General features: G+C 40.3%; 2 protein-coding genes and 1 long non-coding RNA gene across 5 annotated transcripts in view; 1 reads left to right on the forward strand and 2 right to left on the reverse strand.

Moving 5' to 3' along the window:
- Window positions 1–8,308: 8,308 nt before the first annotated feature.
- eeig1a (estrogen-induced osteoclastogenesis regulator 1a) lies at window positions 8,309–55,313 on the reverse strand. 2 transcript variants are annotated; one of them, XM_066644617.1, is made up of 13 exons: window positions 55,088–55,313; window positions 54,617–54,958; window positions 22,871–22,991; window positions 22,241–22,270; window positions 18,671–18,787; window positions 18,426–18,472; window positions 18,128–18,261; window positions 16,107–16,382; window positions 13,950–14,054; window positions 12,121–12,289; window positions 11,299–11,420; window positions 9,934–10,003; window positions 8,309–9,777 (listed from the first exon to the last, which is right to left on the reverse strand). In XM_066644617.1, exons 2-13 carry the CDS (start codon window positions 54,760–54,762, stop codon window positions 9,732–9,734), a joined length of 1,383 nt encoding a protein of 460 aa, XP_066500714.1. In that variant the 5' UTR covers window positions 54,763–54,958; window positions 55,088–55,313; the 3' UTR covers window positions 8,309–9,731. The 2 variants fall into 2 exon arrangements, with proteins under 2 accessions (XP_066500714.1, XP_066500715.1); XM_066644618.1 differs by lacking the exon at window positions 16,107–16,382.
- An 8,656-nt stretch (window positions 55,314–63,969) lies between these two features.
- Window positions 63,970–72,089, forward strand: part of LOC136666444 (uncharacterized) — a 9,730-nt gene continuing 1,610 nt past the window's right edge. Inside the window, exons 1-3 of one of the 2 annotated variants that reach the window (XR_010795366.1) lie at window positions 63,970–64,096; window positions 65,548–65,624; window positions 66,604–66,894. This is a non-coding gene — a long non-coding RNA (uncharacterized lncRNA). The remainder of the gene's footprint in view (window positions 64,097–65,547; window positions 65,625–66,603; window positions 66,895–72,089) is intronic. The other variant, XR_010795365.1, reaches the window with a different exon arrangement.
- On the reverse strand, window positions 65,977–69,681 carry naif1 (nuclear apoptosis inducing factor 1). The gene is made up of 3 exons (XM_066644619.1): window positions 69,104–69,681; window positions 67,451–67,498; window positions 65,977–66,908 (listed from the first exon to the last, which is right to left on the reverse strand). Exons 1-3 carry the CDS (start codon window positions 69,552–69,554, stop codon window positions 66,436–66,438), a joined length of 972 nt encoding a protein of 323 aa, XP_066500716.1. The 5' UTR covers window positions 69,555–69,681; the 3' UTR covers window positions 65,977–66,435.

Consider the following 72,089-nt stretch of genomic DNA (forward strand, 5'->3'; position numbering starts at 1 on the left):
GGGAGTCTTCTCCTGAAAACAGTGGGTTAAAGGCTCTCTCAAGCAAAGTAGGATAGACCTTGTATTGTGTCCTCAGAGATGAATTGACATGGTAATGGCAGTCAGCTTTGTCGAGAAATCTAAGTGACTAAGCCTTTCTCTCGCTGAGACCTGTCTTAACGGATGATGAGAGATGGCCTCGAGTGTGGGCATGAATGTATAATATTTGAATGATATTATCTATAAACATGTTTGGATGCACCTTTCTGTGATGAAGAAAGCTATTGTACTCACAGTACCTGCATCATCTGCCCTGCCAAATTCCAGAATCACAACTGCTGCAGCTACTGGACGTGATCGCACACTGGAGTTCAATTAAGACTGCTCCAGTGGAAAGTGTCTTGGTGGCTGCAGACTCATTAACGACTCTACCCAGGTCTGTTATACAACCTGTTACAATCTGTTACCTCTGGCTCTACACCTGTCATGACTGACCCTTCAAAATCATCTGTAATCCCAGCTTGGAAGATGGGCCTGGCTCTTGTAACTTGCAACTGCAAGTACAAAGATTCCATCATTGGTACTGCAGAGAGATGACAAGCAAACTGGACAAAAGACTAGCACACTGTAGCACACTGTACTGCCTTAATTGAAGTGTGTCCCGGTCTCCAATGAGGAGGAAGAGAAGAGTGCTGACACTGTCCCTGGGCTGGACCTCTCCCAAAGGGAGGTATTGGAGGGGGCAGCAGCAGATGAACGAACTGCAGCCCCGTGCCTTCTCCTGCTACTCCTCGAAATGAGAGTGGCCGGTCCAACACAAGATCTGTACCACAGTACGCACAGGAGGCAATGGTGGTGCTGGAAATAGTGGAGTCCAAGAAGATGGTGTAGTTCCTTCATATTCTGTCTTATATCTCGGATGAGGACATTATGGTGAAGCCGAGGATGTGGGGAGTCACTCTGCTCCGCCCTCTCCAATGCAGGTTCTTTCCCAGAACATTGGTGGCAGATGGTATCAGACATGATCAAAGTACAGTTCCCACCTTCTGTACCATCACTGCCTTACAGTGTCAAATTCTACATGATAGAAGGGCCAAAATACTTCAGGGTTTTGTTCAGGCAATGTATGAGACCGGGACATGTCCGGAGTTTGTCTGCAGGGAGTGCTACTAACAGGGACACTTTGGAAGAGAATGTAAGGTGGCAAAGTGTCCAGATTGTAACAGGGTCCTCATAAGCTGCACCTGTGAGGATGAGGAAGGGGACATCACATCAACAAAGGGGCGGTCACACAGGAAGGATAAACAGCAGCAAGACAGGGAAGAGGCTGTCCAGAGTGAAAAATGGAAGGAGGAGATGATCAAGTGTCTGTTCCGGTAGACCAGTGGTTCTCAAACTGTGGTAAGCGTACCACTAGTGGTACATGAAACAGCAAGAGATATGCCAAAATAATTTACTACTTATTAAGGAATTTATTCATAACTGAAAATCTAAAGTTATGTGTAAATTACATAATTTTCATAATTATGCCCCAATTAAATTCATTTGTGTTGTAGAAAAATACAAAGTGCTACGCATACACCATAATTGTTTACGTCTGTAAGGGAAAGGCGGGTGGGGGGACAGTGTTCCTTTTTTCCAGGGAGGGAACGCAATCCTAGAATTCTTCCTGGCTCTCAACCAGAAATTGGGAGGCTTGGAGAAGGTGTTCATTGTGGGGAAATTTAATGTAGTGCAAGGGAGGGATGACCGTTTTATTTCAGACGCACTCAAGGTCCTCATGTGAGATCATGAACTAGTTGACATCTGGAGAGAAGAATGCAGGTGAGAGAGTCTTTTCCCAAAAACGGTGGGTAGAGGACTCTCTCAAAGCAGTTTTGATCTGGAATTGAGTCCTCAGAGGTGTAATGACATGGTGACGGTAGGCAGCTATGTCGAGACATCTCTAAGTGACCATTCCTTTCTCTCTTTGAGAATTGTCATGATGGATGTTAAGAGAGGACCTGGAGTGTGAGAGAAATGGAAAGAGGCATGGTTAAGGAGTAGTTAGTAGTTAAGGAGTCTTCTGCTGTATTTAAAGAAATAAGGAAAGAAAATGGAAACAAAGGTAAATGATATGCTAAAACAGGTAAAGGATTATTATAAAATTGTTTAAAATAAAGGAATAGTAAAATATGATAAGAATTTTATGTTGGGTCATATCTCTGTGATTGTCCCACTAACCTGTATGGCTGTGTGTGAAGCTACAATAGATGAAGATGAAGTAAGGGAGGCCATTGCATCTCTGAACTCGGGGAAGAATGTGAGATGGGATGGCCTTCCTGCGGAGTTATACAAAGGATTTTGTGATATACTTGTCCCTATTTTGACAGCTTTGTATAACTACACCTTCATGAAAGATATGCCCTTCCATGAAGTTGGTTTTGATAAGGTTAGTCTATAAAAAGGGTGATAGGGCCATTTTAAATAATTACAGTCCCATCACACTTAAACACTGATTATAAGAGCTTGCCACACAGCACACGTACCACACAGGCATATGTGGAGATCAGGTGGGTGTCGAGAGGCAATAAGAGTACCTTTAGTCCAATATATCAGTATGCTCACGACACAACCATGATTGTGACGGACGCTCAGAGCATGGTTGCAGGTCTAGAGCTGATGAGTTGATTTGGGAGAGCATCGGGAGCTGCTAGAATGTGTTTTTCCAGGATTTTCAGACTCCATTTAATGAACACTCTATACATAGTATCTGGAGAATCAGCAGTTGTTGGCTTGCTTACAGGCTCAAAATGGCCAGAAAGAAACAACTTTCTTTAGAGACCTGTCAGTCTATTTTTGTGTTAAGAAAGGAAGGCTACTCGGTGCCAGATATTGCAAAGAAACAGAAAATATTGTACCATGCTGTTAACTTCTCCCTTCGTAGAAAAATTTGGCTCTAATAAGGACAGAAAAAGTAGTGGGAGGCCCTGTTGCACAACAGTGCAAGAAGATAAATACCTTAAAGTGTGCAGTTTGAAACATAGATGCCTCACTGGTTGTCAACTGAAAGCCGCACTAAATGGAACTCGTCAAACACCAGTGTCAGCATCACCCGTTAAGTTAAGGTGATTTTAAGATGCTGTACTTCATGGCAAGAAATTGCCAAGAAAAGGCCATACCTCAGACTGGCATATAAAAGAGAAGACTATGTTGGGCCCAAGAGAAAAGATACTGGACGATTGAAAGAAGGTGTTGTGTACAGAAAAAGGAAGGTTACCACAAGATTTTTCAAAACCATGCCATACCCTGTTGACAACGCAGCCAGTTTCATCCTACAACAGGATAATGATTCCAAACACACCTCCAAAATATATCAGCTAGAGCTGAGCAATTAATAGAAAATGAATTGAAACTCCTCCTTGGATCACCACCTTAACGTGGTGGAGGGGTTTGCGTGCCTGCGTGAGCCTAGGAGCTATGTTGTCGGGGGCAATAGCCCCTGGTAGGGTCTCCCAAGGCAAATTGGTCCTAGGTGATGGGCCAGACAAAGAGTGATCCACAAAGACACGGATGAAAAAGAGGAAAACATGAACACAGCCTCCCTTGCCCGGAGCAGGGTTACCGGGGCCTCACCCTTGGCGAGCGCCTGGTGGCCGGACTTTCACCTATGGCGTCCGGCCGGGCTTAGCCCGAAGGAGATACATGGGTCCACTCTCCCATGGGCCCACCACCTGTGGGAGAGGTAGTAATCCGGGTCTGGTGCATTGTGGATCGGGTGGCGGTCGGGGTTGGGGGCCCTGGCGTTCTGATCCTCGGTTACTGAAACTGGCTTTTGGAACATGGAACGTAACCTCTCTGGTGGGAAAAGAGCCTGAGCTGGTGCGCGAGGTTGAGAGGTACCGGCTAGATATAGTTGGGCTCACCTCGACACACAGTATGGGCTCTGGAACCAATCTCCTTGAGAGTGGCTGGATGCTCTTTCACTCTGGAGTTGCCCAGGGTGAGAGGCGTAAGGCAGGTGTGGGCTTACTCATAGCCCCCCGGCTTAGCGCCTGTACGTTGGGGTTTACCCCAGTGGACGAGAGGGTAATTTCCCTGCGCCTTTGGGTTAGGAAAAGGGCTCTGACTGTTGTTTGTGCTTATGCACCGAACAGCAGTTCAGAGTACCATGCCTTCTTGGGGACCCTAGAGGGAGTGCTGGAGAACACTCATTCTGGGGATTCCATTGTTCTGCTGGGGGACTTCAACGCTCACGTGAGTAATGACAGTGAGACTTGGAGGGGCGTGATTGGGAGGAACGGCCCCACAAATCTGAACCCGAGTGGTGTTCAGTTATTGGATTTCTGTGCTCGTCACAGTTTGTCCATTACGAACACCATGTTCGAACATAAGGGTGTCCACAAGTACACCTGGCATCAGGACACCCTAGGCCGTATTTCGATGATCGACTTTATAGTTGTATCATCTGACCTGCGGCCATATGTTCTGGACACTCGGGTGAAGAGAGGCGCTGAGCTGTCAACTGATCACCACCTTGTGGTGAGTTGACTGCATCCCGGGGGAGGCTGGTGACATTGAGTCCGAGTGAGCCATGTTCCGGACCTTCATTGTTGAGGCGGCTGAGCGGAGCTGTGGCTGCAAGGTTGTCGGTGCCTGTCGGGGTGGCAATCCCCGCACTCAGTGGTGGACACCCCGGGTGAAGGGGGCTGTCAAGCTGAAGAAAGAGTCCTATTAAGCCTGGTTGGCTCAGGGGACTTCGGAGGCAGCCAACAGGTACCGAGGAGCCAAGCGGCTTGCGGCCTCGGCAGTTGCTGAGGCAAAAACTCGGGTGTGGGAGGAGCTCGGTGAGAACATGGAAAACGACTTTCGGTCGGATCCAAGAAGTTTCTGGCAAACCGTCAGGCGACTCAGGAGGGGAAAGCAGTTTTCCACCAACACTGTATATGGTGGGGGTGGGGAACTGTTGACCTCGACTGGGGACATCACCAGACGGTGGAAGGAATACTTCGAGGATCTTCTCAATTCCACCAGCACGTCTTCCGCAGAGGAAGCAGAGCTTGGGGACCCTGGGGGGGGGGGCTCGTCTATCACTGGGGCTGAAGTGGCCAAGGTGGTAGGGAAACTCCTTGGCGGTAGGGCCCCGGGGGTGGATGAGTTTCATCCCGGGTTCCTCAAGGCTCTGGATGTTGTGGGGCTGTCCTGGTTGACACGTCTTTGCAACATCGCGTGGACATCGGGGGCAGTGCCTCTGGACTGGCAGACTGGGGTGGTGGTTCCCCTTTTCAAAAAGGGGGATCGGAGGGTGTGTTCCAACTATAGGGGGATCACACTCCTCAGCCTCCCCGGTAAGGTCTATGCGGGGGTACTGGAGAAGAGAGTCCGACTGATAGTTGAACCTCGGATCCAGGAGGAACAATGCGGATTCCGCCCCGGTCGTGGAACACAGGACCAGCTCTTTACCCTCGCTAGGATCCTGGAGGGTGCATGGGAGTTTGCTCAACCAGTCTACATGTGTTTTGTGGATCTGGAGAAGGCATTCGACCGTGTCCCTCGGGGTATTCTGTGGGGGGTGCTCAGGGAGTATGGGGTACTGGGCTCTTTGTTACGAGCTATCCAGTCCCTGTACAAACAGAGAAGGAGTCTGGTTCGTATGGCTGGCAGTAAGTCCGACTGGTTTCCAGTCAGAGTTGGACTCCGTCAGGGCTGCCCGTTGTCACCAGTTCTGTTCACAATTTTTATGGACAGAATTTCTTGTCGTAGCCAAGTGGCGGAGGGTGTCCGGTTTGGTGGTCTCAGGATTTCATGTCTGCTTTTTGCAGATGATGTGGTCTTGTTGGCTTCATCGAGCCGGGACCTCCAGCTCTTGCTGGGCCAGTTTGCAGCCGAGTGTGAAGCGGTAGGGATGAGGATCAGCACCTCCAAGTCCGAATCCATGGTACTCAGCCGGAAAAGGGTGGAGTGCTCTCTCCAGGTTGGAAGTGAGATCCTGCCTCAAGTGGGGGAGTTTAAATACCTCGGGGTCTTGTTCACGAGTGAGGGAAAGATGGAGCGTGAGATTGACAGGCAGATCGGTGCAGCGTCAGCAGTAATGCGGGCTCTGTACCGCTCCGTTGTGGTGAAGAGAGAGCTGAGCAAAAAAGCAATGCTCTCGATTTACCATTCAATCTACGTCCCAACCCTCACCTATGGTCACGAGCTTTGGGTAGTGACCGAAAGAACGAGATCGCGGGTACAAGCGGCTGAAATGAGTTTTCTCCGCAGGATGTCTTGACTCTCCCTTAGAGACAGGGTTAGGAGCTCGGACATCCGGGAGAGACTCGGAGTGGAGCCGCTGCTCCTCCACGTCGAGAGGAGCCAGTTGAGGTGGTTCGGGCATCTGGTTCAGATGCCTCCTGGACGCCTTCCTGGAGAGGTGTTCCGGGCATGTCCAACGGGGAGGAGGCCCCGGGGCAGACCAAGAACACGCTGGAGAGACTATATGTCTCCACTGGCCTGGGAACGCCTCGGTATACCCTCGGAGGAGCTAGAGTCGGTGGCTGGGGAGAGGGAGGTCTGGGTTTCTTTGCTCCGACTGCTTCCCCCACGACCCGGACCCGGATAAGCGGTGGATAATGGATGGATGGATGGATGAATTGAAATCGACATTCAGAATTTCTAATGGACATAATCTTGTCTATGTCAATTATATTGATTAATTTTATTCTGTTATGTCCCCAACTAAATGACAAGGCTGACCAACTGACTCAAGCACCTAGTACCAAAGAAAAACACAGTGTCTGTGGTTTGGACGTGCTGTGTTTTGACTATAATTAAGATGAAACAGATTAGAAAAAGAAGTCAAATGTAAACGCTGAGAAAAAACGACATTTCAGCGACCAAAGCACAATCACACACGAAATATAAACAGTGGTCAAAAAACAAGAGAGGAACAAGCTCCCAGCAACATTTGAAAAAATATCCCAGCTTTAAAACTGGGCATATTTACAGTATATGCCTTATCATTGAACTATGAGGGTCAAAAATAAAAAACAAAACAATCATTCATTAATCGTAATCATGGTTAAATATACAATTAACCTTGATATTGATTTGCGCTCATATCAGTCATCACTAATGTCAGCAATATTTAAAATATAAGAAGTCAGCCAGAATTCTGACTGTAATGGAGTGGCCAGCACAGTCTCTGAATCTGAATCCTATTGAGCTGTCATGGGAGCAGCTTGACCAGGATGATATATACTTGATAAAGGAATAGGACATTGCCGGGAACAAATAATTTATGCTGATATATCTGCATTTCTACGTGAAATTCTGAATGATAAATGGTGGTCTATTCTCTGGTGTGTCATAAATAATCCAGAGATTTCATGTAAAGGTAAACAGATTATCTTGTCAAAAAGGACAATGTGTCCAGTGTATTGGTGAGGATTATAGGGACAGAAGAAATGATATACAAGTTTTGTAAAAAATGAGTCAGGCTTCTGGATCATAGAAATCCCTCACCATATTAAGATTATTGAATTATTATACATCCCCAATTTAAAAAATGTTGGGATACTGTGCAAAATGGAAGTAAACACAGAATATCATCACCATCATGTAGAATCCCCCCTACATTTTAACATCTAGGAACTGGGATTTGCTGGAGATTTAGGCATGGAATGTTGTCCCATTCTTGTATAATGTAGAATTCCAACAGCTAAAAAGTCCTGTGCTGCCTTTGCTAAATTTATCGTTTCATGATGTGTCAAGTGTTTTCTTTTGCTGAAAGGTCTGGGGTGCAGGAAGGCCTGTTAAGCACTCAGACTCTTCTGAAAAATGTACAAAATCTTCCTTGAAAGAGACATTGTCTGTGTGGGAGTCTGTTTTCCTAAAACCTGTATATACTATTGCTGCATCACAAATGCTCCATTTTCTACAGACTGAGGTTCTAACACATTAAAACACCTCTGAAGATCTGAGTGGAAAATCCATGTTCCTGCCCCAGTGCCTGTGAGCATAGCTTATCTTAGGTAAACCTAAAACCCATTTAAACTCCTCCACTGAGAAAGTCTCAGTTCTGACTAGCTTCTTTCAGAAGTGTGTGTAGGGTATTCATTTATTCTTAAATGAGAAAATATTGAAAACTATATTCAAAATAAGCAACTATTTTAATTGAACTGGATAAGCGGTTACAGAGAATGAATGAACGAATGTACAGAAATGCAAACTTAAAAAAACAAAAAGCACACTTACATTTTACTTTATGTATTAAAATTTTTAGATTTGTGAAAATAGCTATATAGAAATAAAAGTTAATTACATTAAAATGATAAAATTCTTTAACTTATACATTTATTTTCACAGAGCTTGAGAAACTGTTAGTTTATGGGTTCAAGGCTCACAAACCTTTTCAGACAAGAGTATTTAAAAAAATAAATAAATACAATTTTGAATGGTACTACAAAAGCAAATGTTATTTCATCAGAGGACTCAAACGTGAAAAACAAAATGACCAATGAGTTTACCCGAAATAAACAGTGAGATCTAGTATGTATATTTAATCTATAAAAATATGGCTTTTTTTTTTTTTTTTTTGATAGAACGCAACCACTGTTAAAATCATACATTTTTATGCATTTTGAAAAAAGAGTAGTTCACTTTTTTCACTTTATTTTATAATTCAACAGGTAAAATATGAAACAAGGCAGTCTGGAAACCATTTATATGAAATTAAGTTATAGTATATAACTTGCAAATGTGTGAAGTGTTCAATGAGGCACATCACATAACACCTAATATCTGATCCAACAAAGTAAATATTTCAACAGCCTTATCCATTGGATCCCAGAGTGAAATTATGTTTTATCATAAAGATGTTTTATCTAAAGTGCAGTTTATGTAAGGAGACTAATGTTAAACAACAATCCCTGCCAATCTGAGGGATAAATGGCACATTTATTAAAATGAATATATTTAAAAAATGGATTTCCTATGGCCTTCCTATGCCTTTTTGTCAAGGCATAACACTGGTGCTCATCTATATATGCAAACCAGATACTGATCTGAGATCAAATAGAACCTCACATTTCCTTAACTGTCATACTCAAACAGTACTCAGTCCAGCTGGTACTCCAGGAATACAGCATCAATATATAGAGTTAAGTAATATTCCTGCTTAAAAATAATCAGTAAAAAAAAAAAATCGGTATATTGCCAGCTTTAATAGGTTATGTCTGAAAAAGAAAACATACTCACCAACAAACTTCAACTCGATTCTCAATGAAAAAAAAAATACAAAAAAACTCTGGGGTCAGGGATATTTACTGACGTGATCCCATGGCAACTTAGTAAAACAAGAATTTGCTAGAATTTTGAACTATGGACCACTCAATGTAGACACCCTATATGCATATGTGGTAGATGCGTATATATAAAATACAGACTCACCTACATCACCGCTTTTAAAAAATAAATAAAATTCCACTGCCAGTAGCCTTTTGTTGTGTGGTACTGGTAATGAGTTAAAAGCACAGTTTGGTGTAAATTTTACATAGACAGTATGCCTTCAACAAAATATCCATTGATCGATGTGGAGCATGTGTCAATGCAGTTGAAAATAGAGGTGGAGACCTTTAAGTAAGGGTGCACAAGCAAAAGCTAAAGCAGTGGTTGAGTTTGTCTGAAAAGGTATCCCACAGGCACATATCCTCCACTGACTCCAATGAAAGAAATATGCTGGAATCCATATTTTTGTCAGGTCTTTCTCAGTGGTAGAGGAAAAACTATTATTAATGGCTTTCAATAACTACTGGTTCATACACTCCAGGAGGGACCCTATCAAAAGATATTTTGAAGATGTTAAACACAAGAAATATAACTGTCTCTTTTATATGTAAAATAACATTGAAGAAGGAGTGGTTGACATTGATTAATATATAAAATTATAAATTTTATTATTCATATTAATACAATACAGTGTAACAAACTCACCGATTCCCCAGTTGAATTCCACTTAATGCTGTTGTGCCATCTCTACTGACAAACAATCTCAAATTGCTATCTAAAAGAAAAAAAGTGAAAAGGATGAAGCAATTTGGAGAGATAAAGAGGATTGAAGGCAAAGATCAAAGACAAAGTCAAGAACATGTAAGATTCACTTAATGGCTACATCAACTATTTGTAGCGAAACACTGTTCCCTCATTTGTTTACATCACAAAACTCAGCATCTTTTAAGGTGAAATGGTATGCTTGAGGGGGAAAAACAACATGTTTATGCACATGGCTGAAGGTCAATTTGTATAAGATTTCATTCAGCATTTTCAGTCTCCAAACTACTTTTATGTAGTAAGTGCTCTCCCGAATTTAGAGTCCATTCCATCTACAGCATCTACAGTCCAGATCCCCAGACTGATCCCGCAGCAACAGGCTTTTAATGGACTTCCCCCCTCCTTCCTTTTCTCTTCTCTCCAAATTTTACCACTCTGTTCTCACACCACCCCTCAAGACTTTATTTTAGTGCATGTGTGGAATACAGTAGACACACAGCAGCACTGAACAAAAGCCAGAGTCCACAGAGCATTTCCACTCAAAATATTAAGAACAAGCTCTGTATCACAGAAATGACACAGACGCCCAACAAAAAAAAAATATTAAATCAAGCTTTTTGATATAAAATGCGTTTTTGATATAAACGACCCACACCCTCTCCCTCATTTCGATGCCGTTCCTGATGACAGGATCCTACGTCATTTTAAGTTTATTCGCAAAAGTGCATTGAATGGAAACACAACTCATTTTTATATTCTTTCCTGCCTTTATTGAGTTCTCCTTTCTTTATCCCCTTTGTTGTGACATCTTCTGTATGTCCCTGGTGGCGTAATGGGTTTGTCAGCTGCTTGTCACAATCACTACTACTCATGGGTGATTGATGCCCACTCCAAGCACTTTTTTCTGGTTTTGTGAGTTTTTGTTCTTTCTTAACATCTTTTCATCCTGTGTTTTCCTATTTTGTCAGTTTCTGTCCCCTTTTAAGTTTCCTTTGATTTAGTTCCAAGAATTACCTCCCGCACAGTATAGTGGTACTCACACTGCTCTCTTACCCAAACAGCCTTGGTTCAATTCCTACTGGTTCAATCATATCTGTACTTGAGGCTTTTTTTCTTGGTAAATTCTACCAGGACTGCTATTACAGAGTTTACCCTTTCTAGTTTCCCCTGCAGATAGCCATCTCATTACACAAACAGACTGGAGAGCTAGGAAATGGTGTGGAAACAGTGTCTTTTGATTAAAATAAAAAAATCTAATCATTGCCTTTAAAATGAAGTCATGTAATTTTTTACTTTGTTGTTACCCACCTTCATTGCTACTGTTATCAGCAAAGTTCTGACTCTGAACTATCTTTTCTACGATGTCATCAGCATCAATACGTGTGTCATTTACCCAGGTGGGGTGATTCTCCACAGAATCCTGCTTTCTCCTGTTGAAGGGAAAGAAAGAAATGTGTCACAGAAATCTGTAAATCTAGACTGACCGGCCACAACATTAAAATAACCTTGTTTGTACAATCATTGGCCATTTTATCAGTTGTCTATCTGTGGCTGTTTACTTTGTTAGCTCCTTTTCAAACATTCAAATGTCAGGAGCCCCACAAGATCACAAGAGAGCAAGTATACTGCAGTGTGGTTGTGGCATGTTAGGGAATGTTTTTCTTGTATCAATGGATTAGACACAGTAGTGCTTCTGAAGTTCTTAAACACTGGGCTCCCTTACTGTCCACTTTTTTTGGGGGGTTGATCCTCACCAATGATTAAAAATAAATAAATAAATAAATAAATAATTAAAAAAAGGTATAACAGAGCTAATAAATTATACAGAGCAACAGAGGGACTAGAATCTATAGTTGCCAAACTAAAAAAATGTCACACAATCATTAATGTTATGATTGAATGAGGTATAGGTTTCTGGTAATTCTGTAAAAATGGGCACAGTCCTCAGCTTTATCAGGTATGCACAAGATAGTAGGAGAAGGTGAAACCTTAGTTAATACTATTTTTCCCTGCCCACTAATGTGTGGTGTATTGAAAAATAAAACATTTTCACATATTAGTTAACCCCTGATCTATTAATTACCATGACTGTGGCCTGGTTGAAGAGAATACTGGAAGGATTGGTGATACCTCAGAGGTCTGCTGGAGGGCAGTACAGGCCGAGGAGGTCTTTGGGGTCTCTCAGGGCGACTGTCACTTTCTGAGGGAGCATCAGCACTCACACTGCTGCCTGTTGAAGTGTTCCTGCAGTGGGTCAGATCTGAGAGACTGGAGGAGCAGGAATGTTCTGTGCTGTAGCCTACATCCACACAGACATATTGTTTAGTCTGTTTAAACATTTGTTCAAACGTCATGTTTTTTGAAGTGAAACAATAAGTATCTATGTATTTCTTTATCAAACAGAGCAAAAAAAAATATATATATATATTTTTTTTCTTTTTTTTTCTATGTGTTATATTTTGCTAAACAAACAGCAATTGTACATCTTAACATGATCAGTGTGGTGTCAAGTCCCACTGTTGATTGCCATTAAAATTATATATAGCATCTTAGCTATAATTAATTATTATTAATTAATCATTATGCTTATTGATCTGCTGAAGGGGTCTTGGCTCCGAAATTTAATCTGACCATAAAGTGCTAGTAAAAGCATAATGCACAGACAAATAAATAACCAAGGATTGGTTTTATTAACACAACTGATTTATTAAACATAATAACAAATATTGAACATTGATTATACATTCATATAATGAAATGGACTACAGGTGCTAATCATAAAATAAAAATATCATGAAAAAGTTTATATATTTCAGTAATTCCATTCCAAAGTGAAACTTGTATTATAATGAAAACCCCAAATTCAGTATCTCAGAAAATTAGAATATTACTTAACACCAAAAAATGCACTGTTACAGGGCGCTGTTGTTAATTCAGCACGTTCAATTTAAAATGAATATGTTTCATGGTGATGTCATGTTTCTTATTTGCTCTTGGAAGATTTTCAGTGAATTTTATACTGTTCATATTTATACTAGAATTATATCATATATAATAATATTATATCATATATAATAATAATATACATTTTGTCCATATTGTCTAGCCCTAGAAAAACTGCCAGTAACAAACAGTTTTTACTGAACTGGAAAATTTTATTTTAATCACAGTGCACAGTGAAATTCACTACAGGAAACACTAATTACATCAATTCTGCCTGTAGCTGTTTTATTTGCTTTTTATATCACCACATCTCTGTCAATACTAGAGGGTGCAAATTTACTAGGTGGGAAGTTTTTATATTTAGCATTTTGCAATTTGGAAGAAAATGGTTCCTACCCACAAGGTTTTAAAAGCTTTCCTAAAAAAAGAAAAAAAACTAATAAACTAAATAAGGAATTTAGAGGAAAATAGTCTCTTATTACTCATACTGGAATTATGATTAGTTTATTGTTTTGTTTATTTCTTAACCAATTACTATATTTTATATTCTTATTTTTTACTTTCTATCATTTCTTTAGTTTTTCATTTTTTATATTTTAAAGGTAATCATTATGTTGGTTGTTTTAAAATGTTTTTACCTTTTTTAACATTATTTTGTTTCTCTAAAAGTTGACTTATATTCTCCTAAAACTGTGGTTTTATTGTGGCATTTGGTTTAGTAATATCTATTGGTTTAATACCTTTTTCTTTTATTACTTACTATACTTACTTATATATATATATATATATTTCTGTAGTTTTTTACATTTTTTTAACATTAAACATTTTTTTATAGGGTGGAACTGGGGAACTAATGACAGTAGTCAGTGAAATCAGTGAAGCATAACATTTGAATTTACTGTTTTGTTTTTGTGTATAAGAGTATCCATCTCTTCAAAAGTGTAGTTATGTGCTGATTCCTTTTAACACAAATGCAGCATTACACAGTTTCATGGTGAACAAAGGCATACACATACCGGACAGCTTGCTCTGTAGACTAGCATAGCTGGAGTTACGGGAGTGACCAATGTGAAAAGTGTCATCTGTGCTGAATTGGCTTTGATCGCACTCTTCTAGTAGACCTAAACAATACAAACACAGAAAGAAATCATTTATTCAATTTAAGCAGAGAGAGCACAAATGATATTTCTTATACATTGCATGTTAATAAGCACATTTAGTGTGTAAATGTAAATAAAACACAAGATTGTCTGTTGGCAGTGGTGGACAGTTACTGTACTTATGTAGTTTTTTCGTGTATTTGAACTTTACTGAAGTATTTTCATTTTGGGTTGCTTTTTACTTTAACTCCACTACATTTCAAAGTCAAATACCTTACTTTTTATGGGTAAAACCATAACAAGTCTGAACAAATCTCCCAACTCCACACATTTCTCCTCATGGCACTGTTGCCAGGAGATGGATAGAAGCAGTTGTAGCGCTAAAACAAGCGAACCTCAAGTTTCTCCGCCTAAAACCAAGTGATAAGAAAAGCAGACTTTTATTTTAACTGCTGTGCATATTTCAGACAGCAAGTATTCACTTGTTTCAGTTCTTAGAACTGTTATGAATTAACAATGATTTGAGAATCAGCTACAGGATTATTTAACAGTGTGTGCAGAATTATTAGGTGTATTTGAGAGAATTCTTTTTATTATTGAACAACAACTTTGTTCCCAATCAACCCAAAAGACTCATAAATATCAAAGCTTAATATTTTTGGAAGTTGAAGTGGGTTTTTTTTAGATTTGGCTATGTTAGGAGGATATCTGTTTGTGCAGGTAACCATTACTGTGCAGAATTATTAGGCAACTTAATAAAAATCTAATTTCTACCCATAACACTTGTTTATTTTCACCAGGTAAAACAATATAACAACACAGAATTTAGAAATAAACATTTCTGACATTCAAAAACAAAACCAAAAACAAATCAGTGACCAATATAGCCACCTTTCTTTACGATGACATTCAAAAGCCTTCCATCCATAGATTCTGTCAGTTGCTTGATCTGTTTACGATCAACATTGCGTGCAGCTGCCACCACAGCCTCCCAGACAATGTTCAGAAAGGTGTAGTGTTTTCCCTCCCTGTAGATCTCACATTTTATGAGGGACCACAGGTTCTCTATGGGGTTCAGATCAGGTGAACAAGGGGGCCATGTCATTATTTTTTCTTCTTTTAGACCTTTACTGGCCAGGCACACTGTGGAGTATTTGGATGCATGTGATGGAGCATTGTCCTGCATGAAAATCATGTTTTTCTTGAATGATACCGACTTCTTCCTGTACAACTGCTTGAAGAAGGTGTCTTCCAGAAACTGCCAGTAGGTCTGGGAGTTGAGCTTCACTCCATCCTCAACCCGAAAAGGCCCCACAAGTCCATCTTTGATGATATCAGCCCATACCAGTACCCCACCTCCACCTTGCTGGCATCTGAGTCGGAGTGAAGCTCTCTGCCCTTCACTGATCCAGCCTCTGGCCCATCAAGAGTCACCAATTTCATCTGTCCATATTACCTTAGAAAAATCAGTCTTAAGATATTTCTTGGCCCAGTCTTGACGTTTTATCTTATGTTTCTTGTTCAAAGCCTTCCTTACCTTGGCCATGTCCCTGAGTATTGTACACCTTGTGCTTCTTGATACTCCAGTAACACTGCAGCTCTGAAATATGGCAAAACTGGTGGCAAATGGCATCTTGGCAGCTTCATGCTTGATTTTCCTCAATTCATGGGCTTCTCAATTCAACACGCTTCTTGCGACCCTGTTGGCTATTTGCCATGAAACGCTTGATTGTTCGGTGATCAAATGTTTGGCAATTTCAAGACTGCTGCATCCCTCTGCAAGACATCTCAAAATTTTTGACTTTTCAGAGTCCGTCAAATCTCTCTTCTGACCGATTTGGCCAAAGGAAATGAAGTTCACTAATAATTAAGCACACCTTATATAGGGTGTTGATGTCATTAGACCACATCCCTTCTTATTACAGAGATGCACATTACCTGATTTACTTAATTGGTAGTTGGCTTTCAAGCCTTTACAGCTTGGAGTAGGACAACATGTATAAAAAGGATTCATTTTCATTCGTTCATTATTCATAACCGCTTATCCAGGGTCGTGGTGGGTCCAGAGCCTACCTGGAATCATTGGGCGCAAGGCGGGAATACACCCTGGAGGGGGGGCCAGTCCTTCACAGGGCAACACACACGCACACTTTTGAGTTGCCAGTCCACCTGCAACGTGTGTTTTTGGACTGTGGGAGGAAACCGGAACACCCGGAAGAAACCTACACGGACACGGGGAGAACACACCAACTCCTCGCAGACAGTCACCTGGAGCGGGAAACGAACCCACAACCTCCAGGCCCCTGGAGCTGTGTGACTGCGACACTACCTGCTGCGCCACCATGCCGCCTATAAAAAGGATGATGTGATCAAAATACTCATTTGCCTAATAATTCTGCACACACTGTACAGTGTAAATTAACACAATACTTGAAGCAAGGTCAAGAAATATTCCAAATCATATTTTAAAAAAAACCTATCAGGCAAAAAGCCAGTGAAAATAAAATAAAAATGTATTTAAGAAACAGAGAAAAAACAGCTCACAATTGCAGAGATAACTCAAACAATAGGCCCTCTTTTGTAACTATGAAGACAAAAACAGAGTTTAAAGTTATGTAATGTAATATTATGTAATATTTTTACCTTAAAATTACAGTTTCAAAATTATTGTGATGCTTCACTTAACTGTAATAGGGAGAACAGAGCCTCTGTTAATGCTAATCTTGGATCAGCATTGCAGAAACAGCAGATTTCTCCTATGTACCCACTCCTCATTGCAAATGTTGTTTTTTTTTTTGTTTTTTTTTTTCTGAGACATTTTTCTTTGTTTAACCTTTTTATTAATTCTGTAACATCCAAACCAATATCTGATGAAATCTCTGGCTGTGAATTTACTGCCGGGTACAGTGTCTGTAGTGTGCAGGATTTCATATTTTTGGACTTCTTCATTCAACTTGATCTATGTTTGCTTTACTGCAGACTAATCACAGTCAAAGTCACTGTCTACATCGATATGTCGGGTAGTTAGTTATATTTCTGGAGAGTTGCTACAGAGTAGGGTATGGTTCAATGTGTGTCCTACAGCATAGGTTTGATGCAGAATCGTACATCAAGCTTAATACTCAGGAGAGTGCGACTTCTGTTAGTTTGGAGGGTGGCAGTTGATATAACATTCATTGTAATGAATATTTGGCCATTTATATTATGTTCATCAGTGTCAGACTAATTAATGACATTCCATTAAGAGGTCGGTAATTGAGGACACAAGTTGTTCAGCAACACATGAGCTACTCTCTCTGACTTTACAAATAAAAAGTGGACCAATGATGTAGGTGTGTCTTATGGCGCTTTTCCACTGCATGGAACGTACACAACTCTTCTCGCCTCGGCTTGACTGTTTTGCTTTTCAAACTGGCCAAATCTGGTCCCGGTCCAAGCTCACTCCAGGTTCCAACTGTGCTGAGTAGGTACTATATGGTGACATTTAAACCCTGCGATTCCTGAGAGACAGGGTTTTGCGATGTCACTTGCTCCATTTCACAGGGGAGCCCTGCCAGTGGAAAAGCGACATGTTTTAAGCATGCCGAACCGACTCGTGTCATGTCGAGTCATGTAGAGCTGGACCAATGTGGTGGAAAAGCACATTAACAGAGTGGACAGTGAGTAGACTCAGCGTTTAAAGACTCAAGAAGCATTGCTATGTCTGATCTTTTGCTTTTATTATCTGGTGAGACTACCTTGTGCAGCAGTAACTGCACATCAGCTTAAGAGTTTTTAGCCCATTTATTCACACAAAACAGCTTAACTTCTGTCATGTTGGTGGTTTTCCTCCCATTAACTGCTTACTTCAGATCCTTCCACAACATTTCTATTGGATTAAGGTCACAATTTTGACTGGACCTTTCCAGAACATTAAGATGTTCTTTTGAGATTCAGCTCACAGACAGATGTTCGGACAATATTAAATTTCCTCAGAAATCGCAAACATGTTTTGAAGATCAGACTTTGATATATCCCTGTTCTTTAAAAGCGCCTTTAAGCTTACAACTATATATCTTAAATATTATTATTATTATTTTGTGCACTGGACTTACCTGGACTAAGGATGGAGGATCTGGGTTTGGTCAGAAGAGGCAATGGTACCAAAGCTGTACCCTCCCCTTTACAGTCCAGCTGTAGGGATGGCTCTCTGCCTGGCACTGATGTAGATTTGGCAGTACTTGTAGGACTGATGTTGGATTTAAAAAAGTATTAATCAGAATAACTAGTTAACTAGACAAAGTTCAAGCATCATTAAAATAAAAGGCAAACAGAAAGATAAATACAATCAACAGACCAACAGAGGGCACCATACATCAACTCATTGCTGTGTGATGAGACCCAAGAGCTTACATTTTAAAACAGGGGTCTGCAGATAAGAGAGTCATCCCAATGGTCACCTTAGGAAGCAAAATCACCAATTAAACAGGAAGTAGTGAAAGCAACAAATCTAAAGTTAAGTTTGGGTCAATGAAAATAAATTCTATACTCTATTGATCATTTAACCCACTTTTCACAGCCACTGTACACACAAAAAAATTTGTAGTTTAAACTAATTTGAGTTTGTAGTGTAAACTAATAACAATTTGACCTCTAACCTTTAGAATGGAGTTGTCCTGTCGAGTGTTCTTTGTGTTGTAGCCTTCAAGCAGACAACAGCGCACAGTGGAACCTGAACCAGCAAACTCTGCCATGTTCAGATCAGCAAAGCCCAGCTGAGAAAAGTGCAACACATCAGACATGACTCATTCATTCATTCATTATCTGTAACCGCTTATCCAGTTCCAGGTCGCCGTGGGTCCAGAGCCTACCTGGAATCATTGGGTGCAAGGCAGGAATACACCCTGGAGGGGGCGCCAGTCCTTCACAGAGCAACACAGACACATTCACTCACACCTACGAATACTTTTACGTCTTTTTCAGTCTCCACCTACCAACGTGTGTTTTTGGACTGTGGGAGGAAACCGGAGCACCCGGAGGAAACCCACGCAGACACCGGAAGAACACACCAACTCCCAGACAGTCACCCGGAGCGGGAATCAAACCCACAACCTCCAGGTCCCTGGAGCTGTGTGACTGCGACACTACCTGCTGCACCACCGTGCCACCCAGACATGACTCAGATTCTTTCAAAACACTAATTTTTAATGCAAAATAAGGGTCCATAGTTTACTATGTACCGTGACCCTGAATTGGATAAGCGGTTACAGATAATGAATGAATGAATGAGTTTACTATGTTCTGTGAAATGATATCTTGGATTAGTACACAATCAGAAAAAGAGGTACTTTAGAGGTACCTTTTGCTGTCACTATTGTATTACCCTCAGGGGTGCATAGGGAATATAATTGTACCATATTCTATTCTAAATTTTTAGCTTGTAGATAGTGTTGATTTCATATGCCCAGTTTCAACTCATGGACTTATATTATGTTCTTTTATTTTACACAGTTTTATAATGAACTCCTTCTGGAAAATAGATTGTAATGTATCTTTAGGGAACACAACTGGACCTAAAATCCACTGTTTTACTTTTAATTGTTCCTATAAATAAAAGGCCTAACTGGGCATTAAAATGTGTAAAAGTGTGTTCTGTGTTCAGGATATGTTAAGTTATTTTTAATTAGAAAATCAAAAAAACATGTACTTTGTTCATGTGTGAATTAATTTCGCAACTGTCAGTCTGAAAGTTACAGTAACAATGAGTTTTAAATTATAGAGTATAAGAAAAGTACAGTTTTGAAAAATGAATATATAAACCAAACATTAAAAGAAATTTGTGAATATATACCCACACAAACATAAGCGCACCCCAGCAGAGTAAAATACAATGCAAGAAAAATGTAGGTAATGGGTTTTTAAAATGGCAAAATGTATTAAATATAGACTCCATAAAAAGTTGTTATTGGTCTCTCAGCATGTCTGTCTATCTCTTTATAATTCAGCAACACTTACACCATAGTGACTTACAGGACATTTGGCTTGCACTGTATTCAGCTGAGGACTATGCCGACCAAACGGAACCCATACTTCTTCCCGGACACTATGACTGATTACAGGGTCTCCAAAAACTACATCCGCTCATTTTCACTGCCAGGATGTTCGCGCTGTCAGTTTCCTGTTTTACCGCATATTATGAACTCAGCTATGGTGTGAAATTGTTTGAAAACATTCCATTAGTTATGTATAATATAAATCAAAATAATGTATTTTGGATATGTGTTTACATGTTTATAATTGCAATTAAAGATTGGAAGACAAATTAAATTAAAATCTAACCTTCATAATCTTAATTGGGAATTTAATTAGGAATTAATTGGGAATCCTTAATTAGGATTTGGAATTGGGAATTGTTTAACATTGCATTTTTTAGTAATTTTTTAGAACCTATGGTGCTTGGAAATTCCTCAGAAACAGACAAACAGATATAGCATGAGAACAATCAGGCTTATCTCATGAAATCATGAAAAAATGAAATTAAACTCTCTCATACGTTATTTACTTGCTAAAGTTTTTGTTTGCTATATATACACACAACAAAATTTAATAAAAATGCTTTTATCGAGCTTTCTTAATTATATTTTCCTTTAATGTTCACCAGTGGTTTGTGTCTTTAAATGGATGATTATTAATTTATTAGTTTATTGTCTGTAACAAGTGGGTCTGGTGCCTACCAAAACTCACTGGGCGCAAGGCAAAAACACACTCTTAAGGGTGTGCCAGTCCTTCAAAGGGCAAAACACACACACACACACACACACACACACACATTCACTCACACCTATAGACAGTTTTAGAGTAGCCAATCCACCTACCAATGTATGTTTTGGGACCGTGGGAGGAAACCATGCTGGATGATTAGAATCATGGTATTTTTATACTTGATTTTCATACTGTGAAAATTTCAAACCATAAACTCTGAAGTATGTCCTCTGAAATACAGAGCGAAGTATTAAAATAGTATAATGAACTGTATTGTTAATAAACATTATGAACAATAAAATATAGATATAAATATACTTGAGATGTTATTCTATATTCTAATGTCTACATTGACATTAATCTGTCAGAACAAAGTACAACATTTTATTTACTAATCAATCACTTGGACATACTAGCTGTTAAACAGCACTGAACATTCATGTTACATATATGTTAGGAGTACAAAAATTTGTAGATTTGTAGAGAACCACTTTAGAAGCTGGATTCTGAGTCATTGGGGCATATAGGGCATTCCTTTATTTGTTCTGCTATTTTTTCCCCTTGTGCAATAAAGTTCATTGTGCAAATGATGAAAAATCCAAGATGATAAAAAATGAAGACTTCTGAAAAACAATATTTTCCAGCTGGTCAACCAATGCCAAAGCTTTTTGGCAGCTCTTCTAAAGCATGAGGCAGTAAAAATCTAACTCCTCTCATCCAAAATCTGACTTTTCCTTTAATACAAAAACACATAAGGTGTGATAACATTTTTTACTATTAACCAGCAACTTTTTGTACCCTACAACTTTCAGGTAATTTCATTACATTAATGGGAGAGTTTTCTGGCATAGCATGCAGTCATATTTCCTGTTGAGTTCTTGTAAAATATGCTGGCCACTTATGGCACTTTCAGATTCTAGACACACTTATTTAAGGTGGTCCTGAGGAGCTGGGGTATATTTAGCTTAGGGAAATACATACTTAGCCACAGTCCTGGGAAACAAAAGATTGGCTCGATTAGTGTCCTTATGAACTTAACTTTCCCTATATTTGTGTGTGACAGGACACATCTGTAACTACCATTTAGTCTAATCTACATAGGAATTCTGCATATGCTGAAAAGCATTCATTTTGTGCTTAAATGAACCATCATACAAAACTGGGAAGATCACAACATCATACATGCTGAATATAACTTTAGCTTGTATTTAATGTTGAATGTGCAGATTTCTAAGTGTATTATCACTTTGGGAACAAAATTGTGTTTCCCATATGTCTTTTTTATTTCTCTTAAGATCTATAAAGCCAACTGCCATTTACGTGGTGTTAAAATTTCAAGAGTTGACTAACAGAATTGGCTAAAAATATTATTTTCTGCAAGTAACAAAATATTGATGTCAGTTCTTTGTCATTTATACCCTGTATAGTAGTAGGGTTTGTAGTAGGATGAGGAAAATTTCTCTTACCTTTGAATAAGCTTTTCCTCCTTTGAGTTCCTGTAAAGAAAACAGGATAAGTCTCAAACTCATTGACTGGGTAGTACAAAAGTAGCATATATATTTACCTCTGCCCACTTCCACTGAACAGATAAGAGCAGCTACCAGGTATCTTAGACATGGAAAGACAGCATTTATAAGCGCTAAAATCCAAGCAGACATCAACAATCTGTGAATGACAAAATAGTTTTCCTGTGCAGGTGAAGCTTATTTTAAATGGGCAGAGTTTATGGTTTTCCAATCAAGCTGATAACCTTTTAACCCCATCTTTAAGAATCCATGTCAGAAAATACAAGACTTTATACCATACAAAACCTTATCATCAAAAGGGGAAGAGACATTGTTTTCTGCCATTCAGCTTAATGGTGTTCTGAGTGGCTCAGAAAAAAAATCTTCTGCACAGTGTACCTGTTCTGTCAGACAAATGAAATGCTTCAAATGTCATTGTTTTAATGAATGGGTGTTCTAAACGTTCTGGGCCATTTCCAAAATTGAGTCAGAATTAATGTCTATAGAAACAGACATAGGCTTGTAAGGGAAACTACCTGTGAAAGTACTAATTATAAAGAATTCATACATATGTAATGAGGTAGGTCTTACTTTTCTCACAGAGACTCTGCAGATGCAGGGGTCCAAAACACCTGTGTTGGGGTTGGCACTCATCTTACAAACAAAGGAGAACCTTTTCTTCCAACAGACGGAGTTCTCTCGAACTTCCTCTCTACAGTACAAGGGGGAAATATTGTTTCAGAAGGATGTGTCATGTAGTTTCAAAATAAAATAATAACAGCTCAGGCAAATGTGCTGTTTTGCATACTAAACATGTTCAGTATGTAATGTTACAAGCTTTATTGCATTTTATGTTGGCTAGTAAATTATTAGAAACCAGCTGTGCTAATAGAATCCTGCTAAAGATGTTAGAAGTTCAAAGGGAAATGATGAGACTTAGCAAAGCTGTTTCTATAGATAGAGGGATAGATAGATAAGGTTAATACATCCTACAAAAAAGTGCCTGTGTGTACAAAAAAAGAGTCTTTTTTCATTAGGACATTTATTTGCTATATAAACACTTACTGTAGCAGATGATATTTAAAATATGCACACATAGCCACAAACACACACAATATGCATGAGGCTGTGGCCATCTGCAATGCAAAAAAATAGCTATTAATACTACAGAGAGGAATGCTCTGTGGGGAAGAATTCTACCAGGATAAACTTACAAAACAGCCTAATTTCAAGAATAAAAACAAAAAATATATTACTGAGTAAAATTAAAAAAAAATGTATATTCACCCAGGCATTTCCCATAGTGTGGTTTGTAATTGATCAGTTTTCTCAGACATTAAAGGCAATAAGTCAATTGTTCAAAGCAAGGGAAGTCATTGTGGAATTAATTCACGGTAAGCCATACCAGATTTCAAAAAAGGTTTTTCCAGCTTTAGAAACCAGCTTGGCCATGTGTTTGCTATACAGTAATCCCTCGCTACTTATCAGTTCATCTATCGCGGATTCGCTACTTCGCGGGTTTTTTCAAGGGGGCTTATGGCTGCTATATCATGGATATTGAGGGAAAATCTAGGAAACCATGAAAGATGAATAGCCAAAAGTATTTTATTATTATTTACATGTATTAGACTAGGCCTGTAGGTGACAAAATATATAATTTACAAGTATTTCTTACGTACAGTACATGTATTGTTCATGTCCACATCCGAGTGAAATTTATTTACGCTAAATCACAGCTTAGGAATTACTCTATTAAAGAAACTGGTAGGATATCACATGTAGTTCCAGCTGAAAAACATTATATAATGACTGTTTAATGCAACGGGTGGGTTGTTAACAGTACAGGGAGGGTTTTAAAAGTCCAAATACTCGTTAAATACATAAAATTCGCTGGTGGTCTTGGAACGCATTCCCGCAAAAAATGAGAGATCACTGTAAACCCATATGATTTGAACAAGGGGCTGGAGCAATAAATAAGTGTCTTAAAGACGTGAATAGTGTAATCAGTGTGACAGAGTATGTTTGGTCAGATTGGTCTATGAGGGGTTTATAATACTTTGAGATGACTTACAGCCAAAGGGGGCATTTGTTCCTAATTCCGCTCCACATTTGTAGACCCACACTTATTTAAAACAGTCATCTGTCATTCAGTTACAGATTTGAAAAGACTATGTCTATCTCTACTGAATCCATGTTAAAATAAAAATTATATTGGGGTCTCCCAAATGGTGCAGCAGTCTAAGCACTGGATTTATCATTAGGAGATTGCCTCTTCAATCCCCAGTGATGCTTCAGCCCTCCAAGGCTGGGAGTACAAAGCACAATTATAGATTATGTCGGATGGCCCTACTTTCCCTGTCACACAAGCACAAAAGCACACTGCTGGCCTTATTAAAGCAACAGGTGGAGTAGTTGTTTGTTGTCACTAATTGAGCAATTTCAGCAGTGCTTGGCACCAAATTATTCAATTACACTTGGCTGTTTTAAAGATAGAATTATATAAATACTCAGTATCAGTATAGTAAAAATAGTATCATACCATATTTTGTTCGTACATGCACAGAATGCCATAACATACATTTGTTTTATGGTTGCATGGTTCATCTATATGTCTGCTGGATACTTCCTGCTTCCTTGCCGTTCAGACGCTTTGGTGCTTAGCTCTGCTATCTTCTATTTCTTTCCTTTTATTTTTTCGAAACCTACTTGTATTTCTGTGATAGAGTATTTGAGCTTTTTAATATACACAAGTCAGCAGCACTACGAAGCCAAAACTGGATATCTTCTGCTTTTGATACTTTTTAAAGTAGTGCGATTGCTCTAGGAACCAGGACTGTTCCAACAACCAGGCAATTTTCACCAGGCTAAAGTAGAAGAAACTTGTGAAATGCCTCATCATTTTGTTCAACACATGTGCTGTCAGAATTGTTACAGACTTCTACAGAGAATGTCAGCTTTGGAAAGGGATGTTCGGTACCTGCTATCAGAGTTTAAGGACTGGCATGTCGGAGCTGTGCGAGGAGTAACAGTGAGTGGGAGTACGGGCAGCAGACAGCGGGCTGAGGACCTAACAGAGCAGCGGACAGTGGAGGGACACAAATCCAGACCAGAGGATCGAATGAAGGGCAACACTGCCGTGAGTAGAGCTAGAGATGGGCAATGGGTGCAGATTGAAGCTAGACCCAAGCGCCGTGCTTTGTATAGCTCTGTAGTCTTGTCTTCTACTCTTGGTACCACAGCTGGTCCAGGAAATTCAGCTGCTAAACCCAACACTGCTGCTGAGAGAGCACAGCACAGACCCAGACCAGAATACCCGTCTTATTCACTTCAGCTGAAAAACAGATTTGAACCACTGCATGCCCTTTGTGAGAATCACAAACGCAGTGAACACATCACAGAAGGTGCCAGAAGTGTCAGCCGGTCCCAAAACCCTAACAAACTTACTGCAGACACCCTGATCTTTGGAGATGACACTGTTAATGGGGTAACAAACTCAAAACTCATAGTGAGATGCGAGCAAAACATCAACGTTCCTGAACTTACTGCAAAGCTTCCAGCTGTACTGGCTGAGTACATGAATGTGAAGAGGATTATTGTACATATTCGAAAGAATGACACTGTCAAGCAGGAATCTGAAGTTTTAAAAATAGACTTTAATGACCTCTTTAACACACTCAGTAAGTTCAACATACAATTTTTCATAAGTGCACCTCTACCTGCAGGAGGCACCAATATGTTCTCAAGGTTACTGGGATTAAACACCTGGCTACAGAACAGCTGCAGGTCAAATGGACTGAACTACATTGACAACTTTAACTTGTTTTTGGGAAGAGAGAACTTTTTAGGAGAGATGGACTGCACACGAACAAGAAGGGTGTTAAATTTCTGACAGACAATCTCATTTTCTCAGTGTGCAATCTATCTACTTCTCTTGGTAGTGGCGCATCAGCATCAACATCCAGGAACTTTCCTGTACAAGCTGATGACACCATGTCACAGCCAGAACATCCTCTCTCCACTGAGGACGACCTGAGGGAGCAGCAGACCTCTACTCCACCCTCATCTACTGCCACTTCCCCATTGCAGTCCCCCAGACTGTCCCCTAATAAAAATCATGCTCCATCACCACCTAGAGCACCTCAACGGAAAAGACAAGCTCCTCGACCCCCGGACAGGCAACTTCGCTCACGGCCCCATCGCCAGCAGGAGCTTCACACAGCTTCGTCAGCTGATAAGGGATAAGGAAAAGTGATGTTTTTCGGGTCCTGGCTGCTGCAGTGATGATGTCAGCAGGACATGTTTTCAAAACAAGCTTGGACCTTTGGTGCCTGTAATCTCTCCCATTCCAGTACTTATCAGAGAGAGAAAGAACAGAGAGTTCAGGTCAGATTCTGTGAATGTAGCCAATCTACAGCATATAAAATGTGATTCTGTGGCAAAGTGCACGAGTTACTAAGTTAGCTCTTCTAAATATCAGATCTCTCACAAACAAATCACACTTAATTAATGATTTTATTACAGCACATGGGCTTGATTTTATACTTTTAACTGAGACTTGGCTAAATGAATGTAGTGCTGCAACTGTTTTTAGTCGGCTCCTCCAGATTTTCATTTTTTAAATGCATCTCGTGCCAGTAGAAAAGGTGGAGGTCTACCTGCTCTGTTCCATGGTTCTTTTCAGTGCAAGCAGTTATCATCTGGTGACATAATGTTTGAGAATCTCTGTGTAGTTCTGAAAGGGACACCACAGATATTACTAGTAACTGTCTACAGGCCTCCAAAGTACAGTGCTAATTTTATTGATGAATTTACAGAGATGCTGTGTTTTATTTCTACTGACTTTGACCATTTTGTTATTGCTGGTGACTTTAACATACATATCGACAATCCCAAGGACTGTTTTGCTAAGTAACTACGTGCCATATTGGACTCTTTTGGGGTTTGCAGCATGTTACAGGGAGTACACATTGTCATGGTGACACGCTGGATATTGTTATCTCAAAGAGTCTCAACATATCAGTGACTGTGAAGGACGTCGCGTTTTCAGATCACTACTGTGTGTTCTTTGATATGTGGGCCTCACCAGTCATCAGAGACAGATTAGTTTGTGTCAAGAAAAGGATTATAAAGGACTGCACAGCTACACTTTTCATGAGTACTACATTATGTGAACGATCCAACGCTGTTGATGATCTGCTGAATAGTTTTAATACAAAAATTGTCAGTGTTATGGATGAGACTGCGCCAGTTAAAATGAAGGCTATGTCTTGCAAACAGAAAGCACCGTGGAGAAATGCTTCTGTTGTTCAAATCCAAAAGAGGGAGTGTTGCAAGGCAAAACGCAGATGGCGTAAAACAAGTCTTCATATTCACAAAGAAATCTACAAAGATAAGCTACATGAATACAACGTGACAATATGTAAAACACGACAATCCTATTTCTCTAGCATCATCAACAATAACACTAACAACAGCAAAATCCTCTTCACCGTGGTCAACAGACTTACTAACTCACCCACACCAATGGCCCCTGAATTAGTATCAACTGAGAGATGTAATGAGTTTGTATTCTTTTTTAACACTAAAATCCAGAATATCAGATGAGTGATTAGTACATCTATATCCAACAATGAGTCTGTACCCTCTCCGTCACCTCATAAAAACTCCTTAGTTAAAATGTCAGAGTTCAGTACTGTTGATAATAAAATTTTAATCGACACAGTTAATCATCTAAAATCATCCACTTAGGTAGTCTTGACACACTACCAACCAATTTTTTAAAGAGTGTGTTTCACACTATAGCACCAGACATACTCCACATTGTAAACACCTCACTCATGTCGGGGGTTTTTCCGAGCTCACTAAAAACTGCAGTTGTAAAGCCTCTTCTAAAAAAGAAAAATTTAGAAATTCTAATTTACCGTTCATTGGCAAAATCATTGAGAAAACAGTTTTCAGGCAAATCACTAGTTTCTTGTTCATTAACAGTAGCCTAGACAAATTCCAGTCCGGGTTCCGGTCTAATCACAGCTCTGAGACTGCTCTAATCAAGGTAATTAATGATATCCGCTTAAATACAGAGGCTGGAAAGGTATCTCTTCTATTACTTCTTGACCTTAGTGCTGCCTTTGATATCATTGACCATAAGATTCTTATAGATAGACTCGCAAACTGGGTTGGACTCTCAGGAACAGTCCTGAAGTGGTTCGTTTCTTACCTGGAAGGCAGGAACTACTTTGTAGAAATAGAAAATAATATTTCAGAGAACATGCCAGTAACCTGTGGTGTCCCCCAGGGCTCTATTCTTGGTCCACATTTATTTAATTTATATATGCTTTCTCTTGGCCAGATTCTACAGGACTATGGGCTGTCCTATCACAGCTATGTAGATGATACTCAGATTTACATGGCCCTGTCCCCAAACGACTCTGGCCCAGTTGACTCATTAAGCAAGTGCCTTAAACACATCACAAACTGGATGGGACATAATTTTCTGCAGCTGAATAAAGATAAAACTGAGATTAGACTATTTGGGAATAGCACTGAGAGTCAAAGATTGGCTACGTATCTGGACTCGAGGGCCCTCAAATCTAAAAAACTGGCTTGGTGTATTAATGGACTCAGATCTCAGTTTTAGTAGTCATATTAAAGTAGTTACTAGATCAGCATTTTACCATCTTAAGAACATCAGTAAGATTAGAGATTTTCTGACTAAACCAGACCTGGAGAAACTTATCCATGCCTTTATTTCTAGCAGGATTGATTACTGTAATGGTCTCTTAGCTGGACTTCCAAAAAATACCATTAAACAGGTTCAGCTGATTCATAATGCAGCTTCCCGAGTTCTCACTAGGAGCAAAAGAAGAGATCATATCACCCTCATCCTCAAATCCTTACACTGGATACCAGTCTGTTACAGAATAGACTTTAAGGTGTTATCACTGGTCTATAAATGTCTAAATGAGGTAGGACCAGCGTATTTATCAGATCTGCTACAGAGATATGAGCCGAGCAGAGCTCTCAGATCTTTAGGAACTAGTCAGTTAGTCCTGCCTCAGGTCAAAACTAAACATGGAGAGGCAGCGTTTAGCTACTATGCTGCTTTTAAATGGAACCAGCTGTCTGAGAATATTAGAAGAGCCCCAACTTTAGACACTTTTAAATCAAGACTTAAAACACTCCTGTTTGAGCAGGCTTACAGCTCAGTTTAAAATATTCTGCACTTTTCTGTAACAGCATTTTATTTCTTTTATTTCTTTTAATTTATTGTCATTTTAAATTGTTTTAATCATTTTACTCTTTTTATGTAATTGTATTATTAGAAATTTATGATTTTATTCTGGCTTTTAATTTAATTGTTTCTTTTTCTGTAAAGCACTTTGAATTGCTTCTGTATGAAAGGTGCTCTATAAATAAACTTGCCTTGCCTTGCCTTGACTTGCTGTGGAGATCAGGCATATACTGACATTCATTCGCACCACTCTCCCAGCCTCTACTATCAGAGCCAGTGAGATCTAATCATTCACCTCCTTCAGTCTGTCAACCCTTCACACACACACACATACTTCACTCACATTCCTGGGGCCAAACACACTTTGTTGTATCACCGTAGTAACTACAAATGCCCAGTGTCCACAGCAACACTGGCCAGCGAGTGCAAGAAGACTGGGAAAGAGTCTAAAAGAGTTGGACAGACAAAAACTAATGTTCTGAAGAGTTTAAGGATAAGGGAAAACTTTGTTTTAAAAATGTTAGACTATCTGGTCTGTAGTGGACTCAGGACTGATCTGATCAGGTCTTTTCATCTTGGGGACGCCTTTTGATTGGATCAACCGTCTGTTTCCCCCAAAGATCAAAAGAAGATTGGGGGATGACCCAATCAATCCAACTTGCAGTTGCCACCTTTGGTAATTAAAATTCACCAGTCAACACATGGCCCCTCACAGCTAGAGATTATCTAATCAACAAGAGTGGAGAATACCTCCCGATTTCTCTGGAAACAAGTCCAATAAGTTCCAAACATTAAAGAAAATAAATCTCCTTTCCCATGTTCAATATGGAATAGATAATACAACTAAACTCTAAGATTTTATGCAACAATTAAACTGATACTAGATACGATTAATAAGAAGAGATCCAGAATAAAACTTTCCGAGCAACTGCGTCCACATATGGAATGAGAATTTCCCCAAGCGGTCGCCCTGAGCCATCAAAGTTGTCCTTTGTCCTGGCGTCTGCGACAATTTCTCTATGTTTCTTTTCGATAACTTTTGATCCTGTTAATCAAGATCGTAGCATTTTACAAACCTTACATTCTTAAAGTATAGATGAATGTTGATTTATGCTTTTACTTTCACGGGCGACGCTCAGTTTGATAAATAATTGGATCAGTTCTAAATGCTTGGTTTAGCATGATTTTAAAGAAACCATTTTTTTCATGTATTATTCTGTATTTGGGCTAAAAACTGTTGTGTTTATATAATATGTGTAGCAAACTGTGGAATAACCCACCAGGAGAAATATAAAGTTACTAAGAACCATATTTTATCACAAAAATCCTTCATGATGAACGAATCAATGAACGAGTGACTCTGTCTGGCGTCTCAATTCCTACCAAATCCAGAGGGTGGATTCTTCGGACTAAACTTCACCCTGAACCCTCAGGTTCATCAAAAGCAGCTCTGCCAAACCCTCAGAGTCCAACTGGAACGCAGGCTCCTCCCTTGAAACGGGACCTACGGAACTCTTGAAAGGGCCTGCCCAGACAATCTTCAATCAGTCAGTAGAGTCAGCAAGGTCAGTGAGTCAGAGCGAGAGAGGGCTACAACAGTGAGTTCAAAGTCAACAGCAACAACTCTGGTTCCTGCACGAAGAGTCGACTCAAGGATCCACAACCACAACTCACTCCTCTCAGAGAAGCTTGAAACCACATAGGAAAATCTCTGAAAGGACTGACTCCATTTTAAGTATCAAAGCCTTCAGCAGAAAGAAAAAAGAGTACTTTCAATAATTATTTGTTTTTGTGTTATTTTACCGTGCTTATTCATTTTTTATTGTTCCACAAAGGCTTCCATATTAGAACTGATCAACTGCTGGTAAACTTGATTTGGCCAAGCAAGTAGGCTTATGGCTTACAGCCAGTGAAAACCCTAAAGTCATTGTCTCAGAATAATCAACACAAAACACATGCTGCAAACGTTTCCTAAGCCTTTAAAATGTTCGCTTAGTCTAGCTCAGTAGGCTACACAATCATGGGGAAGACTGCTGACTTGACTGATAACTAGACACCATCCTGCTGTATCTAAGCATATTAATGAAAGTTATTAGGTTCTTTGGTATTAAATAATAATAATAATAATAATAAGCTCCTCCTTGGATCACCACCTTAACGTGGTGGAGGGGTTTGCGTGCCGGCGGGAGCCTAGGAGCTATGTTGTCGGGGGCAATAGCCCCTGGTAGGGTCTCCCAAGGCAAATTGGTCCTAGGTGATGGGCCAGACAAAGAGTGATCCATAAAGACACAGATGAAAAAGACAACGAGGACACAGCCTCCCTTGCCCGGAGCAGGGTTACCGGGGCCTCACCCTGGAGCCAGGCCTGGGGGAGGGGCTCCTTGGCGAGCGCCTGGTGGCCGGACTTTCACCTATGGAGTCCGGCCGGGCTTAGCCCGAAGGGGATACATGGGTCCACTCTCCCATGGGCCCACCACCTGTGGGAGAGGTAGTAATCCGGGTCTGGTGCATTGTGGATCGGGTGGTGGTCGGGGTCGGGGGCCCTGGCGTTCTGATCCTCGGTTACTGAAACTGGCTTTTGGAACATGGAACGTAACCTCTCTGGTGGGAAAAGAGCCTGAGCTGGTGCGCGAGGTTGAGAGGTACCGACTAGATATAGTTGGGCTCACCTCGACACACAGTATGGGCTCTGGAACCAATCTCCTCGAGAGGGGCTGGATGCTCTTTCACTCTGGAGTTGCCCAGGGTGAGAGGCGTAAGGCAGGTGTGGGCTTACTCATAGCCCCCCGGCTTAGCGCCTGTACGTTGGGGTTTACCCCAGTGGACGAGAGGGTAATTTCCCTGCGCCTTCGGGTTGGGGAAAGGGCTCTGACTGTTGTTTGTGCTTATGCACCGAACAGCAGTTCAGAGTACCATGCCTTCTTGGGGACCCTAGAGGGAGTGCTGGAGAACACTCATTCTGGGGACTCCATTGTTCTGCTGGGGGACTTCAATGCTCACGTGGGTAATGACAGTGAGACCTGGAGGGGCGTGATTGGGAGGAACGGCCCCGCTGATCTGAACCCGAGTGGTGTTCAGTTATTGGATTTCTGTGCTCGTCACAGTTTGTCCATTACGAACACCATGTTCGAACATAAGGGTGTCCACAAGTACACCTGGCATCAGGACACCCTAGGCCGCATTTCGATGATCGATTTTATAGTCGTATCATCTGACCTGCGGCCATATGTTCTGGACACTCGGGTGAAGAGAGGCGCTGAGCTGTCAACTGATCACTACCTTGTGGTGTGTTGGATCAGATGGCGGGGGAGGATGCCGGACAGACCTGGCAGGCCCAAACGTGTGTTGAGGGTTTGCTGGGAACGTTTGGCAGAGGAACCTGTAAGAAAGATCTTCAACTCCCACATCCGGCAGAGCTTCGACTGCATCCCGGGGGAGGCTGGTAACATTGAGTCTGAGTGGGCCATGTTCCGGACCTCCATTGTTGAGGCGGCTGAACGGAGCTGTGGCTGCAAGGTTGTCGGTGCCTGTCGGGGTGGCAATCCCCGCACTCGGTGGTGGACACCCCGGGTGAGGGGGGCTGTCAAGCTGAAGAAAGAGTCCTATCGAGCCTGGTTGGCTCAGGGGACTCCGGAGGCAGCCGACAGATACCGAGGAGCCAAGCGGCTTGCAGCCTCGGCGGTCGCTGAGGCAAAAACTCGGGTGTGGGAGGAGTTCGGTGAGAACATGGAAAACGACTTTCGGTCGGCTCCGAGAAGTTTCTGGCAAACCGTCAGGCGACTCAGGAGGGGAAAGCAGTTTTCCACCAACACTGTATATGGTGGGGGTGGGGAACTGTTGACCTCGACTGGGGACGTCACCAGACGGTGGAAGGAATACTTCGAGGATCTTCTCAATCCCACCGGCACGTCTTCCGCAGAGGAAGCAGAGCTTGGAGACCCCGGGGGGGCTCGTCTATCACTAGGGCTGAAGTGGCCAAGGTGGTAGGGAAACTCCTTGGCGGTAGGGCCCCGGGGGTGGATGAGGTTCACCCCGGGTTCCTCAAGGCTCTGGATGTTGTGGGGCTGTCCTGGTTGACACGTCTTTGCAACATCGCGTGGACATCGGGGGCAGTGCCTCTGGACTGGCAGACTGGGGTGGTGGTTCCCCTTTTTAAAAAGGGGGATCGGAGGGTGTGTTCCAACTATAGGGGGATCACACTCCTCAGCCTCCCCGGTAAGGTCTATGCGGGGGTACTGGAGAAGAGAGTCCGACCGATAGTTGAACCTCGGATCCAGGAGGAACAATGCGGATTCCGCCCCGGTCGTGGAACACAGGACCAGCTCTTTACCCTCGCTAGGATCCTGGAGGGTGCATGGGAGTTTGCTCAACCAGTCTACATGTGTTTTGTGGATCTGGAGAAGGCATTCGACCGTGTCCCTCGGGGTATTCTGTGGGGGGTGCTCAGGGAGTATGGGGTACTGGGCTCTTTGTTACAAGCTATCCAGTCCCTGTACAAACAGAGCAGGAGTCTGGTTCGTATGGCTGGCAGTAAGTCCGACTGGTTTCCAGTCGGAGTTGGACTCCGTCAGGGCTGCCCGTTGTCACCGGTTCTGTTCACAATTTTTATGGACAGAATTTCTCGGCGTAGCCAAGTGGCGGAGGGTGTCCGGTTTGGTGGTCTCAGGATCCCATGTCTGCTTTTTGCAGATGATGTGGTCTTGTTGGCTTCATCGAGCCGGGACCTCCAGCTCTTGCTGGACCAGTTTGCAGCCGAGTGTGAAGCGGTAGGGATGAGGATCAGTACCTCCAAGTCCGAGTCCATGGTACTCAGTCGGAAAAGGGTGGAGTGCTCTCTCCAGGTTGGAAGTGAGATCTTGCCTCAAGTGGAGGAGTTTAAATACCTCGGGGTCTTGTTCACGAGTGAGGGAAAGATGGAGCGTGAGATTGACAGGCGGATCGGTGCAGCGTCAGCAGTAATGCGGGCTCTGTACCGGTCCGTTGTGGTGAAGAAAGAGCTGAGCAGAAAAGCAAAGCTCTCGATTTACCGGTCAATCTACGTCCCAACCCTCACCTATGGTCACGAGCTTTGAGTAGTGACCGAAAGAACGAGATCGCGGGTACAAGCGGCTGAAATGAGTTTTCTCCGCAGGATGTCTGGACTCTCCCTTAGAGACAGGGTTAGGAGCTCGGACATCCGGGAGAGACTCGGAGTGGAGCCGCTGCTCCTCCACGTCGAGAGGAGCCAGTTGAGATGGTTCGGGCATCTGGTTCGGATGCCTCCTGGACGCCTTCCTGGAGAGGTGTTCCGGGCATGTCCAACGGGGAGGAGGCCCCGGGGCAGACCAAGAACACGCTGGAGAGACTATATGTCTCGACTGGCCTGGGAACGCCTCGGTATACCCCCGGAGGAGCTGGCGTCGGTGGCTGGGGAAAGGGAGGTCTGGGTTTCTTTGCTCCGACTGCTTCCCCCGCGACCCGGACCCGGATAAGCGGTGGATAATGGATGGATGGATGGATGGTATTAAATAATGGTAGTGTATTACTGTTATCTTTAAATAAAAATATATAATTTTTCAGTCCCATTTCCTACCCTTATTAGTACATATGTAGATTGACAAATTCTGTGATACATCTGAAAAAAGATTTAGAAACAAATATTCTTTTCTGGAAGAAGATGCAATGATTTTGAAATATGTGACAACCAGTGGCGGATGCTGGTCTTTCAAGGAGGGGAAGCTCAATTTCGGCCTACATCATAAAATGTGTCGGTTTATTTATACGTAAATTCTACCCTCCGTTCCTTTTCAAGAAAATTATCTGTCTGACCCTGTCGTACCAACAAGGCGTCTTGTCCTCTCAATGGCCAGCAGAGCTAGGCTGCTTAAACGGCCTTGGCCCCTGTGAAGTGTGTCCCCCTGTGAGTGCTTTGTGACGGTGGAGGGGCTCAGCAGCACCCGCTGGACAGAAACTGCGATAGAAGTCTGAAAGAGTAATAGAAGTCAGTCTCCAAACACAAACAGCTACAAAAAAACCCACCAGAAATAGAAGCTTGATTTGTCGCTAGTCGTTTTTAACAAAGAAAATGCCGCTAAGAGTTTTAAGAAAGTCTCCGGTTCAACTCAGAACAGAATGAAAATGTAATTCTCCCACGGATCTCTACACCAAAGGATCGCTGATTCGCTCATTTCGCTGTCAATCAAAAAGGGATTCAGCCTCAGACAGATCATCCAATCATCATGCAGAAGCTGAGCGTCCGGGCCAGCCGAGGCCAGCCCACTGCCCCATAGACCCCCAGAGACGCTGAGCGTCCAATGGGCGGGACAAAGCCCAGCATTTATCCAATGACTCGTCTCATTTCGCTGCACTTCGCTGCTTGAGCGTCCACACTGTTTAAAACACTGTGAAGCTGCGCGGGAAAGACGCGTCTTTACCAGTGATAAGAAGCTGATTCTGAACGTTGAGTGCGTTGTTGTGCATATTAATTAAATGACATGTACACCCAACAGTATATATTTGATCACTTATTTTTTGACATATATACATCACATATATTTTTTTTTTTAGGGGAAGCTGAGCTTCCCTTGCAGTCTTATAGCAATCGCCTCTGGTGACAACATACACAAGTATGTGTCAATAGCACATTGACTACAAATGTCAAATAACCCTAACAGAGAACAGTTCTCTATTGGCGCTTTTCCACTGCACAGAACCTACACGACTCTACTTGACTCAGCAGTTCTTTTGCTTTTCCACTTGCCAAATCTGATACCTGGTCACTGGAACCGGGTAGGTTTTCAGTCCTTGTTTGTAAAATCTCTTAAATTACAGCAGCTTTCACATTTATTTTTATCAGACTCAGAACATCCATTTGTTTAGACTGCTATTTGTGGTTGAGGCTTTCATCATAAAAGAGCAAAAACTCATTTCAGACCATGGCTTTTCGTAACCTACGAAGACATTGATGGCGGTGTTGAATGGCTGGAAGTTTCTCTGAGCCACCATGAGCTCTCACCACCCATAGCGCTACTACCCGTGGCTATTTCAACAGCCCTGGAAGAGCTTGCTGGTGTAGTTTTGAGCTGAGATGTTCTCGCAAATCTGAAAAAAAACTTTTAACAGAAGTGCTGGCTTCCTTGCTTTTATTCGGTTCACAATGTTTGCTTCCGTTCATATGACTTTTCAAAGCTGACTCACCCATATTTCCAATTTCAAATTTCTTCACACAGTGACGGCGTCCCGTCACATGCTTATTTGCCTTTTCTGCTTGAAGCCAGTCCTTGTAGTTGTCGTTTTCCAACCACTGCTGTTTAAACGCACACTTTCCAGGCATTTTGACTAAATTAAGCACAACTGTGAGAGTTTATTGCTACTACCAAAAAGACTACAGACAAAAGCTAACGTGAGGCACGTTTGTGATAGCACGCATAACTGCACAATGTCATGTGAAATAAAGATCATTGGTCATGTGAAACATTTTGCTAATAGTGTTTTTTCTGTATGATACATAATTGACTGCAGGAGCCCATGATACTATTTTCCATGACCTTTAAGCATGTTTTTAGAAGTTTATTTTCCATGACTTTCCAGGTTTTCCAGGACTCGAATGAACCCTGGAAACAGGCACTAGGGCCAAGATATATTTTATTATAAATATAAATACATTATTTTATGGGTCAATAACGTGTAAACTAGGTGTTGGGCATAACAGACTAGCCATTTCTTTACATATTCTGATTTACTAGGTTCTTTAATGCACTTTACTTACTTTATATAATTATATACATTATAGGGGTAGTTTCCCAGACTTTTTTTTATACAAAAACTATATAGTCGTTCATTAATAATTATTGTAGTAAAACGTACAATTAATTGTGATATTGATTTGCTAATATCGCCCAGCACTATTACAGAGGAAGAGTGGGCTATGATGTGCATGGTACTACACACTACTACTGATTCAAGAATATGGAAAAATTTGGATGGAAAAATTTGTATTTTATAACACCTGAAATAAAAAGCAAGCATTAAGGGCAACACCAGCCATGCTGGAGAATGTGTACAAACTCAGTGGCCAATCATACCCATATCTTCTGGGAATGTAATAAATTACAACCTTTCTGGAAAAAAGTATTGAATACTAAAGATCAAAGATATTTTGGGATACTCAATTCATAGAAAATGCACAGTAATGTACCTTGGTGATACAAATATCTATGTTTTAGATAGTAACAAATATTTAACAAAGGTTTTATTGTTAGATAGCATAAAAGCAATCAAACATGAAACTGGTGTTGGTACAAAACAATGAAAATTTAACAATAAAATAAATTTCTTTTACCTGGTTATATGTTACTGTTTTGTTCCTTTATTTTTCTCTTAATTGTTACCATGATTGTGGGAAAATCATCAATAAATCATGCTCAAATATGGCTCACAGGTGTGTCTTAAACATATATCTGTCATCAAGACAACATGTTTTACTCTTGTGAGCCGGTTGGAAAGTGTCTGTCTAACATATGTACATGTAAGGCAGCACTTCTCGTCTGAAGAAATTGCGACTGGGCATTGGTATCATTGATCAAGAGTTTTAAACAGCCTTTTGGAGCCCTTTTGCTCTATTGTTGACACTAGGGAACATACCCTTTTCTATGTAGTAAACTACCGCCTTACTAATACCACACAACTACTCCTACTAAGGTACAGCATTAGCTAATAAAGCTTGCAATGCTGTCCGAACTGGTTTAGTGGTACTGGGACCTTAATGCTTCAGAACAGTAGCAGCAGCACCTTGGAGTTTAACAGCTTCGTAAAGAAGTTTGTGCTTCTGTTGTGAAGTGGTGAAATAGGCTGGAAGTCCTGCATTTTGATTCTACCTCCTTTTGGCATTCCCTGCAGACAGTCAGTTTCTGCCCCACATCTGTCAAATCCGAACCATTTCCATATAACCGAACCACTCTTGTTTTAATAGACTAACTCCTCTTCACGCTCTGTGTTACTCGCCTTCATTGTGTGTGTGTGTGTGTGTGAGAGAGAGAGAGAGAGAGCAAACACAGGTGGGAGCAGGGCTGTGAGCAGAGCGAAGCAGACAAGCTGAGCAGAGCACAGACTCAGTGAGAAAACAGAATGGCTCTGTACAAGATTTAGACATAGAGCAATTTAAAAACTTCAAATATCAACAATATAGCCTCACTCCATGACTCTGTTCTATCTGTTAAAGTCTTGCACAACTAATGTTTTGCTTTCACATTAACTATAACTCTTCATTATTTCTGTCAGATCTACTCTACTTCATTTCAGTTTTGTTATTTGTTGTGTCCCACGGTGTAAACCAGATGATAATAGGTTCTCCCATTTGAATCTCTTTTCCTCTCAAGTTTTGGCACCTTGCTTATTTAACTGAATATAGAAGAAATCAAATTCCTTAATTAAAAAAAATATATAATTTATGTTCTCAAAGAATTATCTTCAATATTAATCTGTAAACTGATTAAATAAACAGGATATCCCTGGATCACCACCTTAACGTGGTGGAGGGGTTTGCGTGCCTGCATAAGCCTAGGAGCTATGTTGTCGGGGGCAAAAGCCCCTGGTAGGGTCTCCCAAGGCAAATTGGTCCTAGGTGATGGGCCAGACAAAGAGTAATCCATAAGACCCTGATGAGAGGTATAACAAGGACACAGCTTCCCTTGCCCGGAGTAGGGTTACCAGGGCTCCACTTTGAAGCCAGGCCTGGAGGAGAGGCTCCTTGGCAAGCGCCTGGTGGTCGGACTTTCACTCATGGGATCCGGCCGGGCTCAGCCTGAAGGAGCAACATGGGTCCACTCTCCCATGGGCCCACCACCTGTGGAAGAGGTAGTAATCCGGGTCTGGTGCATTGTGGATCAGGTGGCAGCCGAGGACAAGGGCCTTGGCTTTCTGATCCTCGGTTACTGAAACTGGCTCTTGGAACATGGAACGTAACCTCTCTGGTGGGAATAGAGCCTGATCTGGTGCGCAAGGTTGAGAGATACCAGCTAGATATAGTTGGGCTCACCTCAACAGACAGTATGGGCTCTGGAACCAGTCTTTTCTTTGAGAGGGGCTGGATGCGCTTTCACTCTGGAGTTGCCCAGGTTGAGAGGCGTAAGGCAGGAGTGGGCTTACTCATAGCACCCCAGCTTCGCTAGGTTGTACTGTACGTTGGGGTTTACCCCAGTGGACGAGAGGGTAATTTCCCTGCGCATTCGGGTGGGGGAAAGGGCTCTGATGGTTGTTTGTTCTTACACACCAAACAGCAGTTCAGAGTACCAAGCCTTCTTGGGGACCCTAGTGAGGGTGCTGGAGAGTACTCATTCGGAGGACTCCATTGTTCTGCTGGGGGACGCTCACTTAGGTAATGACAGTGAGACCTGGAGGGGCGTGATTGGGGGCAACGGCCCCGCTGACGTTCAGTTATTGGACTTCTGTGCCCATCACAGGTTATCCATTACGAACACCATGTTCGAGCATAAGGGTGTCCACAAGTACACACGTAGGATACCCTACATCGCATTTCGATGATCGACTTTATAGTCGTATCATCGGACCTGCGGCCATATGTTCTGGACACTCGGGTGAAGAGAGGTGCTGAGCTGTCAACTGATCACCACCTGGTGGTGATTTGGATCAGATGGAGGGGGAGGATGCCGGACAGACCTGCCAGGCCTAAACATATGTGGAGGGTTTGCTGGGAACGTTTGGCAGAGGAACCTGTCATGAAGATTTTTAACTCCAACATACGGCAGAGCTTCAACTGGCCGGTGACATTGAGTCAGAATGGGCCATGTTTCGGACCTCCATTGTTGAGCCAGCTGAACGGAGCTGTGAGTGCAAGGTTGTCGGTGCCTGTTGGGGTGGCAATCCCTGCACTCGGTGGTGGGCTGTCAAGCTGAAGAAAGAGTCCTATCGAGCCGGGTTGGCTTGGGGGACTCCGGAGGCAGCTGACGGGTACCGAAGAGCCAAGTGGCTCGTGGCTTCAGCTGTCACTGAGGCAAAAATTCGGGTGTGTGAGGAGCTCGGTGAGAACATGGAAAACAACTTTCGGTCGGCACCCAGAAGATTCTGGCAAACCATCAGGCGACTCAGGAGGGGAAAGCGGTTGTCCACCAACATTGTATATGGTGAGGGTGGGGAGTTGTTGACCTCGACTGGGTACGTCATTAGGCGGTGGAAGGAATACTTAGAGGATCTTCTCAATCCCACCAGCAAGTCTTCCACAGAGGAAGTTTGGGGATCCTGGGGAGGGCTCGTCTATCACTTGGACTGAGGTGGCAGAGGTGGTAGGAAAACTCCTTGGCAGTAGGGCGCCGGGGTTGGATGAGGTTCACCCCGGGTTCCTCAAGGCTCTGGATGTTGTGGGACTGTCCTGGCTGACATGTCTTTTGCAACATCGCGTGGACATCAGGGGCAGTGCCTCTGGACTGGCAGACTGGGGTGGTGGTTCCCCTTTTTAAGAAGGGGGATCAGAGAGTGTGTTCCAACTATAGGGGGGTCACACTCCTCAGCCTCCCCGGTAAGGTCTATGCGGGGGTACTGGAGAAGAGAGTCCGACTGATAGTTGAACCTCGGATCCAGGAGGAACAATGCGGATTCCGCCCCAGTCGTGGAACACAGGAACAGTTCTTTACCCTCGCTAGAATCCTGGAGGGTGCATGGGAGTTTGCTCAACCAGTCTACATGTGTTTGTGGATCTGGAGAAGGCATTCAACCGTGTCCCTTGGGATATTCTGTGGGGGCTGCTCCGGGAGTACGGGGTACTGGGCTCTACGAGCCATCTAGTCCCTGTATAAACAGAGCAGGAGTCTGTTTCAAATGGCTGGAGTTGGACTCCGTCAGGGTTGCTGTTGTCACTGGTTCTGTTCATAATTTTTATGGACAGTATTTCTCGGCGTAACCAAGTGGCGGACAGTGTTTGGTTCAGTGGTCTCAGGATTCCATGTCTGCTTTTTGCGGATGATGTGGTCTTGTTGGCTTAATCGAGCCAGGACCTCCAGCTCTTGCTGGACCAGTTTGCAGCCGAATGTGAAGCTTTAGAGATAAGGGTCAGCACCTCCAAATCTGAGTCCATGGTACTCAGTCAGAAAAGGGTGGAGTGCTCTCTCCATTTTGGAAGTCAGATCCTACCTCAAGTGGAGGAGTGTAAATACCTCGTGGTCTTGTACATGAATGAGGGATAAATAGAGCGGGAGACTGACATGCGGATTGGTGCAGCATCAGCAGTAATGCGGACTCTGTACCGGTCCGTTGTGGTGAAGAGAAAGCTTAGCAGAAAAGCAAAGCTCTCAATTTACCGTTCAGTCTATGTCCCAACCCTCAACTATGGTCATGAGCTTTGGAAATCGTGGGTACAAGCGTCTGAAATGAGTTTTCTCCGCAGGGTGTCTGGACTCTCCCTTAGAGACATAGTTAGATTGAATTGGAATTGGAATTAGATTGGCACACTTGTGAGGTGTGTCTTCCTCTGGCTGACTTTCGGGTTGCGAGAGATACACTGGCACGTTTGGCTGCCGCTTCTCCCCCAGTGACAAAGTTTGTAATAGTTTTAAAGTTTGTTTTCGGTTTTACTGCCCGCTGTGTGCAAAAGTGCTGTGGAACCCAACACACTATCGAACTTTGTACTGGATTTACTGTAATATGAGCCTTGGATTTCTCCTTGTGGCTCTGAGCTCTCTTAGAGTTTAGCGTCCGTGACTGTGCTTAACATCTGCCGCGAGAGCACCTGTGTCCCCCGTGCTATGTGGATTATTTCGGGATTATTTCTCTGGCTTCTCCTGGGCTGTTACGGCTGCAACTTCCATTGTGGCCTTATCATGACGACAAGGAGGATAAGGTACTCTTTTGGTGAACTTTTTACGCTCCGAAATGCACAGTGTAAAACTCCTGCTTCTCTATTGATCCATCGTCACCTTGGTATTTTGCGACGACCTAAATATTGTCATCGGGGTCTTGGTCGGACATATAACTACTATCAGCACCCCAACAATATTCCCTCGCTGTGGTCATCGTGTCGCCGTAAATCTTCCCAGGCGACGGCAGGCTCAACTGATCATGCAAATAACCGGAACCTGTGTTACGTGTCTACAACATCTCTACACGCTCCGAGCACTGATCATAATCTTAAATGTGCTCTGTTTAATGTTCGTTCCTTAAATAATAAGGCAACGTTTGTCGCAGATATTATCCAGGAACATGACATTGACCTGCTTTGTCTCACGGAAACCTGGCAGCGGGCCAACAAGTATTTCGCGCTCAATCAGACTCTGCCTCCACATTATCAATACGTGGATAAACCTCGTTTAACTGGACGAGGAGGAGGACTTGCAGTGGTCTACAGCCCTGGCCTCAAAGTTAAAACAGTTTCAATCCCAAATATGACATCGTTTGAGTGTTTGGCGCTGTTGGTCTCTGCTGTAAAACCTGTTTTGGTTCTGCTTATCTATCGCCCCCCAAAAACCTCATCTGTTTTTGTGGCAGAGTTTTCTGAGCTCATCTCCACACTTATTCCTGTTTATTCTGATCTGTTGCTGCTTGGTGACTTTAATATTCATATCAATTCTAGTAACTGTTTGTTTGCTAAAGAATTCCTTAATGTTTTACAGAGCTTTGATATTTCTCAGCACGTTGATTTCCCTACACATAACAAGGGCCACACCTTGGATATTGTTTGCTCTCTGGGTAAAACCCCTTTTAATGTGAGAGGCATTGATCTGTGTGTATCTGACCATAAAGCTGTGTTCTTTGACTTTCCACTATCATGTCAACTGCGAGGGCAGCGTCAATCACGCCAGTTTACATTCCGGAGCGTCAAAAATATCAGTCCTCCTGCTGTTATGGAGATGCTCAGTCAGAGCACAGTACCTGATTGCTTAGATCCTGATTTGTTAGTGACCCACTATGACGAAACATTGTCACATATTTTAAACCACCTGGCACCTCTAAGAACACGCTTGGTTACATTTTCACAGCCTGCTCCCTGGTACACTGCTGAGCTGCGCCAGCTGAAAGCTATTGGTCGCCAGGTTGAACGGCTCTCAAACAGAACCGGCCTGACTGTCCATGCCCTTGCTTACAGTGATCATGTCTTGTTTTATAAGAAAAAACTACAGGAAGCTAAAACACTCTATTATTCTGATGTTATTCTTGGTGCCCACAGTAACCCTAGAGCTCTTTTATACTGTTAATAAGCTTTTGAGCCCTGTGAAAAGTTTCCCTATGGTTCCTTCAGCTGAACTCTGCTCTCGGTTCATGGACTTCTTCAATCATAAAATACTTACAATTTACTCTCAGTTCCAGCCTACTGCAACCAGGCTAAACATTCCACAACTATCTCCTCAGTTCAGCAGCAGCTATTTTTCCACCTTCAATACTGTAAACCAACAGCTTGTTTCACAGATTATTAATTTCTCAAAGGCAACTTCATGTCAATTAGACCCTTTTCCTACACAGCAGGTGAAAGCCTGTTCTCCATTCATCTGTCCTCTCATTACCAAAATCATCAATGCTTCACTTAGTTCAGGAATGGTCCCAGCTTCTTTGAAACTGGCAGCTATTACTCCAGTTCTCAAGAAGCCTGGCTTAGATCCTGAGAACCTCGCAAATTATAGGCCCATCTCTAATCTCCCTTTCCTTGCTAAACTGTTGGAGCGAACAGTAGCTGCTCAGTTAACAGAACATATTCAATCATGTGATCTGTTTGAGGTCTTCCAATCAGGTTTTAGGAGGAATCACAGCACTGAAACTGCTCTTGTTAGGGTTGTCAATGACTTGCTGATGTCAGCTGACCAAGGACTGCTGAGTCTTCTTGTCCTGTTGGACCTTACTGCAGCCTTTGATACAGTGTGTCATAGCCTTTTACTAACTCGGCTCAAGAACATGGTTGGCGTAACTGGTACTGCATTAGCCTGGTTTAAATCGTATCTTTCTGGTAGGCAGCAGTTTGTTTCATTGGGAAGTTTTCGATCTGACACATGCTCCTTGTCACATGGTGTCCCCCAGGGCTCTGTTCTTGGGCCCCTGCTTTTTATTTTGTACATCCTTCCTCTTGGTGACATCATTAGACATCATGGGCTACAGTTTCACTGTTTTGCTGATGATGTCCAGATATATATTTGTACAAAACCTTCCCACAGCTTGCCACCTAGTGCCTTGCTGGAATGCTTAACTGATGTGAGGGCTTGGATGATCGAGAACTTCCTGAGCTTAAATAATAAAAAATCTGAAGCCATCATAATTGCTTCTCCTGCAACAGTTAGGAGGCTTGGTGACACTACTGTTTGTATCCCTGATTTTGTTGTCTCTACCTCATCACTAGTGAGAAATCTCGGAGTAATGTTTGATTCTACATTATCGTTTGACTCACATATTAACAACACATGTAGGACAGCCTTCTATCATCTTAAAAATATCTCTAGGATTCGCCCTTTTCTCTCTCTCACTGCTGCCGAGACCATAGTCCATGCATTTGTCACTTCTAGACTTGACTACTGCAATGCTCTGTTGTGTGGCCTCCCTGCTCGGGCTTTGAGTAGGTTGCAGTATGTCCAGAACTCTGCTGCTAGGGTGCTGACCCATACAAGATCTTGGGAGCATATTACTCCAGTCCTAAGTCGTCTTCATTGGCTTCCAGTGAAGTACCGAATACAGTACAAATTGCTTGTGTTGGTGTTTAAATCCTTGCATGACCTTGCCCCTTCCTACCTAAGTAGTCTACTGAAACCATACTCTCCAGTGCGCACTCTTCGGTCCTCAAGCCTCCATTTGCTTGAGGTCCCACATTTTAAGCTAAGCACCTCTGGAAATAGAGCATTTTGTGTTGCGGGTCCAAAGCTGTGGAATAGTCTTCCTGACAAACTGCGGGCTTGTTCATCTGTAGATGTTTTTAAAACCAGACTAAAAACTCATCTTTTTAAACTAGCATATGGATGATACTATGTATATGTCTCTATGGTCATTTTATGTTTGTATGTGCATTTACCTTTTATTGACTTTCTTCTTCTTTTTTAACTTTTTATTTTCATTTTTATTTTATTTTATTTTTTATTTTTATTATTTATTGTACAGTGTCCTTGGGTCACTTGAAAGGCGCTCTCAAATAAAAATTTATTATAATTATTATTATAGTTAGGAGCTCAGACATCTAGCAGAGACTTGGAGTGGATCTGCTGCTCCTCCACGTCGAGAGGAGCCAGTTAAGGTGGTTCGGGAATCCGGTCCAGATGCCTCCTGGACGCCTTCCTGGTGAGGTGTTCCGGGCATGTCCAATGGGGAGGAGGCCCTGGGACAGACCAAGAACACGCTGGAGAGACTACATGTCTCCACTGGCCTGGGAACGCCTTGGTATAGCCCCAGAGGAGCTGGAAGCAGTGGCTGGGTAGAGGGAGGTCTGGGTTTCTTTCCAGGCCCAATACTTGTGCTAGATGGGCGCGTCACTGCCAAGGACTACCGAACCATTCTGGAGGACCATGTGCATCCAATGGTTCAAACACTGTATCCTGAAGGCGGTGCCATGTATCAGGATGACAATGCACCAATACACACAGCAAGACCGGTGAAAGATTGGTTTGATGAACATGAAAGTGAAGCTGAACATCTCCAGATCTAAATATTATTGAGCCACTTTGGGGTGTTTTGGAGCGAGTCAGGAAATGTTTTCCTCCACCAGCATCACGTAGGCACCTGGCCACTATCCTGCAAGAAGAATGGCTTAAAATCCCTCTGACCACTGGGCAGGACTTGTATATGTCATTCCCAAGACGAACTGACGCTGTATTGGCCGCAGAAGATGAAGAGGAAGTGATGTCTTTAAACACTCTAACTAATTTGATTGTCACTATCAATTTATATATATATATATATATATATATATATATATATATATATATATATATATATATATATATATAAATTGATAGTGATAATCAAATTAGTAAGAGTGTTTAAAGACATCACTTCATCTTCATCACTTAATATTGTGCTGAACTCTCACTCTGCATCTTTACCTGTCAGCCTGAACACATTTGCCCTGAGGAGCATGGAGAAGACCAGCCTTGTGCAGGCAGCCAGGCAGAACACCCGAAAATTTTGCACTGTGCCTGAGTCACAGGGCCCATAGTACATAATTGTGCTAGGGCTAAATCTGATCCTGAACAGGAAGAAGACCTAATCAGACCCCATGGTCTACATCAAACGGGCTAAATCATCACAGCTTCTTGCTCCAGCAGTTAAACAAACACAGTGTCAGAACACTGCAGCTGCAAGGTTGTGCACATGCCTGTAAGTGTACAAATTTGTTACATACAGTGAAATACTCATTAAATAAATTGATTTATATTAAACAAATAACCCTACACAAAATATGGAAAGAATGAAAAAAATGGGTTTTAAAAACCTTAACCAAAATGAGAAGATTTTTATCAAAATATTTAACTGGAACTTGAGTGGTTTATTTTTACTTTTTGCCAATCTATGATCATAATTTCTATATGACTCATGTTTATACATATATATATATATATATATATATATATATATATACACACACACACACACACATATATATATATATATATATATACACACACACACACACACACACACATATATATATATATATATATATATATATATATATATATATATATTAAAATGTAAACATAAACGTTCATTAGAGACTGGGGAACAAAAGGCCCACCAGATTGCCTGTTAACAGTATGACAGAGCGCATAACCTGGGATTGTGAGGTTGCTAACTGAACCCTAGAGCACCTGGCAACATGTGGCATGTACCAGCTGTACCATAGCCATGAACTTTTACAGGTGTGGGCATTCCCATAACATCCACTGAGGTAACACTACTTCATAATCAATTTACATACTACAATGTCATGATGTTTTTGAATTTAGTAGCTACTTAAATAAGAAATGAAAATAGCACTCTTATCCTGATACAGAAACACACATTGAGTAATCGTTAAACAAAAATAAAAAGTTCCAAATTAGCTAGTTTTTCAGATATACATTAAAAGTACTGGACCAAGATGGCAGCGCGGGTAACTGCTGCGGCCCAGAGCTCCTCAAACTTTGGCAGCTATCTTTTGCGACCAAGAAAGTGCTACTGAATCAGAAACCATGTTTCAACAAATAACTGAGGATCCTGCTCAAAGCTAGGAACACTGCTGTCAGACTTGTCTACAAAAGAGCAAGGACTGACCTGAGGCAGGGCATCATAAAAGCCAAGCGCAAATACCAACTGCGCATCCAGGAGTACTTCAACCAAAATAACTCCAAAGGTATGTGGCAAGGAATAAAATCACTCACTGGATACGGTGCCACATCCACAACTGCCACAGACAGAACCCACCCAGACACACTGAATCATTTCTTTGCTCGCTTCAACCATAAGAACAACAGCACCCACCAGCCAGCCTAGACGTGCAGTCGAGGACACCCCCATTCAGCTTCACCCAAACCAGATCCGATCTGCTCTGCGCAGGATAAACACAAGAAAAGCTCCTGGACCAGATGGTGTTGCCTGACGTATTCTCAAGGTTTGCGCAGACCAGCTGTCAGGAGTGTTCACCACAATTTTCAACCTCTCCCTGCAACAATCTGCAGTTCCCACCTGCCTCAAATCAGCCACCATCGTCCCAGTGGCAAAGAAAAACACAGGGTGCTGCCTAAACGACTACTGCCCGGTCACCCTAACTCCCATCATCTCTAAATGCTTTGAGAAACTCATTATTCCTCATATCAGATCTGCCATCCCAGCTGACCTTGACCAACATCAGTTTGCCTACAGGACCAATAGGTCGACAGAGGATGCTGTGATCACAGCTCTCCAATCAGCCCTTACTCATCTAGAACAGAAAAATTCATATGTAAGGATGTTGTTTTTGGATTTTAGTTCAGCCTTTAATACAGTTATTCCACAAAACCTTGTCAAAAAACTGGACGATCCGGGCCTGTGCAGTTCACTATGGCTATGGATATTGGACTTCCTGAGCAACAGACCCCAATTCATCAGGATGGCACATCCTCAACTATCATCTTCAACACAGGCACCCCACAGGGATGTGTCCTCAGCCCCCTCCTCTACTCACTCTTCACATATGACTGCTCCCCCATTCATACCTCCAATAACATCATCAAGTTTGCTGATGACACCACCATTGTAGGACTGATTACAAACAACGAGTCTGCCTACAGGGAGGCGGTCCGTCACTTGACAGTATGGTGTAGGAATAACAAGCTGGAATTGAACCCTAATAAAACCAAGGAGATGGTCGTGGATTTCATATATATATATATATATATATATATATATATATATATATATATATAAAATTTTGTATATCCAGTGGCCTTGAGGTTTCCATTGATGAAGAATGGCCCCACTATCTTTGTACCCCATATACCACAACATACCATATATTTTTTTGTTCCAACAGTCCTGGAGGGATCTATCCGATGTGGATAAGTGTCAGACCAATAGCGGTGGTTTTGTTTGTTAACTTCACCATTCACATAAAAGTTTGTCTCATCACTGAACAAAATCTTCTGTGTAAACTGAGGGTCCTGTTCCAATTTTTGTTTTGCCCATTCTGCAAATTCAGTGCACTGATCTGGGTCATCCTCGATGAGATGCTGCAGCAGCTAGGGTTTGTAAGGGTGCCATTTGTGAGTAGCTAATATCCACCAAAGGGATGTTCGACTAATGCCACTCTCCAGTGACATACAGCGAGTGCTACGCTGTGGGCTCTTGCTGAATGAAGCTAGGACAGCCACTGATGTTTCTTCATTAGTGACAGTATTCATGCGTTCATATTTTGGCAAATCCAACACTGAACTAGTTTCAAGAAACTTGGCAAGCAGTTTGCTGCTAACTGTAGCATGGGAGATGGGTGGTCTCGTGGGGCATTGCATTGAAATCTGCTACAATGACCCGGTTACTGCTTTCACCAGACATCAACACAATTTCTATCCGCTGCTCACGTGTTAACCTCTGTGACATGTCAATGGCTGTAAACAAAGAGAATCTTGTAAATAACTCATGAAAGAATAAAGTTAATTAAAACCAAGCATGTCATTGTTTTTCTTGTGAAATTCCCAATAAGTTTGATGTGTCACATGACCCTCTTCCCATTGAAAAATGGTCACCACCCATCTTGAAAAGTTTTCCCCTTCCCATATACTAATGTGCCACAAACACACAATTGGCTGGAGGAGTAACACAGGCACTGGCTGTATGACAGGAGGTGGGGGGTGGGTGGAATAACGAAGAGTAGGCGGGGGAATGTGGGGAGACGAAGCGTAGATACGGCGTAAATTAGCACAAATTTCGATGTCTGCTATTTACACTACTGCTAAATTGCTAAAACAATTTGCGAATCTTAAAAGCTTGAGGGTCGAGAGAACAAGAGAAAATGGGTCAATTAGTCAAGTCTCGGCACGCTGGGAGACTCGCCTATTGCGGTCAGTGGCCATTTCCAGCTGCCGGCTTGGGTTCGTTTCTAGAGTCATGGTTCGTTGGTGGAGGCAAAAAATATTCAAATGCCCGGATCGTATCTTGGAACATTCGTTAGTATAGGCGTTCGTTAGTAGAGGTTCCACTGTATATATATATATATATATATATATATATATATATATATATTAATCAGGGCTGCAACTAATGGTTATTTTGATAATCGATTAATCTGTCAATTATTTTTTCGATTAATCGATTATTAATCGGATAAAAAGGAAGACAAGCCAAATTTGGTTTCCTGTCTGTTACTAGCATATTCAGGATACCATCAGTGAGAACAGCTGCTTGCTGTGGTGTGCAGATCTTCTTCGAAACATAGTCAACAATGCTGGGCTGTTTTTATCTGAGGTGAGAGAAAAAGTGTAGATATAAACATACATCTTTTTTAAGTTAATAACTACTGATCTAAAATGCTGGCAAATTGAAATTACATAAATGGATATTGGGTGATGCTGCCATGTGCTGAGAATAAAAGGGAAATTCATCTAACACATATGATCAGATATTGTTAAGATATTTAAGATTTTAGAGAACTAATGTTATAATTATATAAACAACACAAAACCTATCATTATTAAAAAATAGTGTTTACATGAAGAATTAACCCAACCGTTTTATATTTATCAATATGTAACACAGTGTATGTAATGTAAATATACACTTGGCTGTGATACTCAAACACTAACATGCAATGCCAGTCAGAAAAGAACTTGAAAAGGGCTTTAAATATATTATTATATAAAAAAAATTGGATTTATTTTTTTAACACTGAATGTAACTGCCGCCACATTTAAGGTGGAACGGAAAACTCGCTAAATACAAGAGTGATATACATTTACTAAAAATGAGACATCTTGTTTAACTACTCTAGCAGGCTCTAGTAACATTGAGTGAGAGAAAAAATTAAACTTGTCACTAACGTTAGCTTGACTAAAACTACGGTTTGTTTTTGAACTGCTGGTCGAGTTGACACATTTAAGGTGGAAGAGAATACTCGGGGGCATGCTAAGGCTTGTTCGCTAAACGCGAGTGTAATATCAATGTACTAAGAAAAACATGTTGTTTAACTACTCTAGCAGGCTCTAGTAACATTGAGTGAGAGAAAAAGTAGAATTAACTTACTATACTTAATCTCTTTCACACATAGCTCAAACAGGCTTCCTTTTCAGATTCTCATGCACTGATGTTGTGCTGCCGTGCCATGAGAGATCAGCTGTGCACATTTTGCGCCTAACGCTGTTCTTTGAAGGCGTTAATGTAAAGTGCTCCCATACTTTTGATGACTTGGGTCTTACATTTTTCTCTCTGCTTGTGCTAACATTATCTTCTGCTGTGACCGCCTCCGCCATTTTTCAAACCCTTCTTCCAGAGTTCGTCACGTGTAGCATGTGTATAATAACTTAGACCAAACTAAACGATTATTAAATTAGTTGCAAAATATTTTAACACTCGATTTTAATCGATTAGTTGTTGCAGCCCTATTATTGCAGCCATATGATGATGACCGAAAATGGTTGATCATCAAGAACAAAATACTGGGTAAGAGACAGAGCTGGGTGATATGGCCAAAAATTTTATCACAATACGTCTTTCTAAAATATCAATCTCTATACTTATCACAATATTAAAATTTTGGACATCCATGTAAATCCATATAAATGGCCCACCATTTATTTATGTATGTGTATATATATATATATATATATATATATATATATAACTTTTTTTTTACATGCTGTGTAAAAGGTATTTATTTGCCTGAGTGTGGGAAAGCAGGGGTAATGACAGAAGAGTGTGTGTGTGTGTGTGTGTCTTAAATTAGATATATAAACTCTTCATTTGTCAGGCCAAGTTAAAATATTGATTCCATATAAACTTGCTGGCTGTGGAATTATGGAAGCTGCACGACTTAGTAAAGATTATGATCATTAAGGTTCTATGGAGTGAAAATATAATTAAATTTTATTAATATAGTGGTGAACAGTCACAATAAGCTTATTAAAAAAATATTACAAGTATCATTCCAATATGCAAATATATTCTGACATGAGTAGATACATCTACTTACATAGAGCAAAGTGAATATAATGCCAAGTTTTAGGCATTCTGTAATAAGTACTTTCTCAAATTACCACAACCTTGTTCTATTCAAAACCCATTGCGCATGTCACATGCATCTTCACACCCAGTATTTTTGCAGTGTAATTTTCAAAGTTATTTTATAAATAACATATGATATATACTTTTTCCCACAACCATTTAACAAACTTCAAAAAATATTCTAGGGAATTCAGAACAATGCAATTTTCCACAACTGGTAATATTGTATTATATATTATTGTAAACTTCAAAATATATTCTAGGGAATTCAAAACAATGCAATTTTCCACCCCTGGTAATATTGTATTATAAACTGGACAAATGTAAATTACATAAAATCATTAAAAAATTATCTACCAATATATAATGACCCCAGCCCTGCGTTTGCTTTTTTTTCCTTTAATTTTTTATACTGGTCTTTTTTAAAAACAAATTTTCTTAAAAAAAAAAAAGTACCCATTATAACCCAAATTGGAACTGCTGATTAACTGGTACATTTTCTCTGTTTGAACTTTGCAAATCTCAGATTTTTTTTTTACTTAGAATCATTAAAATGCCTTTCTAAGATTGTGTTATATTTAGCATTTCACCCACACTCTGATGAATGTTTCTTTAACTAGTTATTAGAATTTCTACAGTAAAGGGCCTGTGAGTTCTGTGAGAGTGAGTTGAAAGGTGAAGGAAAATGCCAAAACCCTGTAGAAGCACTGATGATGTGCACAGTGTGCCCTCTCTTTCCTGTTTTTCATTTTGTGTGTGTTTGCTTAATGAAACAAGACACGAACAGACAAAACACACACACGGCACTCTCACTGCTACAATCAGGGTGCGATTCTCAGTCAGGGAAACATGCTGTCTGGGCACTCGTGGCTAATGGATAGAGAAGTGTGTTTAGGACTGGAAGGTCATTAGTTCAAATCCCACAACTGGCAGAAAAATTGGGGTTGGTGGGAGTGAAGAAAAAGCACTGTCCTCTTCACTTAATCCACAGCTGATGTGCCGTTGAGCAAGACACCAACACCCATCTGCTCCTCAGGTTGATGTCTGCCTGCCGCTCTGGCCATGCATTCACTGGCACTAGTGTGTGTGTGTGTGTTCACTGCCACATATGGGTTAAATGCAGGAGACACATTTTCAACGTATATTGTACAATGACAAATAATTGCAATTTTTATACACAAAACTGCAAAAGAAACTAAATTAACTATGAAAAAATTACCATGACTTCACTATGCATGGACATGACACAATATTTTATATTTGGTCCAAATTGTTTTCTATGTTTTGACAACATCTAGTAACCCCATGCCTAAAAGCTTGATGCCTGTTTTCAGCAATTACTGTCTCATATAAACACACACAGTACAGTACATTTACAAGAACATTTCTGGCTGGAAAGTATTCATCTTTAACTCAATGCCAAAATGTACTTCAAAAGTGGATAGTTCTTATCAAGTACCAGAGGACATTATTCATGTCATTAAATAATCACAAATCTACAGCTGCTAACCAGGCAGGCCACCTTAATAATTTACTGAAAAAAAACCATAGGCTATCTGACTGTATTTTGACTGAATCTAAAAACACTTAGATATGCTAGCGTTAAACACTTAGCATGCAGATTCTCTCCTCAAATACCCTATATCACCCTCATAACAAGCATTCCACTATATATTTTTAAGACATCATTCAGACAAATCATTTACAACTAGAACTAGAACTAGAGTTCCACAGCAGTCCTTTAGTTTTCAGCACTCTGTTATGATACTTAATTAGATGAGTAGATGAATACACCATCAGTGGCCCAATTTAAATATAAACCTCACATCAATATAGAATTAACATCTGGTAAAGCTTAGGGTTTTTTTATGTATGATTTTTTTTTCTTTTTAATAAATTGCAATTTGGTTCAAAGAATAGCACTTTCATGACAAATTCAAACTGATAATGGAATTCTATAAAGAACACTAAAGTAGTTCTAATTAGCTCTAAGCTATTTAGCTCTAACATTAATTACTTCTAATTCAAAATTCTAGTGGGATCATGTACTCAGAAGTACACAAAAATATTTTGGATATAAACTTGCAAAATCCGTAGAGATACTGCTCAAACAAAAGTGATCAGAAATAGACTCATGTTGGAAGTATAATTATAATAAGGGGAAAGAGTGTCTTAGGATGTTCTTCTAAATAACATTGAGTTAACACCAAGTATTTGAAATATTTTGGCATAATTATGGTGAGAACCTAATACTAATGCTAACCTTATACTAATCCTAATACGTTGGGGCCAGATTATGTTGCAAACAATAGAAATAAATATAGAGATTTTTTGTATATTTTCCATTTATTACTGATAAAGAATTTGATTATAATTGTAATCCTGCGAAAAAAAACTACTGTAATAATCACTCACAATAAACTCATTTAGCGAAAAGTGGTTTGAAAGTAAAGAGTCCAGTTCATCTTAAACCTCATGTTTACCTTGAGGATGATGTGGCAAAGTCTCCTCCATCTAGGAGTCTGATCTTGCAGAAGAGTACCCCGTTCACAAAAGGCACGGCTGTCAGTTCTTCCAGAGTAAAATTTGTCTGAAATTTGAACTTCTTTTTCTTGACTAAAAACGCCATCGACCAAAGGGAGTCAACAGAAAATAATATACTGAGTAGTAACAGTAAACCGTTAAATAAAAAAACTTAATGGGGTAAACCCATTTTTACTTTGATAAAGAAATCATTTGTTTAATCTAGAGGTACAGAGGTCTTCCTCTTCGTTTTCAAATAAGTAATCGATGGATTTCTGCGGTTAAGAAAACGTTAGTGCTACCTGTGAAGAAAGAAAAAACACATTCAGGGTAAACACTAACATCGCAGCTCGCCAGGTACAAACTTATACCACATAATAATGTACATATTAACAAATAATGAGAACCGTTTTAAAACCCTCCGTACTTACTCTAGGTCTATCAACCTTTGACTAGCTTCGTCGGGACTAACGGATGTGATTTCAGTTGTTGTGCTCCTTTTTTTCCGGCGGACAAAATAACGACACTGTGCTATCAAATCGGTGTAGACTCTTGCACACAGCCATTTACTGACAGACTGAGTCAACCCACTGTTCTCCTAATTACATCCATTCCGATGGATGTTTGTGGCAAATCTCTGAGTAATCAGCTTACTGCTCCCCGTCTTTTCCTTTTCACAATGACGAGCTAAGCGCCGCCCTCAGGGAAACTTTTCCAAACTCACCAGAGAGAAAATAATAAATAAAACTTTGCAGAAATTAAAATGTTTACCTGCATGTGTATTTTATCATTTTAATTTACTTTTTCCCTCCTGACACACACACTCACATATATATATATATATAATTTATTTTTCTTTTATTATTTTTTCATTTTTATGTATTTGTATGTATTTATTTCTATAACTTCATTTTTTTCTGTTTTTCCTTGCTCTTATATCATACCACAGTTAGTTCCGACCCTGCAATGTGATTGCCTGAGGGACATTCCAGGAGTGCCAATATTACACGATAATGGCACTTCAGGTATCATTCCTCAAAATACATAGCAACGACGGCATGTCTTACAAGATCTGTGCCTGAACTTTTTCACCCAAGGTTCATTTTCCGTTCGCACACCTTATTTTGAACGGAGTAAGGAGTTATGGCGCAGTGGACAAAAAAAAGAAGTTTTTACATCTGTGTGGTTTCGGTGATTGTGTTTAACTCGAGTCGAGGCGCGTATTTGTTCTGCGCTGTTCACCAGTTCCAGAGCACAGCTCTAAAATATACACTTTCAACTTAAACAGAGAGAATTTATGATATATTTCTCTACGGTCTGAATCTGCAGTAAGCAATGGTTATACCATGACCAAACCATTTTATTGACTTGGTACGTTTTTCTCTGCTTCTGTCCTGATTTAGATGGGTTTAACATCGCACAGTTTAAAGAACCAATGTTCGCTAAAAAGAGCAAAAAGGAATGTGTGACGGAATGGAACTATTTTTCTTCGCGGAAGGTTGATAAATAAATACATTTTCACTCACTTATTTATCTTAAAACCTAATAAACGGCGATAACGAACTGTGGTATAATCGCAATAATACACTCGAGGTTCGTGTTATAACGTGAGATATTGTCACTGGTGTACTGATCTTCCGTCTATTATTGCGTAATTAAGGGTGTTGTTCATCGATGATGTCACGGAGTCTTAACATTCTTATTGGTTGATCGATGCCCGATGTCGTAGATCAACTGTACATGTCTTGCTCCATCAATGGTATTCCGCAGTACAGTGAAACCTTGACTTACGAGTGAATCAACTTACAAATGTTCCGAGATACGGAGATATAGGTTGATATACTAATGATCGTACGTGACCAATAGCTCTACTCACAGGAGAACAGAATGCTGTTTATGTTACCATGGCAACACACCGCCGAACAAAGCAGTGTTTTTCTGGGTTTTTACTCTGAACTGCGGTTGTCATTTTACACAAGATAACATTACACAATAAAATGGCACAGGTGGGTATAATTGGCAGAGATGCTCATGTACGAACCTACTGTTCGTACCTACATGACTTCCCATTCTACATCGAGAGGAGGACAATACTGTTCATTTTTGAGGAGAGATTTATCATAGTTCTGTTTTGTGTTTTTTTATTTAAATTTTGCTGAACGTTTCACATAGCATCCAAGTTTTGAATTATACAATAAAAACCCACAAATTTTCAAAATTGGTTTCCAGGGGCTTTAAGTGATAGAGCACGAAATAATAATAATAAAAAAACACTCTAACACCAATCTCCTCCACCTCTGCCTGTCACGCTCTTGCCCTGATTCTTGTTTTCCAGCTTTGTTTTGTTTCCTGGTCTTCCCCTTAGCTCCACCCTAGTCCCCGCCTTGTAATCAGTGTCTCCTTTGTTGCCCTGCCCTCTCATTATCCTTCCCAGGGAATTTCTTGTCTGTGTTCTTTTGTATAAACCCCGTTTCTATGTTGTCTTTGGTGGACATTACCTCTCTGGTCTGTTTGTACTTACGTGTTCTTGGGTCTTCGGTCTGTTCATATCCGTACTCGTTTTTTTCTGTTTAGTCCATGTGTTACAATTTCTTAGAAGTCACAGTGTGTTTTCTGTTCTTGTTGCTTCTGTCCGAGTCCCCAAGTTTGTGTATATGTTCTGTTGGTTTAGCCTTTGTGTTTAGCCCCTCGGCTTAGTGTTTAGGCTTTGTTTATTGTCTAGCCTCTGCCCCGTACATTAGTCCTATACTGGCAGTTTCATTACCTGGAAGTGTTCTGTTATTTTACAATCTGTCCATATAAATTCAAGAATTATTTCCTAATCTGTCATGTTATTTAGAAATGCATATTCTTCTAAAGAAATCTCCAGAGGAATAACAAGACTACAAGATATATTTCTTGCTGTTTTATTTATATGTGAAAAGAACACAACTTTAATCAGCAAGTAAGATTAATAAAATAAAAAAAGACATAAAATGACATAAAAACTAAACCATGGACAAATCATCTCAGCCAAGGCTCATTCAACATAGAAACATTGGCCCTGTATTGTTCACACTCTAGATGCTGTCACTGGGTAGACTAATCTGTAGTATTCAGTTCCACTGTTACACTGATGACACAGAACTGTATATATCAGCCAAACCTAATGATGTTGCTTGTCTACGTAAAATAACAGAATGTCTAACTGAAATTAAAGACTGGATGATGGAAAAATTTCTCATGTTAAATTCTGATAAAACTGAGGTCTTGTTAATATGTACAGATGCTCAGAAACATTCACTCAGAAATGCTGCTATTAATTGCTATTAATCTTGATAATTCTACAGTAAGACACAATACCATCATTAAAAACTTAGGGGTAGCCTTTGATTCGACTCCCACATATCCAATACAGTCAAAACCACCTTCTTCCACCTACGCAATATTGCCAAAATTTGGCATATTAAAAGATGCAGAGAAACTAGTGCATGCTTTTATAACTTCGCGTCTAGACTACTGCAATGTGCTCCTGGCAGGGAGCTTGTGCAAAGCGTTACACAAGCTTCAGTTAGTTCAAAATGCAGCAGCCAGGGTGCTCACTAGAGCTAGAAAATTCGACCATATCACCCCAGTTCTTTCATCCCTACACTGGCTACCCGTAAAACTTCGCATTGACTATAAAATACTCCTCTTAGCTTATAAATCTCTAAATGGTTTAGGCCCGCAGTATCTTACTGAACTTCTCATACCTTATCGCCTGTCACGTACACTTCGTTCACAGGATGCCCATCTACTCTGTACTACGTTCTCTGTAAATTATTTTTACACTGTACATAATTGTATATTATATAGGGTTATACATTCTGCACATTCAATTAATGTAAATATATTCAACACTCCTTTGGTAACCCAACCTGTAACCTCTACTCCATCTGCACATCATGTCTTTCTAACCAAACTATATTTATTACTTTATAATATATAATATATTTACATGTATATTTGTCCATATTGATGCCTATATCTTCTATATATGTACATTCTGCACTTACTGCTTACTGCACTCTGGTTAGATGCTAAACTGTATTTCATTGCCTTGTACTTGTACATGTGTAATGACAATAAAGTTGAATCTAATCTAATCTAATGTATTTGTACCTTTATCTGTCCCTGTTTTGGTCCCTGTCTCTCTCTGTGTCTGCCTTTGTCTCTGTCCCAGTCCTTGTCACAGTGTTTGTCTCTGTCCACACTAATGTCATGGTCTCTGTTCCACTGCCTGTCCAGTCCCTGTTCCAATCCACTGTTCAGTAGCCTCTCTTGTCCTGAATCCATCTCCTGTTGCTGCCCCTGTTTTGTCACAAGTCCCGTCACATGTTACTACTCCAATCCTGTCTCCGTTCCAGTCTGGTACTCAGTCTCCGATTCCTGCCTCTGTCCTGTCTCCTCTCCAGTCCAGTGTTTCATCTCCTTTGGTCCCCCAAGTCAGTCATTTGTCCTATCTCAAGCCCAGTCCATCCCAAGTCCCCTGTCTGGTCTCATGTTTCATCTCCTGTTTGTTCAGTCTGTCAGTCGCCTGTCTTGTCTCCTGTCCAGTTTCCTGTTTCGATTCATGTAATGTCTTGTACCCAGTCTCCTGTCCAGTCTCATGTCTCTGCCCCCATCCTGCCTAGTCTTGGTTGCCAACATCTTCATCTGATCTTCAAGGTAAATACACTTAATAGAACCATTTTTTTTACATTCTCATTTATTATATATAATATTATTATTTATACATTATTTGTTATATATAAAGTACATTTTTCCTATTTAAAAACATGTAACAATAAAAATTAGTGTGGTTTTTGGGTGGCTGGGACGGATTAATAGCATTTCAATTCATTTTAATGGGGAAATTGAATTTGATATACGAGCAAGTTGAGTTACGAGACTGGTCACAGAACTAATTTAAACTGGCAAGTCAAGGTATTACTGTATTGTAATGGTGGCATTGATACACCCATAGCACAACTCGATGGAAAACTGGGACTGACTGTGTGCAGGAAAGACAGATCTTAGAAATGGAGCTGCGGGAGACTCGTCTCCCTCAATGCAGCTCCTCTGCTCCAGAGATGGAGCTGTGGGAGAAATTGTTCTCCCTACGCAGAACCTCTGCTCCCAGAGACAGAGCAGCGGGAGACACAGCTCCCTCTGCGCAGCACCTCCGCTCCCAGAGAAAGAGCAGCACAGTTAGTCTGCCCAGCACACAACAGAATGTGATGCAAATGTGCAAAAAGTGCTGCCAAAGACACGCTTGCTTCCTTCTGATACACCTGACAAGATGTGATTGGACCCATGAAATGGCATGGCATCACACTTAACAACAGATACATACCATTTCATTGAGGAAAGCAGCTGGTTCACTGCACAGATCTGACACCAACCTTTGCCCTGACATTTGTGCTCTTGGACACTACTATTAGAATAAACTGCTCTGTTCTGGACTTGACTGCTAAGCCTGAATATGAAAACCATGTCCCCTTCTTTAGCATCTATTAAGGACATACATAATACGTAAATAAATAAATGAATGAAAGAAAAATACATGAATAAATAAGTCAAACAAAAGTTTAAAATAGAAATACAGAAAAAAAATAAAAATAACTTTTTAAAATAATATAGGTATATATATATATATATATATATATATATATATATATATATATATATATATAGGTAATATAATATAAAAATGGTAAATAATTCATTCATTCTGTTTGTTCAGTCTGTTCAGTCTGTCAGGCGACTGGATAGACAAAAATTGCCTGTAACAGCTTATCCAGTTCAGGGTCACAGTGGGTCCAGAGCCTACCTGGAATCATTGGGCGCAAGGCACAAATACATCCTGGAGGAGGGCAACACATTCACTCACACCTATGGACGCTTTTGAGTTGCCAATCCACCTACCAACGTGTGTTTTTGGACTGTGGGAGGAAGTCGGAACACCCGGAGGAACCCCATGCGGACACAGGAAGAACACACAGAACAACTCCTCACAGAATGTCTCCCGGGAATCCCATAGTTATTTATTCATTTATTTATTTATTTACTCTTTTTACATTCCTCATTTCTTTTTTTCTTTATCTTTCTTTAATTCCACTTTTATTGATTCATTTATTTCTTTTTAATTTTGGCAGGTTTGGTGCTATATGCCATTAGGCTTCATTTAACAAGGTCACAAATTTCCGTTTGGGTTTGGGACATATTTCCCCTTACATTTCAGCACCTTACGAATCAGAAACAGGCCTCAGGGAGGAAAAAGAGAGAATAGTGTCCATTAAAAAGTTTTAAAAAAAAGTTAAAAGCTTTATAAAATGGTTGTGGTACAATGGCTCCCTCTGGCGGTTCTGGGATGAAATTAATCGTGTAAAAATGTCTCAAATTTAAATGGTGTAAATCTGAGTGGATGTCTTCTAAATTTTGCTCAATAAAAAGTGTACTGGGCCCTCAAAAGGACACGAGTAGGAAAATGACATTAGCTGAAGATTTTTTGACAAGAGATATACTGAGATAATTGCACAAAATACACACATTGGTAGAATTTATTATTCAAAAGTGTCCATGGGTATGTATGTGTCAGTGAGTGTTGCCCAGTGATGGACAAGCACCCTTTTAAGGCTGTATGCCCGCCTTGCGCCTAGATTTGGATTTGGTTACATACAGTGAAAGAATAAATTAATAAGTAATTAGACAAAAATATATTCAGGTTATGTTCCAGGCAATGAAGAAAAAATTAAGCGCACTATCCACGCTGGCTAGTAGAACTAAGACGCCTCCCAAAACTGTCTTGTTCGGAGTTTCTGGAAGATTGATGCAACGTTGATGTGATGTCATTTGTTTGGAGTCTGGTCGCAATGTCATATGACATTAGGCTATGTAAGGCTGTTGGGCTCAAAACATACTTGCAGCGTTAACATGCATTTTGAATGCGTTAACATGGAAAATATATACATGTTAACACGTTAAAAATACATTAACTTAGCGTGCTAATGAAGCAAATATGTGCGTGTTAACACAAAAAATCTAACACCTTTTGAGTTTTAACTTTGTGCATTTGGATTTTTTTGCTGTTGTAAATCTTGATGTTATCGAATCATGATGCTTTTGTACTACATTCTGGTATGGAGTTATTGCTGAAACAACATATAGCAAATAATGGACAAAATTGTTAAATGTTCTGAACAATGTCTTTTGTGTATTATATGGTGTATAACGTTCTCACTGCATAGATGACCACAGAACTTTTACATTGAATTTCTTTCTTTTTTTCTTAAATCCTGAACCGAGATCACATAACTGATTAAGGCATTCACCTTTATTCAAACAGTAAACACATGTCTATGAATGTATGACATGGGACCGAAGGCGCGATTGGACCCATGAAATGGCATAGGATCACACTTAACAAACAGATATACATACATTGCTCCAATTCATTGAGGTCGAGAAGATGCCCTTCTGCGCAGATCTGAAACCAACATTCAATTAGAATGAGTATATTAGAATTGACTGCTCTCTTCTGGACTTGATTGCTAAGCCTGAACATGAAAAACAAGCATATATTGAGGAAATACAGAAATAAATAATGAAAATTAAAAAGAAATGAATAAATGAATAAGTAAATCAAACAAAAGCTGAAAATATAAATACAGAAAAAAATAATTTATAACATAAATTTAACAATGAATACAGGATTTAATAAAAAATAATTGCTAATAATACAGCACGGAGGCACAGCAGGTAGTGTCGCAGTCACACAGCTCCAGGGACCTGGAGGTTGTGGGTTCAAGTCCTGCTCTGGGAGACTGTGAGGAATTTAGTATGTTCTCCCTGTGTCTGTGTGGGTTTCCTCTGGGTGCTCCGTTTTCTCCCACAGTCCAAAAACAAACGACAGTAGGTGGATTGGGGACTCAAAAGTGTCCGTAGGTGTGAATGTGTGAGTGTGTGTTGCCCTGTGAAAGACTGGCACCCCCCCAGGGTGTGGTCCTGCCTTGTGGCCAGTGATTCCGGGTAGGCTCCGGACACACTGCACTGAACTAAATAAGCGGGTACAGACATTAAATTAATAAAATAATACAGAAACAAATATATAAAGTAATAAATAAAGTCATAAAATATATTTATTTGTTTTTGGTTTTATACCCCATATTAAGTCATTTTATTTATGTATTTTGTTTTGGAATGTTTGTTCATTCTTTAATTCCACTTTTATTAATTAATTAATTTTTATTTATTTATTTATTTATTTATGTTTTTAAATTTGGTCCAAATTTGGTTTAAAACCTAATGTACACATTGTGCTTGCTCACAGAACACGTAGGTCATCTAATTGAGACAATGTGAGTCAAATGCAGTGACTCATTTCAGTGTCACACTGAAAAACTTTTACACCCCGCTCTATGGAAAGTGGTTTTAACATTAAATCGTGCGACTGGGTTTACATTAAAGATATCTTCAATTCAGTTATGACTAGACACAATTCTAAATAAAGATATCTTTAATCATATTTTTACTAGACGAAAGTAAGATTTAAATTCTTACTAGTAAACATAGCTATCCGCCGCTGATATATCGTGGATAATATCGTGCATAATATTTGTAAGCAACTTTACAGAAAAATAATCCCAAAATCTGTTAAAATGAGCACACGTGGCAATAGTGGCATCACATGGGGGGACTAATGCACGTTAATTATGGCAAGCCGTTCTAACATTAAAAGCTTTCGTCTGATTATCTTTAAATAAATACTGGATATCTACAACAGATATTTGACTACTAACAATTATATTTTGACTAATCAGAATGACATATCTGCATTTACAACCTGACTAATACCAGCAATTTAAGATATCTACGATTTGACTAGTCAAAATGTCTTTTAAGATATCTTTAATGATGTCAGCGAATTCGTCATCTGATGAGTCATAAATCCTGAATTATTATTAAAGTTATCTCAAATTTAAATTGGACTAGTCAAAATGACATTTTCAGATATATGTATCTAATCAATGTGAAGCTCGAACCGATTTGGGCTTATTTTTCTGTAATGTCGCTTACAAATATTAGTTGCAGGTTACGTTTTCCCTCCTACCCTTCCCCACTTACATCAAAATCTAATCGTAATATCACCAGCCAACGCTCCATCAGTGAGAAATGTCCATAGGTTTATTTACATATCAGAGACTGTGGGAATACAGAAAAAATCTACAACGACAAAGTTGGCTTCTTATTTGGATTTTCTGTTCCACCTTAAATGGTGCAGTAGTTGCATTTTGTCGCCAATAGATGGCAACATGTGAACATGACTCCCATACCGTGGAAATATTACACGCTTATTTTCTTGGACATTATCTCTATAGAGGAAACAAGCCCCAAAAGGCAACTACACTTTAGAGACAAGCTAAAAAAGCAACCCAACATTTGTAAGTAACTTGTAAAACCATGTACATTTGTAAGTAAAATGTAAAACCAAAATCCTCAATAATATGCAGGCCTGGCAACTTTTACATGGCGCGAAAATGTGTTAGCTATATAAGCCAGCTATGTTTTGACTAGTCAGAATAATAATTGAAGATATCTACAATCACATTCTGACTAGTCAGAATTATCATTTAAGATTTGAGAAATACAAAAGGCGAATAAGTTCAGCATATGTGTAATTTATTTTAAGATATCTTAAAAGGAATTCTGACTAGTCAAAAATACAATATTGGATATCTCTAACTTAGTTATAAGTAGTCATTACTTTATTTTTTTGATGCCTACAATTTAATTTCAGATATTTACAATTTAGTTTAAGATATCTTAATATATATCTAAGATATCTTTAATAAGGAGGAAATTTAAGATACCTTTAATTGGAATTATGTCTAGTAAGAACAAGATATATTTACTTTTTGACTAGTCATAATTTAATTGCAGATATCTGAAATGTAATTTTAACATAGTCAATAATTAATTTCAGATATCTAGAATTGGAGCTTCCATTTAATTCCTTGGCAAATTTGACATCATTTACATGTGTCAACGTATTTAAAATATTTCAAATTGTTATTTCATTAATTCATTCGTTATCTGTAACCACATATCCAGTTGAGGGTCGCAGTGGGTCCAGAACCTACCCAGAATCATTGGGCGCAAGGCAGAAATACACCCTGGAGGGGGGCACTAGTCCTTCACAGGGCAACACGCACACCTTCATTCACACACTCAGACACTTTTGAGTAGCCAATCCACCTACCAATGTGTGCTTTTGGACCCTGGAGCACCCAGAGGAAACCCAAGTGGGCACAGGGAGAAAACACAGATAATTACCTGGAGCAGGAGTTGAACCCACAAGCTCCAGGTCCCTGGAGCTGTGCGACTGTAACACTAACTGCTGCGCCAACGTGCTGCCAAATTGTTATTTAACCTAGTAAATATACAATTTGAGATATCTTAATTTAGAATTGTCAAGTCATAAATTAATTGCAGATATCTAATGTAAATCAAGTCACGTGATTTAACGTTAAAACAGCTTGCCATAGCTGCTACAGTTGCTCCCCAGGAGTTGGGCGGGATGAGAGGCAACCTGATGAAAGTAATCCTCATTGGCTTGATGCTTAGTTGAAACCTATGGTGTTTGTTTCTTTTAGTTCTTAAATGTAAATCTCAATTATGTCTCTTAAAGACCCTGTATGTACAGTACTAATGTCATGATCTCTCAGAGTGATTTATTTACTTCATTATTTTAAATATGATGTAGTTCATGTAATGAAATGCTATGACATTGGCTGCATGTGGCTACTGTTGATGCCTCTTTTCTACCCTTCCCTCCCAACATGATGCTGAAGTTGGTTTCTTATTCCCTATTCCTTTGACTCCTTATTCGCAGCTCCCTTTTCCTTTGGCTCCTTATTTGCAGCCTATTATTCACAGACTGAAGTTAGCTCTGGGAGGAAAACGATGCAGGTACAGGGAGAACACACCAAACTCCTCACAGTCACCCAAAGTGGGCCTTGAACACACAACCCCAGTAAAAGTATTATTACTTAAATCAAAATGTTTATATATATATATATAAAACTTTTTGTTATTTTTTATTGTTTTTTTTTATAATACTTTTACTGGGGTAATGCTAGTAAGTTTCTTCTATCGATAATACTTATCAAATATAGTGTAATGAAGTCTGTTTTACTGTTACATTTGAACTATTAACATATTTTTTATTAATGTAATTTTATGTTGGAGACAGCATCTCTGCTTCTATTGAATTTACTTATTTACTGTTAAACTCAAAAGTGTGAAGGGTGCCACAGCAAAAATTTAATAAAGGTACATGCATTTGAGAACATGAAACTATACTGCCCACCTATTCAAGTCAACTGTTTATTTCTTAAGTGTCTCAACTTGTAGCATCATAGGCCATTTAGAACTACAAGCAACATATTCTATCCAAGAAAAGAAGTGAGATTTTAACCAACATACGGGTTCTAAAGAAACAGTTATGCTTCAAAAAAATTAAAAATAAAAAATTTTAAAAATACAAAATGCTCACCTATACAACTTTCAAGTGAAAGTATGACGGCCACTTCTGTAAATTTATAATAAAAGCCACAACTGATTACAGCTCTCATGTCCACACATAGGCAAAAACAAACAATGTGAGGCACTATGTACTTGCATATCATACAGTGCATTTTCAGATATAGTATGACTTAAAATGACAAGCATACTCAAACACCAGTGTACATCATTCATTCAGATTAGGACAGAAATGAGTCTACTGCCCATCTTCGTTTTGCTGTGAGACATTCCCTACTACCTCTCCAGTCTCAATGCCAGATCCTGTACCAGTGCTGTTAGCATTTTGCAGGAATTTTCTCAAGTCTTTTAATGCAGGCCTGAACATTTGAATGAGTGCTAATAAGGCTGCTTGTGTGCCCTCTAGGGCTTGGGCTTGTCTCTCTTGTGCGCATGCCTGTGCCTCTTGTGAGCGGCGAATCATCTGCAGCAGGTCATTTTGGTTCTCCAGGTGCTGGGCGATTTCACGAACATGCAAGTTGGTGACCCGTTGCTCCTGCAGCAGTTTGGCAGAATTGAGTGCAATGCGGCTCTTCAGCTCTTGGGGTTTCACTGAGCTTTCTGCCTGTGCTGCCAACACCTCCACAGGAGCTTCGGTGGTTACTGTGACTGGAGTCTCTGTGGTGCAGTATTCCACCATGCCTTCTTCAAGTGTGTGGTATGTTGTCTCAGCTGCATTAGCCCACACAGAAATACAATCATGTTAACCATTAACTGAAAGGTATCATCCAAGTTTATTTTCAAAAGCTTAGCCATTTAAAGTACATAAAAACTGTAAATCATAAAGCTTTTTCTTTTCATACCATGACATACCTCTGAATTAAACGGTGTCATAGAGAGCTTTTGAGCTAACTGGGCAGTGATATTTAGGCTTCAAGCATTCAAGGCATAGACCCTATTGGTATTGTCCTAAGATTTCTTCTTATTAGTATTATATTGATTACATTAGTTATACCTGATTTTATTTGTTGATGTTTGTTGATTTTCCCATGTCAGTGGTGTAAAGTTAAATAAATGGACATCAGCAGACATGCGCAAATCTTGCTACACTTTCATAACAGGTTTTGTCTTTTATATTATTTTGATAGAATTGATAGAATTGTATATAATGACACGAACTATCCAGGCTAAAGAGGTCAATATTGATGCCAAGTTGACCCTAATATTTGTGATAACATCCATGCATAATTGTAAATGTTTGTCCTTTGATTTACCTTCTAGTGTTTTTATTTCACAAGCTGTACCAGGTGTTGGCTGAATACCTGTTAAAATATAGAAATATCATTAGAAAAGGATATGCAGGATTTTTTTTCTTTAAAGGAGCAATCTGTAAGATGTTTACCGTACTTAGTCATAAGATGTCCAAGGTGTGTGTTCATAGATTAAGGAAACAGTCAAAGCTGAAACGCTGCTGCCTTTCACTGCATTGCCAAATGAGTCCAGTGCAGAACCCATGATCCCACCCTCCAAGGTCCTGCCTGTCATCCCACCCTCTGTTCAATAATTTTACAGTCTACTGTGTGGCCAGATCTACAAACAGTGTCTTGCAGCCATGAAATGACCAAGCGAACAGAGTTAATGTTATATTTTACTGGACCCAAAAAAACCCCATTTCCCTTATAAAAATCCCCTTGACCAGAGAGTAAAATGAGAGGAAATATTGGCCTTATGTTTGAAAATTGGAGGCAGTTTACAAGCCATTAATTACAACTGGCTAATTTTCCCCTGAACCGGTAGCAGCAAATTATTTCTAAAAAAATATATAGAAGTACAGACACCTATGTAGATTAAAAAGGAGTAAAGGCCATAGGTTTCATTTTGGAAACAAAAATCGATAAGTAACACCAGCCTTGTCTAGTCAAAGTATTTCGGGTGGATTTGGACAGAAAAAAACTTGCAGAGAAATTGCGGCAGTGTGTTCGCTTTTATGCTTAGGTAGATGTTTTAGTGACACTGTGAACACATTTCTGTGTAAATATGTTAATTATTGCACATTCTTCTTAGCTATTATGACCCAAGTTCTTAAACTTGTCTTTTGCTCGTTCGTTAAGTTTTCCTCAAACTGGCAACCAGTTCCAGCTTCACTTGTGGGGAGGAGGGGGAGGTGGCAGACATATTGCTCCTTTAAGCATGCTGAACTCTTGTTCAAATAGATAAATCTTCGGTTTAGTTCCCCTAAAATATAGTTCTTGCGTGTGCGACAGCCACACGTGTATGCTGGAACCAAGCAGTATGTACAGTCTGGTGAATATTAAAATGCAAAAAAACACCCCATTGTCAATATGTTGTATATAAGGAGTCAAGCAAACAAACACATTCCACCTATACAGGATCCACCAATCTAGAGCATAAGGGGGTATCCCTCAAGGCACTTTTATTTCAGGTTAGCCAGATAACTTAAGCCCCAGGTCAAACCTGTCCAATAGGAACAGAGCTGAGCGAAGTTCCTATCGGACAGTACTCAGCTTTGGGCTTAGGTTAGCTGCCTACCCGAAAAAATAGTTTTTTGTCATAACCCCCTAGTTAGTCTGTTCATTTAAGCAGACCAGACGAAATATGCATATATCAGCCCAGATTGATTAAAAAACAGTACATTAATTAAAACTAAATACAAAATATATAATTGTTTTATCACAAGTTTATCATATTTAATACATTGTTTAATGACAAAGACGACTTAAATTGCCAATATGCACTACTGTTACATTGGTACAATTATTTTAATTGTGTTTCATTTATTTTTATTTGATTTTATTTATTTTAATGTAATGTTTGTTTGTTTTTACAAATAATAACTCGCTGTGGGTTATACCGTAGCCCCATTGAGGCGTTAACCTAGCCACGCTACGGTAACGCCGTTAACTTACTTTGCGTCAGTGTTACAGTGGTGGAGGAGCTGATGGGCACCGGCACCGTAATCTCTGCTGCTGTGTCCCCGGGCTCGGTGGCGGGCAGGCTGATAATGGTGGCCTCTCCGAGTAGGTTACAGATCCGCTGCTGCATAGCGGTGAGGATCACGGGCACCGTGCTGCAGTCCCCGGTTCCCTCCATCGCCGCCCGAGCCTGCGCCACTTTTCGCCGCACCTCGGTCTTTAAATCCGACCATTTCTTCTTCACTTCCGACAGCTCGCGCTGGCAGTTAGTGACTGCGTTCACGCGCTTCAGTATCTCCATCCAGGCGTTATTCTTAGCGATGTGAGTAACGCCTGCGTTGAAGTGGCTCACCAAAATATGTTTTTGCTTCTCCATCTCCTCCACGATTATTTCAACCTCTCTTTCTGAGAAATTCATTTTCCTCTTCTTTGCTTGCGATGCCATAAGATTTTTAAATAAGACCTGTGAAAAGTAAAAAAAAAAAAACTGCGTAGAGTACGTAAAATTGTAAGTTTTTCTTGATTGAACTGCGCTGCGTAATGGCTTCTTGAATTGACTCCTTCTTCTAACAACAACGCTTGCGTCCGTAATGGCTGAAACCCCGCCCATTTCTCTCATATAGAATTTTACTTGCTGTTCATTTAGCCGAACGTGACGATCCCGACACTTATTGGCCAAAATGACAGTCACTCCAAGCAGAGTTTGGCGGTTAAATGGGAGTGAACTTATGTCTTGTTGTACCACTCGAGGGAGCACCATAACAAAAGCGTTGTGCTTTTCTTGTGATATTTTACTGAATTGTAAAGATATATTATTTATTTTATTATTTGTTATCAATATGTATGTATTACATGTGGTCATTTGTATATGCAGACAAAACAATAAATGATAATTCGTATTTTGATCTGTGAAACATATATTTTATGTAGACACTCTGCATTTAGTGCTGTTTGTGTAAATTCTGACATGAACTAAGCATTTTGGAAACTATTCACTTCCGTAAATGCAGACATTACCTTTACACTAACATGGTAATTTTGCTAACAACCACTAGAATGCAGTATTTACTCAAATATCATCCATAAATAAATGACCAAAGCTTCCGTAATACAGCATCTATGTATTAATTGTATCATGGAATACCAAGCAGTTTGTAAAGTCTAGTGATTATTAAGCTGAAAAAAACCCCACTAGAATAGAAAAAAATAACTTTAGAATTCAGTACTTACTCAAATCTCATCCATAAATAAATAACCAAAGCTTCTCTAATACAGTGTCTATGTAATAATTATTCAGACTGTTCAGTGCAGTCAGGACAAAGGATTCACTGCACAAATACACATATTACACAATTTAGCTTCATGCTTTGTGCAAATAATTTTGACAAGAAGTGTTGTACAAAATTCTCAGTTCATATGGATGCATGTCACACAAGTGTGAATGATCAGCAAAGTTTGTTCATGAATAATTTAAGTCAATGGCTGTGTTAAAAAAACTGCAAGATCACCAACTACAAAAAGCCATCATCCAGACAATGGTGGAATGACTGATGAGCTGAGTATATAATAGTGCTGATTTGAAATACCAGTGCCACAAACTATTCCAGCTCCAATTCACACCTCATACAAATCTCAAAAATCACAACCCCTTCCCCCAATCACTTACTGCTTCAAAGCCAGTCTAAAGATGTGTATACACTGGGACAGCCAAATTACAGAAAAAGTGATGATGAGTAAAATTAAGCCCACTGACAACTTGCTACAAACTACATTTTTCTTCTAATATATATTTTTTGAAGCTGTGAAAATTTTAGAGACAATACAATACATTAGAATGCAATGAATATTATATAATACAAATAAATAATACAATATAATATCTTTACTGCATTTTGTAGAGACACAAGAATTATTCTTGGCATGATTCACACAGTTCTACCAAATATGTAAATAGTAAAATGTATTTTACTGTATAATTTGGTTGATACGTTAAAAATTTGGAATCATTAAAGTATGGTGAGACCTTAGTCTTAAAATACTTTACAAATGTGTGAATGATGTGGATTAAATGTGTTAATCCACAAATTAAACACAGGTCACAAATATGTTTCATTATTCACAAATTAATACATCCCAATCTGTGTCTCACTTCCTGCAATTGGTACAAATACAGTTACATTCATAAATCCATGGTTTTGGTTTTCATACATATATATATATATATATATCATAATTTTATGCGAAAATAAATACATTTGCATTGCATATATTTGTAAAGTCGAAGTCTCAGATTTAAAATGTATTTGTAAATTGCTGAATCTGCATTTGTGGATTAAGTAACTCGCGTGTTTTTCGTGAAGTGTATTTGTCCATTTCCTCTCGCTGGGTTTTTGGATTTTGAAACTTTTCTTTCGCATTTCACCAGATCCAAATACAAAAAAAAAATACAGCCTGATCCACAAATGTGGCTAGGTTTTCGCCAGTATTTGAGGACTGACGTGATGCTTTCAGGGCCGCAGCAAAACACCCACCTGTAGGCGGGACTGTGACTCCGTTGGCTGCCGTAGTAAATAATAGACAGTTAACTCGGGCTGCGGATAGGCTAAATAAAAGTGATGACCAATGATAAGCGCATTTTCTGTTTAGGAGCCGTGGGGTCAGAGCGGTAGAAACAACAGAGTGGCGACACTCTCATAGGGAACCGTTGTAAAGGGGGCGGAGACTTTTCTTGAGCAGCTTCCGGGTTGTGCGAGTGGTGAATAGTTGCAAACATGTTACGTTCATCACGTAGAAACACATTAATTTCCAATACGTACGAAGCGGTACGCACAGCTGTCATTAATATACTTACGGCTGCTATTGTATGTATTCTTTCAGCATTAACTGTTAAATGTTTATATAAATTAATAGGTGTCAGTGAATTTGTTTTAGCCAGACAGCGCAATTCAGACTAGCATTCCTATTTCACTAATAGCTTTAC

The sequence above is a fragment of the Hoplias malabaricus genome, chromosome 14 (assembly GCF_029633855.1).
Source record: "Hoplias malabaricus isolate fHopMal1 chromosome 14, fHopMal1.hap1, whole genome shotgun sequence".
In the NCBI taxonomy this organism is placed as follows: Eukaryota; Metazoa; Chordata; class Actinopteri; order Characiformes; family Erythrinidae; genus Hoplias; species Hoplias malabaricus.

Coding starts and splice junctions, on each gene's coding strand:
- eeig1a (XM_066644617.1), bottom strand. CDS start 54,762: ATGGCGTTTTTAGTCAAGAAAAAGAAGTTCAAATTTCAGACAAATTTT. Junction 22,992..54,616: donor TTTGCCACATCATCCTCAAG/GTAAACATGAGG, acceptor CTTGTACTGTAG/AGAGGAAGTTCGAGAGAACT. Junction 11,421..12,120: donor CCCTCCAGCAGACCTCTGAG/GTATCACCAATC, acceptor TCCCTTCAACAG/GAGAAAGCAGGATTCTGTGG.
- naif1 (XM_066644619.1), bottom strand. CDS start 69,554: ATGGCATCGCAAGCAAAGAAGAGGAAAATGAATTTCTCAGAAAGAGAG. Junction 67,499..69,103: donor CACTGTAACACTGACGCAAA/GTAAGTTAACGG, acceptor ATATTTTAACAG/GTATTCAGCCAACACCTGGT. Junction 66,909..67,450: donor TGAAATAAAAACACTAGAAG/GTAAATCAAAGG, acceptor GGGCTAATGCAG/CTGAGACAACATACCACACA.